This window comes from Meriones unguiculatus, chromosome 19 (genome assembly GCF_030254825.1).
Source record: "Meriones unguiculatus strain TT.TT164.6M chromosome 19, Bangor_MerUng_6.1, whole genome shotgun sequence".
In the NCBI taxonomy this organism is placed as follows: Eukaryota; Metazoa; Chordata; class Mammalia; order Rodentia; family Muridae; genus Meriones; species Meriones unguiculatus.
In genome coordinates, this window is record NC_083366.1 from 62,686,506 (window position 1) to 62,758,594 (window position 72,089).

The 72,089-nt window shown below is 40.8% G+C and overlaps 1 long non-coding RNA gene and 1 pseudogene across 1 annotated transcript; both read left to right on the forward strand.

Annotated features, from left to right (window-relative positions):
• Nucleotides 1-10,216: 10,216 nt before the first annotated feature.
• Nucleotides 10,217-48,073, forward strand: LOC132649153 (uncharacterized). Its single transcript, XR_009587579.1, has 3 exons — nucleotides 10,217-10,400; nucleotides 42,675-42,791; nucleotides 47,845-48,073. It is a non-coding gene; the product is annotated as an uncharacterized LOC132649153 (long non-coding RNA).
• A 22,313-nt stretch (nucleotides 48,074-70,386) lies between these two features.
• On the forward strand, nucleotides 70,387-70,999 carry LOC110563495 (high mobility group protein B1-like; annotated as a pseudogene).
• Nucleotides 71,000-72,089: the final 1,090 nt, after the last annotated feature.

The window sequence follows — 72,089 nt, forward strand, 5'->3', positions numbered from 1 at the left end:
GTCCCACTACCTCCATATCCAGACCATTGAGCTTACAGGTGTGCAGCTCCACCCTTGGTTTACACAGGACCTGGGGATAAAATCCAGAGCTTCGTGCACCCTAGGCAAACATTCCACCAATTGAGTTATATCTCCAATCCAGAAGTCATATTTTTTTTGGTAATATCTGAATTTAGTCCGTTTGTCATTTGAATTTTTTTTTCTTTTGTCTGAGGTGTACTTTTGAAGAGAGCAGGGCCCGAGGGTCATATTTTCTTAAAACCAAACATACACTTCTATTATGTGTTTGCTTGTCTGAAGAGAATGCCCCAGGTATTTACCTGGGAGTGAAGATAATTACAACGGAATGCATCTTATTCCGGAAGGACTTCCATGGTTATGAGCTACTTATTATGTACAACTCAAGTTGATTTCTTTCTTGCCTCTATGAAATAGTAATGGAGTTTTATGCCTTTCTATAACCATAACATAATAATGACCTGAAGTAGAGTGAAAATTTCCATAAAACGTTAAATGATTCATAGCCACATTGTGAATTGAGATCCTCATTATACCTTCTAAGAAGGGACTGTAAATGCGCGGTCATACAGGGACCCAGACCTGGAATACCTTGCTCCAGCTCCTTGTCATCGATATCCTCATACCAGTAGCTGATGGATCAGAAGGAAGACACATAAGTGTAAGAAGTTGTCATTTAACATAGTACACCAATGTCTTCCTACCTAGGCATTTGGTAGAATAGATCAGTGGATGCCTTCATGGTAAATCGGTTTACGTACAAATTCCACCGCCCTCTTCTGTCTCCTAACTGAGCATAGAATTGCATCTTTAGAGACCTGCAAGTGAAAGGCCCCAATGCCTTTAGAATGGTTCAGTAGGACATGTGGCTTTCAATGTGATGATTTTATCTGCAGCACACAGAACCTGCAGACTTGAACTAATGTTCTTGTGAAAGCAAGAAGGGATTTATGCCCAAAAAGAAGTAGAAGAAAATCTTTTTAGTTGCCATATGTAGAGTACTCAAAACTGTGCATCAATAGAAAACAATGTTGGCATCTAAGCATCTATAACTTTAGAAATATATATATCAGCTTTACTCAAACTCTTACGGTAACAAGACTCTTAAAGTGAAGATTTCCGCAGGGTGATGGCAGGGGCTGATGGCACAGGGCAATGGCAGGGAAGTAAACCAGGAGGAGCTGGGGAGTGTCAGAGGACTGCCTTGTTTTTCACAGGCTCAAGTTCTGCATAACTTGCAGCCTGTCACCCTGGCAGACTGCTGGCCTGTGGTGGCCAGATCTTAGGGAAACTTCAGAGACAGCCCATTCCTGAGTTCATGCAAAATCTCAAAATCAGGTTGATAATGAAATTTAAAAAAATTCTTCAAGTTGTACATTCTTGTACATATTTGAATATGGAGAAGGGGTATTTGGACTCTAACAGCTTTGTTTTGGTTATATCGTGTTGTTTCTTTTTCTTTTTTTCTTTCTTCTTCTTTTTTAAATCCTGATAAGGAAATTTTGAGCCTAGTACCAAGGGTATCATGAGAAAAGTTTTGGGTTTTTCATTGTTTTTATTTTAGGTTTGGGTAGCTTGCGTGCAGCACATGCATTCGGTGCCAACGGATGCCAGAAGAGGACACTGAATTCCCTGGAACTGGAGTTACCGAAGGTTGTGAGCTGCTATGTAGGTACTGGGAATTGAACCTAGGCCTTTTAGAGGATCAACCATTGTTCTTAACCACTGAGCCATCTCTCCGGCCCCTACTTCCATAACTAGTTTTAAGGAAACCATATCAAGGAAACTGCTAACTCTATACCAAATCCAACAGAGAGTGAATTACTCGTGATAACTCATTTGTCTTATCCCCTCTTTTCTTCATTCCAGACTCAGTTCTCCATGTGACTTCACTTTGGCTTGGGTTTCCTCCCAATCATATGGAGGTCGTTTAGTTTTGGAGAAGATTCCAGGATGCAGAGTCTAGGGACAAGGAAGAGGAAGGAAGGGTGAGGCAGAAGGGAAACACTGATGAAGGGCGTGGTCCCTACTGGTTATCCTTGGTGATAAAAAATACATCTTTGGGTATCTGCAAGTGAGGAAGGCTGTAGGAAAATGGGGCTTATGTCTCTTTTTTGTTTGTTTGTTTTGCTGTTGTTGTTTGGGGAAGATTCAAGGCACCTTGTGTGGAACCATTTTCCTGCTGGCCCCTGCCTTTGTGGCTCGAGAAACCCCTCATTGGTCGCTGACTCTCCTGTGTTTCCGTTTCTGCTCCTGTGGGTGCAGAGAAGGCTGTTCCCGGTGCAGCGTTACAGACGCCTCGGCTAGACAGGAAGCAAGGCGGGTGAGGTACCTCGGAGGAAGGACCTTGTAGGTATTATGACCAAGACGAGACTGTCCAGCTGTTGCAAAGGCGGTCTGAGGTGATCTAAGGCGGGGTGCACGTGCTGAACACAAACCCTGGTTGAGGTTTCTAGGGCCTTTTCTCTGCCGCCTACTTCGTGCATTAGAACGACCTGTCGTGCTCTTAGAAGGCAGAGGCCTGGGTCCTGTCCCAGAACCGGTGAGATGGAATCTCTCTAGCTGGGTGGCGCTCTGTAAGCAGGCGACTCATGTTATAGAAATGTCGTTGCACGAGTCTGCCCAATCAAGTGCACAGAGCATCGACCACGGGCTTAGGCTGAGATGCGGGAGTGAGCAGTTTCGGCTGCTTGAGCACCCTGGCTCCGGTTCTCATGGTACTCATCTCCTACAGACTGAAACTCTTTCTTAGGAGGCAAAGCAAGCAAGAGCTGGGGAACATGCACGTGCTGGACCAGCTGTTTTGTAGAGACACCCTTCCCACATGCTTGTGATAACTTTCCTGGGAACGTTCTCCAGCCACCCCCTACCCACCCACCCACCCACCCACACACCTTTGCACACTTGCTTCGTGTGCAGCCTTTTGAGTTTTGCTGAAATTCTCCTGACATTTGTACTTGGACAATGGGAAAGTTCCTTCTCTTTGCACTCTGTCGTGTGTTATTGATTGGCTTTGGCCTTTGTACTTTCTCCACGGCCTCTCCCCTTTAAGCTTTCTCACTCTTATGGGCATTTTGTGTCTAAATATTGACCAAATAATTCTCTAGACTATTATTTATAAAAATATTTCTTCTTGAGTCATGAAAATAAGAGGTTTTCTGCAGCTCTGCTCCAAGAGCAGCAGCCAGGACCTGGGTGTTTAGACAGGGCCTGAAGAAAGGGTTTGCCAACCTTTCCAGGGCTGCATAACAAATATTCTTTATTTGCTCCTTCAGGTGTTGAAGTTCGCTAGAGCCTTCTGAAGGTCAGGCCTGAGCCTTCACTCCCTGCTACCCAAGCCAACCATTATGAGTCCCCTGTGAAAATAAAATCACCCTAGGAGGGATCATCCTGGGCTATAATCAGTTAATACCTTACTTTTCAATTAACAGTCTAGCAGGGATTACTGGGAAGTCAGCTGAGAATAAGAATAAGGGGCAGGCTGGCACTTAGAAAACCTGGTTAGAATAACGATAATTTTTTAAAAAGCCAAATGAACAGAAAGGAAAGAGATTTTGATGTTTCTACTCAAAGCTGGTGCGTGGTCAGGGTACTAGGAATCATTTGGGATACTTGAGTGGTTTAATTTATGGCTAAAGGCGCATGGTTTTGAAAAGATCAGTGTCTCCCATAGTTGCTTAACAAATCCGGCAGGTGATCCATCTCTCATTGCCATTACATAAACAGCACGCTCCATCACGTATGTCCACAGAGACACACGTCTTTACAATTTCTGTGTGTTTTTATATGACCTCCATTTATTGTCAGCACACCCCAGAGGTTTGGGTTTGGGGTTCTTGAGCCAATAGTGGTGGTATGGGGGTTTATATTCCATCTCAAAAGGTGACTCTATGGTCAGATTTACAATTCAATCCAACAACTTAAAACCCTAAATGATTTCCATTCTCTCATTTAGTTTTGCTTGTGTTTGTATATGTGCATGTAGTTGTACGTGTGTGTGTGTGTGTGTGTGTGTGTGTGTTGGGGGAAGGTGTTGGCCAGAAGTCAATCGCAGATGTTGTTCCTCTGAAAACACTTACCTTGGTTGGTTTTTGTGACAGGGTCTCCTACTGGCCCCCAATGCAGCGAGTAGCTCTCTGGCTAGGGAGCCCTGGAGGGCTTCCTGTCCCTGTCTCCCCAGAACAAGGGTTACAACCTTGCTTTCATGTGGGTGCTGTGGGTGGAACACGGGTCCTCTTACTTGCCTGGGAGGCAGTTTGTCAATTGGGTTCTCTCCAACAGTATTCATTTAACTTCAATATAACCTTGGTATGAAGGAGTATCTGCGACACGCATGTCTATGTCAATAGATGTGTCCACCCTCCGACCAAGAATCTGGTTATCATTTTAATACTTCCCTATGTTTTCTTACCGCTTTCTCTCCATATCTTCTCAAGTTCTTTCATAAGAGGTGACCAGTACCTTGAATTCTATATTATTGCCTGGCTTTAAAAAATGTTTTATTTACATACTTAAAATGTGACAAAATAAATATTTCTGGTCTCACTTGTTTTGAGCATTACATTAAATATACCACCATGGATAATCGTTCCACAGCTGATGTATTTGTTCTGTCAAAAAGAAACCACTGCTTCCAGTTTGTTGTTATCAGTATGTTATTCTATGCCACTGGGTGCACATATGTACAAGAATTTCTTTGATATAAATTTACATACACTCACACATAAACAAATAGACATGGATTTGCTACCTTGACACTTGACCTTTGCGTGAGACAGCTCATGGTAAGAGGCTGCCCTGTGCACTGGGGCATCCTTGCAGCAGCCCTGTCCTCTTTCCACTAGATGCCAGGCTGTGACAACTGAAAGTGTCTGTAGACATTGCCAAATGTCTCGTATGGACCAAAGCCACTGAGTTAGAAACATAACTGTAAGGTAGAGAAGATACAAAAATACTCCTCTTCAAAAGAGAATGCCAAATTCCTTACCAAAGCGATTGGAACATTCTGGTGCCCACTGGCTTTCATTTCCTCTGGCTCTTAGAGTTGACAGATCTTCTAACCTAAGAAAATATGGGCAACCCTGTGCTTTGCTAATTTCCATTCCCTTGACCATAGACAACTCAGAGGACTTTTTAACCCTTGGGTTTTCCTCTCTTGGGTACCTGTGTTGAGGTGAGGACTTTGTTTTTCTTTTGGGTTTTACATAAGTAGTTGGAAGATACTATATATGTCTTTTAGTAGTGAATCCTTTGTTAAATGAAAATATCTCAGACATGGGAAGGTGTGCTGAAACCTAGACACGTCTCCAGCCTTCTCAGACAACTTACTTTAAATTCCTTAGCTTTCCAAGTACCCTAAGTTCAAGGCCTTTAAGTGTTGCTTTTCCCAAGGCAGGACTTTTGGAAACTACTGATATAAACTGGTGGGGATTGCCTGTGGCAATAAGTCTCCTTCTGCCATGGACCTCAGTGTAGACCATTTCAGATGAACATTGTGATGACTATTTTTCTAAGTCCCATGTGTTCACACATGTATGTATTTTTGTCAGTTTATGCACAGACATAAATAGATTGTGTTCACACCCACAAACCATTTCCCATTTCAAGCCCTCTTGGTCCCCTTACCCCCTTCTTCCTCCCAAACACTCCTTTCACTTCCTCCCTCATCCCCACAGTGCCTGTGCTCTGTTTATGATTCCAGTGACTATGTCATATCCAGAAGGTAGCATCCTTTCCCATGATCTGGCTTTTTACAATCTCTCCTGGTTGTTACTGATGCCCTGCTTAGGACTGAGGACTCAGCAGTCACTAATTCTCAGAATTTTGACCAGTTAGACACTCACTGCTGCATCTACTCTCACACTCTGCAAAAAGAAGTTTCTCTGACCAAGACTGGGAGAAGCTCTGGACTAGAGAATAAAAACACATATATAGAGGGCGGTTTGACAAATGTCCATTTAGCAACACATTAGAAGTAGATCTCCCCCCCCCCCCAATAGGGGGAGATCTACTGTAACCTCCCTAGCTATAAGCTTTTGGACAAATTTGCAGTACAGTACTGAAGGCCATAAGATAAACCTCAGGCCCAATCAGAAAGGGCTTGTTTATCTAAGATGTAACGATTTAATCACTGCCATTGGTAGGCACATCTTGCCTGACAGGTCAATACTGTAGCACATAGGGTCCACATTTGGAGAAATAGTGGATAGATTTTTTTTCCCTCCCAGCAGCATTATTACAACCCTGTGAATGCTAGTCAGCATGGGGGAAGCTTCTACTGGGTTCCTTCTGGATTTGTTCATGTGTTGCACCCCAACAATGTGGTGCCATCAGCAATAGGGTCTGATCACCTAGGCTGTCAGGAAACAAACAAACAACAAACAAAAAAACAATGGCAGTGATGTACATTATTTTGGGAGTGTCTAAGGGTTCTTAGTCAGCAGCTTGTAGGGAAGTGTTCTTTACTAGGCACTGGAATTTTTGCCAAAAATATGTAACTCCTGGGGGTAGCACTGTCCACTCACGAAGGGTACCACTGTGCAAACACTTACTTTTTTAAATTATGGCTTTTAGCTTATAAAGTAGGTTTCTATATGGATTTTAACATACTCTAAGTTTTGGTTGACTCTTTCAAATCCCCATCTTTGGCAAAACTGTGCCCATCACCTGTCTAATCCTTTGCCCTTCTAGTAAAACCTGCCTACTTTCACACCATTTGTATTTTCTCTCCCTTCCCTCTAGGAACCATTCACCATACACATCCTTTGACCCCGTGTATTTTTGCTTTCTGCCCTCCATTGACACTCCAATTTAAGCACAGACACCTAAAATTTTGAGCCCAAGATCAACATAGGACAGAGAACATAAGACATTTCTCTTGATGGGCTTGGGTTATTTTGCTTTATATATAAATATATATTTTAGTGCCATTCATTTTCCTAACTTAAGTTTTTTTGTAAGCTAAATAGAATACACCCCCATTTCCATCATCCTTTTGTCATTTGATGGGCATCTAGGCTGGAACTGTTTCCTAACTATTGTGAGCATGGATGAGCAAGTATCTGTGTAGTAGGATACAGAGTCCTTGGGGTATATGCCCAGCAATGGTCCCATGCATCATTGGTCTGCATCATATGGTCGTTCTAGTTTTAGCTTTTTAGGAAATGTCTACCCTGATTTCATGGTTGGTGTTCCCACCAACAGCAGAAAAGCATTGTTTTTCCCCCAGATCTTCACCAGTCTTTATTTTATTTTATTTTATTTTTTCTTGATGAGTCTTCCTGACCAGCATGAAATAGAATCTCAAGGTAGTTTTCATTTGTATTTCTCTGGTGGCTAATGATGCTGAGCACCTGAAAATGTTTATTAGCAATTAATGGTTTTTCTTTTTTGAACACTATTCAAAAATTGGGTTGTTTGATTTTTTTTATGTTTATGTTTTTTTTTTTTTTTTTTTTTTTTTTTTTTTTTTAGTTATCTGTACATTCTCAACATGAATCCTCAATCTGATATATAACTGGCAAATATTTCCTCCATTCTGTAGGCTGCCCCTACACTCAACAGACGGGTTCCTTCTGTATGGAAGCTTTTAGGTTTCCTGGGGTCCTATATGGCAGCCTTTGGTATTATTTCCTGAATCACTGGGGTCATGTTTAGGAAAACCTTACCTACCTCTATCTTGTACCATGCTCTTGAGCTCCTCTTCCAGAAGCTTTAGAGTTTCACATTTTATGTTTAGGTCTTTGATCCATTTGCAGTTGTTAAAAGTGGGAAGTAAGGATCTAGCTCCATGCTTCTGTGTGTAGACATCCAGTTTTCTCAGCACTGTTTGGACAAGATGCTTTCTTGTCACCAGTATGTATTTTTGGCATCTTTCTCAAAAATCTGGTAGTTGTAGTTGTATGGACGTATATCTGTGTCCTCTATTCTATTTGACTATCCTGTTTGGATTTTGCAGCAATCACATGCTGTTTTTATTACTATATTATAATATGTAAAATGTACATTATCAGCAAACGGTATACCTGTGGCATACCTTAAAGTCAGGCATAGTGTTATCTCCAGTGTTTTGATCAAGGTTGCTTCAGCTAACTGAGGGATTTTTGTTTTGCTTGGTTTGGTTTTTCGTTTCTCCATGGGTTTTAGAATGTTGGTTGGGATTGTGTTGAACCGGTGGATTGCTTTTGGTATGATGGCCATTTTTACACTAATCAGTCTTCCAATCCATGAGAACAGAGAGTGTTTCATTCTCTAATGTCTTCCCCAGCTTTGTTCTTTGTATTTAAAAGTGTTCTTTGTGGAAATCTTTCACTTGCTTGGTTTGATTTATTCAAAGGTATTTTTTAGTCTATTGTGAATAGAATTACTTATTTGATTTCTTTCTCACTAATTTTGCCATTGGTATATAGAAAAGCTTCCGGATTTTATGGGTTAATTTTGTTACCCAACACTTCGTTGAAAGTGTTTAACAGTTTTAAATATTTTCTGGTGGAGCCTTTGGTCCTCTTACTTACCGATCATATCATTTGTGACAATGTGCTCCCAAACCTTGGGTCTCTTGTTCTCACTGAGAAGACCTCTTGTCTAAGTCACTTTTCTATTGCTGCAACAAAACACAACTAATGCAACTTTATAAAAGAAAGTATTTAATTGGGGGCTTGCTTACAGGTTCAGAAGCTTAGTCCATGATCATCTTGGCTGGGAGCATGTCAGCAGGCAGGCAGGCATGGTGTTGGAGCAATAGCTGAGCGCTTATGCCTGATCCACAGGCACAGAGAAAGACTGGAAAATGATGTGGGCTTTTGAAACCTCAAAGCACGACCCTGGTGATAGACCTCCTCCAACAAGAACATCCTCCTAATCTTTCCCAAAATAATTCTGCTAACTAGCAACCAAGCACTCAATTGTGTGAGGCTCCGGGGGCATTCTTACTCAGCTCACTACACCTCTGAAGTGGGAGCTCTTTCCTGACAGCCCATGCTATATTCAGACTGTTGGGACCCTCCCAAAGTTCATGTTTGAACGCAAACTTCAGGGTTAAATCAGTAAGGGCTGAGACCTCTGGGGAAGGAATTAAGCAGGAGGATGGAATTAGAGTCCTCTTAGAAGAGACTTAGGGGCTCCCTACCCAGCCTTTTGTGAAGAAAACAGGGTGAAATCTTTACAGCAGGAGCCTCATGGACATCAAGGGTTTAAAGCACGTGCTTTATAGTTTTATAAATTACTCAGACTAAGATTAAAGACTAAAGACTAAGTTAAAGCAGCCCAAAACAGACTATGACATCACTTCCTCAAATAAATAGGATACATTTAAAGTCAGAGTCTAGAGACAGGAGATGTTTGGGTAAGTAGAAAACAGGGTAGAGGACAGGAGCATACCACAGAGGGTTTCTGGAAGACTCTACCCAGTATTAAAGCAGATGCTGAGACTCATAACCAATTTTTGGTAGAGTGCAGGGAATCTTATGAAAGAAGGGGGAGACAGGGAGACAGAAAGACCTGGAGGGGACTGGAGTACCACAAGGAGAGCAACAGAACCAAAAAATCTGGGCCCAGGGATATTTTCTGAGACTGATATTCCAATCAAGGACCATTATGGAGATAACCTAGAACCCCTGCACAGATGTAGCCCATAGCAGCTCAGTCTCCAAGTGGGTACCTTTGTAAGGGGACAGGGGCTGTTTCTGACATAAACTCAGTGGCTGGCTCTTTGATTACCTCCCCCCAGGGGTGGGCAGCTTTACCAGGCCACAGAGGAAGACAGTGCAGCCAGTCCTGATGAAACCTGATAGGCTAAGGTCAGATGGAAGGGGAGGAGGACCTCCCCTATCAGTGGAGTGGGGAAGAGGCATGGGAGGAGAGGGAGGGAGGAATAGCTGGGATACAAAGTGAATAAATTGTAATAAATAAAAAAAAATCACAGAAAAAGAAAATGAAGAATGGCAGGCATGGGTAGGAAATGGATAGAAAATCCAAATTTACTAAATCACTATCTTGGTCAGAGACTAACTTGGCTTTCAAAAGAGCTTTTCACGTGTTCAACATTGACTTTGAGTACATGTGCATGTATGTATGTTTTTTTCAAATGTTTCTAAGTATTTATAAACGGGATCAACCCATTAGCCTTGGTGAGGTTGCTTCATCAGAGATGTTTTCCAATCAGTTCTTGGTTTCCTCTGCCCTGTTCTGAACAGAGCATTTCCCACAAAATCAAGATGAGAAAGCACTGAAGAGTGGTTCTGCTAAGAAAGCCTTTGGTGGAGCCCTTCCTTAGCTGCCAGCCCCTGTCCATCCTTGTGTTTGCTGTACTGTGAGCATTGTTTCCAGCATCTTTCTCGGGACGCATAACAGGCCTGCTGGAAGAGTTGGTGGCACCAAGGAAGGTAATCACACACCCCTCATGTTCTGTTGTTTTCACTGGGACTTCAATTAGGGACTGAATGTACTTGCAATGACTAGCTCAGTTAAACCTACTTTCAGTAATCTGGTGGCATTTTCCAAGACAGCCCACAAATTCCCCTCACTCTGCTCCTTCCCACATCAGACACAAAAAGCTGAAGAAAGAAGAGCATAAAGAAAGTTTCATGTGAAGATTTCTGATGACACAACCTGGTGATTTTTTAGTCAATCAGAATATTCCCCCCCACGCCCTTTCTTGGAAAGAAATATAAAGTAGTGGGTAATTATTTAGTTGAGTTTTAAATGTTTCTTCTGCATGAGTTACATAAAATATGAAGATGCTTTTATTATTATCAAAGTAATAAGAGGAAGACAGGAGGCTCCAGGTAGACAGGGGACTTGAGTGGTGGAGAGGTGAGGGGGAGTTTTTCAATTGCAGTGTTAAAGGAAGGGGAAAATGAAGAGACGAGAAGGGGAATAAATGGCCTTTAAAACAAAACAAAGCATGGTGCAGCAAGGAAGGTAAATTTTAGCAAAGAAAATCAATTCTAAAGTTGTCATTGTGGGTTCAGAATTTGATGAGCTTATAACAAAGCTGATTCATTCTTCCAATGAAGTATTGAATATCCAATGCTGCAAAATGGTTTTTGATTGAAACAAATGGTTTTCAAGTAACAGAAGAAAACAACAACAACTAAAATAAATAAATAAAACCTCATATGCCATTAGGTATTTGTGCTGGCTAATTTTATGTTAACCTGACACAAAATCATCTGAGAAAAGGGACCCTCCATGAAGAAAACATCTCCATAGATCAGGCTGTAGGGGATTTTCATAGTTAGTGATTGATAAGGGAGTACACAGTCCACTGTGGGTGGATTCATACCTGGGCTGCTGGTCTGGGTTCTATGAGAAAGCAGGCTGAAAAAGCTATGGGGAGCGAAACAGTAAGCAGCACCCCTCCATGGCTTCTGCATCAGCTCCTGCCTCCAGGTTCCTGCCCCGTTTAATTTCCTGCCTTGACTTTCTTCAATTCTGAACAGTGCTGTGGAAGTGTGAGCAAAATAAACCCTTTCCTCCTCAACTTGCTGTGGTCACGGCGTTTCATGACAGCAATAACAACCCTAACTAGACAGCACCCATACATACCTGTGATTTCTTTGACTATTGAAAACTGAATTCAGCTCTTTCTTTCTAGGCGAACCCTTCATGCACTGGAAATGGATGCTAGGATTCAGGCTTTTGCCTGTAGGAAAATTAAAGTAACTTTTTTTTTGTTAAGATAAATGAGCTATCCCTAATAAAAGAAGGAGGCATTTGTCATTTGATGATGACAAATAGTCTCCTGGCTTTTTTTTTTTTTGAACACTAATATCAATGCATAGAATTATGAAACGCTAGCACTGGAATACACCAGCCCAGCTGGCTTCTAGGCTGGCTGACTTTTGTGTCTGCACACCTGTGTAGTTAAGATCTTCAGCCCTTGTTTGATTTATAAGGTGTTGACTATGGGGTGGGAGGGGGCGGACTATAAGATGCGTCTGCCTGCTAAAGCTGTGTCTCGGCTAGTGTTTAATTGAGTTGGTGAGAAATGTTATTTGTTTTACTTTCTAATATTTCTGAAATTAAAGTATATCTTCTAAGTAATACATTCAATTTACTGCAATAGACAGTTTTTTTCCTGCAGATACAGAAAATAATAATGTATTAGAATGTGTTTTTTTATTTAAATATACTATGATGCTAAGGAGTCCAAAATCACCAAATTCACATAATGACATCGCCTATCAGGGTATCTTTCCAAAGGTAACTTAATTCATAGTACTAAATATCTTTTAGAGGCAAATGGACTTTCGATTCTAGAAAAACAAATTAAAAATCAACCAGCAATAACTGAGTTTCCTAACTCATCCCTTGTAGTGAGAACTTGGTAATTTTGGTTTCTTTAAAAAAACACAGAAATGCTATGAGAATATGTTTTTGTTTTAATCCCAGGTGTGGGAATAAGAGGCTACTTCACACTGGTGATTATGATTTGCCTCATGCTCCGGCAGGGGCATGGTTTTGCAAGATGAAGATAGCTTCTTTGAGTGCATGACTTTTGGAATTCTGGGAACTTTTCAGAGGACATATAAATGCTGTGTCCCCAAGAGGCAGGGTTGCTGCTTTTGGGTGGTTGGTGGTTGCTTGCTGTTTGTCAAGTAGTTATGCTCGAAGAAAGGAGAAGAAGAAATTAGATATCTTAATGGTAAAGATAAAATTTGCCCCAGGGAACTCAAAGCCCTTTATCAGGAGGAAGTAATCTATTAATAACTTCACCCCCTTTTCTCTTCTATCTGTGTTAGGAGATTAAAAGGGAGAAGAAGAGTGGAAGAGAGGAAAAGGAACCCACAAAGTAGCAAATACCAGCTACAAGTGCCACCCGAAATGGGGCTAGGCAGAATGGCAAATCTGGTTTCAAATGTTGTGGAAGAAATAGCAGAGAAGAATGGATCTATATTCTTCAAGACACCAGCAGAGAATTTACTGTGGCAGCTTCTGCTGGGATGTCCCCCACTTTGCTCCTAGAGGGGATTTTCTTTTTTCTTTTTCCTCTTCCTATAGTCTCTCTCAAAAAAGTTTGGGAAAATAGATGAGCAGTTGGAAAAATTGCATGGTGGAAATGGAGGGACTTGAAAAACAAACAAACAAAAATGCCCTAAATGGGAAAACAAAAGGGTTCACTCTGGTTTTTTTTTTTTTTTTCTGAAACAGTTGTAGAGTTGGCTGTGAAACTAAAACAAAACAAAACAAAACAAAACCAAAATGTGTGGACATGGAAGCACTTGGGAAGTGAGAAGCACCAGAAAAGAGAGAGAAAGAAAAAAAAAAGGCTCAGACCCAATGAATGAGCAAGAGAGTGGGAGTTTTCCCCAGGAGGAAAGGGTAGAAAATGGGCTGGAAGGCAGATTGCAGCCCTGCCTGGTACAAGGAACTTTTGGTTTCCAGTTCCTGCAGTCCTGGGGTGGGATGAGGAGCCAGTGTGTGGCTGGTAGGAGGAAGAGACTGTACAAAACAGCAAAGTCAGAGAAATGATGGAACGGCTCGTTTTGAGAGATAAGGGTCAGTTTCACACCAAATGTGTAGCTGCTGCCAGAGATAGAGGAGGGGCAGCCAGTGGTTATGAGATAATCACTATCAGCTTTTCCAGTAGTCATACGGCATATGGGTAGTAATGAGATAGAACAAAGTTATTGGCAAGGTAGGATGGCATCCTATAAAAATAATAGATGTAAGGTATTTTAAAAAGTCCATGATTTTTTATGGGATACAGTTACCTTCTGTGAAACAAATTCTAAATAACTGAGATAGTAAAAATAGAATTATTCTCCAAGATTGAAAGGGATTGATGACCACTGTACTGGTCATCAATTGTAACTGGTCTCAGTTACAATGGTTAATGAAGTGGAGGGAAGAAGCCACGAATATTGAATCACAAAATAGAGTGAGGGGAATGAATATAGTAAAAGATTAGGTGTTGGATGAAGGGTAGTACCCCGACATACAAGAACAGTTCAATTAGATGATGCTATTAAAGAATAATGTCACTTAGCTTTAAGAGCTTGAGACAGAGTTGAGTTGCTCAGGAAAAAGTTTATTTCATTTACAAAGATTATAGAAGGCTATGGAGAAGTCTTCACAGAGATTAGTCTCAGCTGTGAACAGAGCCATGTCAGACCCTGATACAAGACAGGTGTTGATAGAAACCTTGGTATATAAAAATGAAAATACCGAATGTAAAATTGTTATTGGACAATTAAAGGAGTAGGAAGCGCCTATGAACAGATAAAGAAAACTACTGATATTGGTTCTAACCTGTACTATGCTAATGTCATAGATCAATCTGTAGCTAAAGGTCTCAGATATCAGAATTCCCTGAGCTTCAATTGAGGGAAATTAGGTAATTTACAAAGTAATTGTGATTAAGCTGATGAAGTTCTTTGCTCTCAAAATGCCCAGTGAGTTAATGACTTTGCATTGGAATAGTGAAAAAGTCAATTCTATCAGCAATGGGATTTCTAAACATAATTTATAAAGAAGGCTTAGGCTTCTAGGGGTATACGGGCAATGTGGCAAAGGCTGTCATTAGACCAATAAGTGTAGGTCCAAGAGAGATATCGAAGGCAAGTTTTTACCACTGAAAAATGGTTTGGGGAACCTGTCTTTAGATCCTGCAGCAAAAGTATGTGCTGTTGGCCTTCTGTCAGCCAGGAAATAACAAGCAGACAGAAAAATCTCAATGAAGTGTTGCAGATTTAATGCATGCTACTGCAGAGAGTGCAGCTCTAAAGCTGGACATAGATAAACATCTTATGCTATCCCCCAAAATTCAATGCAATAAAATAATTACTGGAGTTTATGGTCCTTTGCCCATAGGGGAAGTAGGGAGATCTGGGGAAGGAACAGATCGACTTTCCAAGGATTCATTGTGCATTTAAGAATGACAGATGAAGATTTCAAAGGAGAAACTAAAGGCCTACGTAGAGAGAGAGGGGGGAATTTAACACAGGTGATAGGGTTGCTCAGCTGCTACTATTTCCCTACATCAAAGGCAAAGCTGCTCCAGCAGAAAGAACAGGATGGTTTGGAAGTACTAAAAAATGTGTGTTCTGTCAAACAGATTTTAATGATCAGAATCCAAAATTAAAATTGCAATTAAATAGTATTGAAATAGATTGGTGTACATAGAAGCTGACATAACTATCATTTCACAAAAATCTTGGAATTTAGAATGGTCAGGAAAGTTATAGGCCTGACATATCCATAAATTTATGGGGAGAGGATTTTTTTTTAACAACAGTGGGGTACTCAGACTAATATTCCTGCAATCCCAGAGATAGCCCATGATGAAATTAGGGGTTAAATGGTAGATGTTCCTGGGGAATGTATTGATATAAGTCATCAAAACCAGCCCTAGGCCATGCCAGTTGTCCAAACATAGGACATAACAGGAACTGGTTGAGTTTCCAAACTTATAAGGGTGAGCACTGCTGAGATACTAAAGCTCTACCCTTAAAATTGTTGATTGACAAGGCTGTGTGAGTCGCCCTTAACTAAGAAAAAAATTACAGGCACTTGAGCAGCTGCTACAAGAGCATCTGGGGGCTCAACATATAGAGGAGTCTACCAATCAATGAAATTCCCCTGTGTTTCTTAAAAAAAGAAAGAATCAAAGAAAAAGAAAATGAAAGTAAATCAGAAAAATGGAGGATGTTAGAAGAGTTAAGAATGGTGAATAGAGTAATTACAGCCTGGAATTCCTTAACCTTCTTTATTACATAAGTCAGGCCTATGATAGTGATTGATTTAAAAGATTGCTTTTTTTTTTTTTTTTTTTTTTAAATCCCCTTGCAGCATCATGAGCAGGATAGGGAAAGGTTTGCTTTCACAGTACCTACTTACAATAATGGTAGGTCTGTAAACAGATATCAGTGGAAAGTTCTTCCACATGGCATGTTAAATAGTCCAACTTTATGTCAATATTTTGTACAACTTCTAGAAATAATTTGTAGTCATTTACCTCAATCCACTATTTTTCATTACATGGATGATATTTTGTTAGCTGATTCTGAAGCAGATACTTTAGAGAAAATGTTTAAGGAATCAGAGAGCATTTTGCCATGCTGATTTTATATATTGCTTCTGAAAAAATACAGAGAAGAGATAATATTAACTATTTGGGTTATAAAATAAGTCTACAGAAAATTCAACTACAAAAGCTACAGATCAGGAAAGATCAGTTACAAACTCTTAATGATTTTCAAAACTTATTGGGAGATATTAATTGGCTATAGCCTACCATTGGATTAATTACTCAAGAGTTAAGTGACTTCTTTCAAAAGTTAGAAAGAGATTCAGACTTACATAGTCCAAGATGGTTAACAGCTGAAGCAGAGAGAGTTGGTAGAAGAGAAACTACAAGATACATATGTGGATCACATAGATCCCAAACTTGATTGTATTTTTATTATTTTGCCTTCCACTCTTTCTCTTACTGGGATCATTACACAAAGTTGTGCATTAAATTATGGAAGATAGAATTATGGAATGGATCTTCTTAGCACACAAAGTAAAAAATTAAAAATTACACAGAAAAAGTTTCTAATTTAATCATAAAAGGTAGAATAAGACCATGACAATTGTCAGGAAAGGAACCTGCAGAAATTGTAGTACCTTATACTAAGGCTGAAGCTATTATGTGTAATGAATGAAGATTGGCAAAGAGCTTGTAGGAACTATTTGGGAGAAATTAACAACAAATATCCTTACAACAAGAGTCTTCGATTTACAAAAAGAACTAATTGGATTCTCTCAGGATTGGATTGTAAGAGGAACACTAATTCCTGAAGCACTTATATCATATACAAATGCAAATAAGTTGAAAATGGCAGGCTATCAGTCAGACAAAATGAGTAAAGTAATTTAAAGTCCATATGCTTCATTTAAAAATCAGAAGTATATGCTATCTCATGGTTCTATTAGATATTCCATAATCTCTTAATATAATTACTGACTCAGTATGCAGAAGGAGTTGTTTTGCATATAGAAACTACTAAATTTATTCTAGATAATTCAGAATTAACTTTGTTATTTATGCAACTGTGATAGGTAATCCAAAATAAAAACTATCCATTATATATTACTCATATTCAGGCTCATACAGGCTTGCCAGATTCACTGGTACAAGAAAATAAAGAAATTGACCAACTCATCCTGAGTCAGCTGTCCCAGAAGCAGAAAGACACACACGGTATATACTCACTCATATAGACATATAATATAGGATAAACCTACTAAAATCTGTACATCTAACAAAGCTAATCAAGAGGGAGGTTTCTGACTAAAATGCTCAATCCCCATCCCAAAAGGCAAAGAGGATGGACATCAGAAGAAGAAGAAAACAGGAAACAAGTTAGGAACCTGCCACAGAGGGTCTCTGAAAGGCTCTGCCCTGCAAACTATCAAAGCAGATGCTGAGAGTTATGGCCAACTGTTGGGCAGAGTGCATGGAAGAAGTGCATCTTATGAAAGAAGTGGGAAATAGTAAGATCTGGAGAGGACAGGAGCCCCACAAGGAGAGCAACAGAACCAGAACATTTGAACACAGGGGTCTTTCCAGAGACTCATACTCCAACCAAGTACCAGGCATGGAGATAACCTAGAACCCCTGCACAGATGTAGCCCATGGCAATTCAGTGTCTAACTGGGTTACATAGTAATGGGAAGAGGGACTGCCTCTGACATAAACTAATTGGCCTGCTCTTTGATCACCTCTCCCTGAGTGGGGAGCAGCCTTACCAGGCCACAGAAGATGACAATGCAGCCACTCCTGATGAGATCTGATAGACTAAGATCAGAAGGAAGGAGAGGACTCTATCAGTGGACTTGGGGAGGGGCATGTGTGAAGAAAGGGAAGGGAGGATGGGATTGAGAGGGGAGGAGGAAGGGGTTTATGGGGGATACAAAGTGAATAATGTGTAACCTAATAAAAGTTAAAAAAAAAAAGAAATCAAAACTAACTTGATAGGTAAGATCATGTCGTAACTTTCCTTTTATAAATCTCTGCTGCCATTTTAAAATTAGAACACAAGCATATTTCATGTCCTGTAAATAATACAACTAATTAAATAGTTTTAAAAAACATGGAAATGTTATAGGAATATGTTTAATTTTAATCCCGAGTACGGGAAGAAGAGGCTGCTGCACAGTCCATGACTATGATTTGCCTCATGCTTTAGCAGGAACGTGGTTTTGCCAGCTGTAGATAGTTTCTGGGAGTGTGTGATGTTTGGGATTCTGGAGACTTTTCAGAGGATTTACAAACACTAGGGCCCTGAGAGGCAGGGTTGCTGTGGTCAGCTTCTTGGTGATTGCTGTTTGTCTTTTGCTGTTGCTCAAAGAAACAAGAAAAAGAAATTAGACATCCTGACGGCAAAGATCAAACTTTCCCCCAAGGAACTCAATGCTCCTAATCAATAAGTAGTCTACTGAGAACTTTGCCCCTTTCTCCTTTACCTTTTTTCTCTTATCTAGTGTTAGAGGGTTAATGACAGTGGAGAAGGGTAGAAGAGAGAAAAAGGAACCCACAAAGTAGCAAATGCCAGCTACAATCTGTTTCATCTATAATTATTTAGCTTTAGTTAAATGGTTATGCTTTATAGAATGTTCATTAGGTAGATTTTTTTTGTTCCACTAAGTCAAATTCAAAATGGAGTAATATTCAGAATAATTAGATAACAATATATTTTAATACAGACACCAAAGATTTTTTTTTTTTTTTTTTTTTTTTTTTTTTTTTTTTTTTGGTTCTCCCACAGTTCTTTAAGTTTGCAGTATTCCACAACCAATCTTCTTACTTCTCAATTCATGTCTACTGTTCTTTTCCTTTCCCAGTCTGGTTAATGAAACTCCAAATAATAAAATTTCTTTAGTAAGCTTTTCCAAGTCTAGTCTGCTGTCAAGTTACTTTGTCTTGACTTCCTCAATCTGTTATTTTAAAAATTTGATTATAGTTATTATTTTGTGTATGTCTTTGTGTTTACATCAGAGAACTTTTGGTAGCTAATTCTCTACATGCACCTGTTGACCAAGACTACAAGTCTTTCTTCTGGTGTCTCCTTCAAGGCTGTGTATTTCAGGCTAGCTATGAATTTCCAGGTGACTCTCACATTTCCACATTCTATAGTCTTCCATTCCCACCTTCTCTCTTACCTTTTTAGGATGATGAGTGCTCCCAACCATATCCATCTTTTTACATGGATTCCAGGGATCAAACCTAAGTTGTTAGATTTGTCTGAAAAGGCATTTTACCTGAGGAGTCATCTCACCTACTCCTCCATCCATTTTCTTCAGCTACATTGATATCAGGAAAAACAAACTTTAAAACAAGAAAATGTCATCATAGACAAAAACATTTTATAGTAGTGGATGGTTAGTAGTGGAATCTAGTAAGAGAACTCCAAAATGTATAAAGAAAAAAACTGAGAAAAGGAAAAGAAAAAAAGTAGGCAGTGCTATTCTGGAAGAGGCTGACGATGAAGACCTGCTAATGGATTTCTGTTATCCTTTTCTATCTCTTCCTCAAATGTTTGTGCTAGGATCTGAACCCAGGACTTTGTGCATGCTTGTCAAGTTCTCTCCCACTGAGCTAAATCAATAACCCTAATATTTCCTCTAATATCCAGCCCTAATAATTTTTTTTTTCATTTCTCATGGCTTATGTGAGTCTATTTCATGTTTCCAACCACAGACACAGGTGTGGTGATTAGGATGTAAAGTGTCCCCAACGGCTCAATATTTTGGAAAGTTGTGGACTCTTTAACAGGTGGAGCCTCACTGGGGAGTGGGTTACTGGGGGCAGGACCTGCGGCCTTATTTTCTGTCTCCTCTCTGTTTTCTAACTGGCCATTGTGATTGACCACCTCACTCTTCTGCTCCCGTGCCTTCTGATCATGACTGTACCTTTCTTTACTATGAGCCCAAATAAACCTTTTCTTCACTAAGTTGCTTCTATCAGGAATTTTGTCACAGTAGTAGGAAAAGTAACTAATCAATCGTCATTTAACAAGTGCGTAATCCAGCATTGAAGGCTAGTGTGAGGTTTGGCCTTAAGATAGATACCAGTGAGTAGTTAGGAAACCAAATGGCAATTTATTACGAGTCTGCCTTGTGTGTGTGTATGTTTGTGTATGTGTTTATGCAATGCTACAGTGCATTTTGCTTACAATTGAGAAAGTGTATCACACCAAATTAAGCCAAATAGAGACAAGGGGATTTCAAAAGAGAAAGTCAGGTCTTAGTAACAGCATTTTGAATCCTAGATCGTCCGTGAATCTAAATTGTCTCACAGTTCTTGTGCTGACTCTTTTCTTTATCTTGACTTAAGCATACTTAAGTCAAGATTCTGTCGCCAGCAACTGAAAGAGTCTTGAATGAAATAACAATTAGTAGGAAAAGTGTGTCAGCAATTTGAGCATTTGAAAACCTGTATGGCCAACTATTGATTGATTAACCACAGGCAGAGAAAATGAATGGTTTTCCAATTTCTGGCATGGCTGGTCATAGCCCCCTCCCTCTTTTATTCCTTTCAGAGTTTCTGGGTTGAATCCATAGTTTCCCAGTAATTTACAATTTTGAGAAACTTAGAACCGTGTAACACAGGAAGTCACATTTCTAGGCAAATTGAAATAAAAATTCCAGTCTCATCTAGTTTGATCTGAATGTCTTTTTCTCATTCATAGCTCTGAGCCTGTGCTAGAGAAGAGAGCAATAATTTCAGCTTTGAGAACGCCTCCCTATGCCCTCAAGCTTTTGTTTAGTTGTTGCTTCTACAGTTGACTCTCGGCTATCAGTAAGTGGGCTGTGGATTTTCCGTTATGATTAGCTTCTGAATGGTGTGCTCTGGTACTCTGCCTACCCCCTCCTTCCCCTTCTTTCTGTTCTCCCTCTTCTCCCTTCCCCTTCCCTTTTCTTTCCCTCCCTTTTTCTTCTTTTCCCTCTTGCCTTCTTCGTACCCATCCCTTGTGTTTTGTCAGCCAGCATCCTCAATGTTCACTGAAAAAATTTCCTGGTGAGGTCACTATCACAGGTAGTAAATGATACACTCTCTATATGGCCTAGAGTGACACCCTTTCAGCCCCAGTCTACAGGGTGCTGTCTGTTAGAATCCCTATGCTCACAGCCCCTTTTACAACATGTTTTCAGAAATCTCAAGCTGACTTGAATTAAAGGAAACTCCTGACTCACTTTTAAACCAGGCAATTGGGAGTTCTAACCCAGCCACACTTTGTCTTCCTTGTCCTGGGATAGAAGGCGGCTGTAGCCAGGTTCTCTGATTTTTCCAGTTTGGCAGCAGAAACTAGTATCTATTTTTAAGAACGCTGTCAAACTTCAGGGTATGCCCATAAATCCCTCCTAAATGTCAAGTGCTCCCCAGGCCTCTCTTGTTAAATACCAATGTACTAAGGCTAAAAACTTCTGGAGCTTGGAAGTATCTGTTCAGAGAGTCTTTGCCTCTTAATATATTCAAAATATCTGCAAAGGCTCTGAAGAGTCCTTTACTCACATAGGTGGGGAGAGCCTTCTCTCCCTTTCTTCATGGCAGGTCTCCACCCACTGGTTCTTGTTTAGATAGACGTTTTTCTCTTTCCATGGTAGAGATTCCTCAGCAAGGATTCTTGTCTTTGCGTGGAGGTTGGAGAGATACCTGTATAAAGAAAACAAAACAAACAACCCCCTCCCCCCTAGAAAAACCCCAAAAACCAAAACAAAATATTCCAGTTCAACACCCTGGCAGTTGCTTTTGAAACACAGGGACACTTATTGACAAGGTTGATGCTCAATACACTCCTGGCCACTGCTGAGAACCATGAGAACCACGTGAGGTTCAGACTCTGTGGAAGAAGTCATCTGCAACAGTGTTAGTGAGCCAGGATTTGGTCCTCTAGTTTCTGGATCATTAGGAAGCAGAGGGGGCTGCAGAGAACAGGATGATGGGACGATGAGGCTCAGGGAAAGTAGTGTGACTCACTGTGAGTTAGTGGAGGAGTAAAGCAAGCGGTAAAGCACTCACCTCGTCTATACAAAGCCCTGGACCAAGCCCCACATGAGCAAAAGGCAATAATCTTAACACCAGCTCAGTAGCAATCAGGCTAATGATAGCCTTGCTGACTGCCTGGTATCCCTTGGTTTGAAGCTTGTGGGAAAATCCCCATATAACAAGAAAATCTCAGTTCTACATTGTCCTGTTACGTTGGAGCTATAGGGATGCTCATGTCTGACAGATGGTGGACAAACTTAACTGAACTAAGGTTGGAGGCTTGAGGAGAGTACCAGTAAGAAACAGCAGGCACTGGGTGTGGTGGAGCACGCCTGTAAACCCAGCACTCGGGGAGGCAGAGACAGGTGGATCTCTGTGAGTTCGAGGCCAGCCTAGTCTACAAAGAGAGTCCAGGACAGCCAAGGCTATGTAGAGATACCCTGTCTAGAAAAACAAACAAACAAAAAAACCAAACAAACAGAAAAGAAAAGAGCATATATGACAAGAGGGAAATTCAGAAAAATGCGAGAACCAGAAATGAGCTCTATGAAAAGTAGGGCATTTGTAACAGAGAAGACAAGGAGACTGGAGGGGAGAGAAACATCTGTGTGTTCAGTGATGACTTTCATAAAATTCTGTTGGATTCCAATGTAGCTTTGTGAGCACTTTCCTGGAATGTGCTATGTCCTGGCTTTGATTGCCAGCACTGAAAAAGCAAGCAAGCAAGGGAGAGAGAGACAGAGACAGATAGAGAGACAGAGACAGACAGGAACAGAGAGAGACAGAGGAGGGGAAAGGAGAAAAAAGAGAGGGGAGGAAGAGAAAGGAGAAGAGAGAGGAGGGATGAGGGGGAAGGGAGGAGAGGAGTTGAAAGAGTAAACAGGAGAGAAGAGATACCTCAACAGGATGGTGAAGATGGCTGAAAGCAAGAGAAAAGAAAGCTAAAGGGGAGGGACATGATGGCAGGAAAGCAGTCCAGGCAAACAATTCCAGGATGGAGTGTTAAGTGTGGGGAAAAATTGGATGTAGTTATAGTGGCATATGGAACAAGTAAGTTTGCTTGGAGGTTTTCTGTTTTGTAACAACTTAAGCATATTTGAAAGCAGAGTAGGAGTTGGCTAAGAATAAATGGCTGAGATGGTGAAAACATGAAGCCTAGTCCTTCTCCAGCTGGGACCACTGTGTCACAACTCACACAACTTGGGGATTGGCCTGAAAAAGAAGAAGTTTTTTTTTTCTTTTCTTTTCAAGACTGAATGATGGTGTCTGAGTATTCATCAGGGCATGAAAGAGGCTTAATTAAGCAAACGTAGTGGCTGACACTAGGAAGCCTCTCCTTGCATTCAATGGAAGGGAAAAAGACAGAGAGACAAAGAAGCCATAATTGAGAATAGCAAAGGGAAACAAACACACAGGAAAGAAGGTCTAGAATATTCCGTGGAGGGTGGGAAAGGATTTTCAGGAGGGAATGCTGGGTTCTAGCAGAGGCTCCAGACCGGTTGGGACATTAGGCTGTTGGTAGGTCTGGGGGTTGTGACCTCCCCCTGACTTAGGAAAGGAAGGTAGAAGAAATGGGCAGGTTTGCTTCTGAGAAGGAAGATGACAGTGGTTAGTCACAGCAGCAGGAGGAGGGGAAAACAGAACAGAGCAGAGTGGCTTTGAGCTCAGGCTGAGGGGAAGGCTAGAAGGGACAGCAGCAATCCTGAAGTTCTGAGTAAACAGCAGCGCTTTCTACCTGGGAGGTAGATGGTTTAACTTTGAAATGAGAGGAAGGGCTGAGGATGCTAGTTATTCTTTGAAACGGAAACTGGCCTAGTGGCTGTTCAGGCCCTGGAGGGGCTGTCTGAGTTATGATTGAGGTGGGGAGTCACTTAGGGGCAAAGCTGCGTTGGATTGGCTTTTGATCTGGCCTACACTCAACAGGGCTTTTCACTGAAAAGATAGAGAGGAAAGGCCCTGCTGTCAGATGAGAATGAAGCCCCGTGGACCTATGCAAGTGTGTGTGTGTGTGTGTGTGTGTGTGTGTGGTCTTTGGACAGCAAACATTTTGTTTTCAACAAACAGCTTGCGTCTTATGCTTCCTTAATTAAAAGAGAGAGAGAGAGAGAGAGAGAGAGAGAGAGAGAGAGAGAGAGAGAGAGAGAAATACCATACACAAAACAGCTTGTCATTGCTGGCCTCAAAGGAGGAAGACAGGCCACGGAATGTTTTTCAGTAACCAGTTCCCTGCGCCCGTTATCACATGAGAAAGAAACTCAGAGCAACAAAAAAGTGTTCGAGAATGGTTCTTTCAGACAAAAATTTGGTGGAGATTAAAAGAGGCCAAAAGTTCAGATGAGAAGGAGCCACTGCCAAGCAGGCAGGAATGAAGCCAAGGGGAAGGAAAAAGAGTGACTGGCTTCAAATGGGAGTAACCATGGCGAGCTCGCATTTCAATGCTAGAATCTGGTTGAGAAGTGATATCACACAGAGCCCTGATTGTTTATTCAAAGCAGACCATGAGAGAACAGTTGTCTCCAATGGGTACCCGCACAGCTTGGCCTCAAAATTATAAGCGCAGTTCTGAAAGCATCCAGTGCTTCTCCCTGACCTGTTTGGTATTAAGCAAAATGAAAAGAGAGCGCAGAGTTTACTCTCAGTGTTTCTGACGGGTTTGCTTGTGCTGTACACACAGGCAAGCATGCTGGTGTCAGCTGCTGAGCTGCTGTCCTCCTACTCTGTTTGCAGAGGCCACTGGGAACTGGTTGACTGCGTGTAACATCGCTGTTTCCCAAGGCTCGGAGAACAGTGCCTGTACAAAGGGAAAAGAGCCTCAGAACAGCTCAAGGACTATAGGGGTAACGATGAAGCATTGAGCAGCAAGATGAAGATACGCCTGACAAAATCCAGCAGCAGGCTCTACAGTGGCCAGGAATGCACTCACATACATGATGCTCCTTCCAGCCTGACAGGTCATTGGTTACTGCAGGGCAGAGGCCCCCATCATTCCCGTATAGATGATGTCGCTATCAATAGCAAGGGCTTTTGGAAAGGAAAGTGGTCTGTAGCTAGCTAAGGCCCCAAACTTGATACAAAAGCTCCTGTATTGTAGGCCTGTCTGTTCATTGAGGGTAGTATATTCGTTATTTTCTTCAGATTAGAGTGGGGTAACTAGTCCTAAACCATTAGTAACTAACGAGCTCAAATGTCATAAAATAAAGCACATTGGCCATGCTCTGCCATATAAAAGACTGACTGGCTGTCCCTGCTGTGGCAGTATGGGAGTATGCACAGTACTATAGGAAATCCCGAATAATGATTCATCATGGCCGAGGGGAATACAAGCCAAATAAACAAACAACACTGGTTGCCACTCAAATCTGAGAGATCCAGTGTTACAACAATCAGATTTAAAAATATAAAGATTCTCTGCACCCCCTTTCCAGTTTTGAGCTATCAGGAAGCTTTGATAGTAGGACAATTGTCTGAAAGGAAGGCACATCTCTGTTGAACCTCCTTAGAAATGTCATCGCAGATGTGCACAGATGTGTGTCTTTTTGATGACTCCAAAGTCATTCAAAATGGCAATAATGGTGAGCCCCACAACGGTGTTTATTAGTTTATCCATTCTCTCACTCCCGTAAACGCTCCGACTTTTACTTTGCATAGTTCCGTGGTGGAATAAGTATGTTAGGAATGCAAAAATTAATGCATGATAGAGTTATTGGAATGTCCCATGTCATACAAATGTCAAATAAACACTCATTCCAGAAGCCTATGGAATTTTCTTTAAAATAGACAAATTAGATCACACAAAAGTAGAAGACCATTTTCTTTAAAACAAAACAAAACATACTAGAATAACACCAGAAACCAACAGCAAGTGAAACCATAAAAATTAGAAAAACTCCCAGACTGCACAACGCAATCATGGATCTGGAATGGGGTTTGAATAAAACAGGAGTGAAATTTTAAAATCATAAAATCAAGTAAAATAAGAAAGTTCAATGGACCAGAACTTTCTGATTCAGCTAAGTCAGTTCTAAGGCAAAAGTTTACATCTATAATAATTTACAGTAAAAACTCAGAGTTATTTCAAATAAGCAGCCTAATGATGCACCTCTGAGTATTACACAAACAAGAACAAGGCATCTCAGAAGCAGTAGTCAGTGGGAAGTAGATAAAGATGAAGGAAGAAATTAATGAAAGGGCGATTAGAAGAACAATAAATGCAAGCAATCAACAAAAGTTGAGGTTTTGAAAAGGTAAATAAGATTGTCAAACCTCTAGCAAAACTAAGAAAAGGAGGAGAAGGGAGAAAGGAAGAGGCAAATCAAAATTCATACAATTAGGAATGAAAAATGGAACATTTTTCCAGGTTCCAGTGAAATCCGGAAAATCTCTCAAAAACTATAAATTATAAAAATCTTGAAATTCTAGCGTAAATGCACAAATTCCCAGACACGTACAACCTACCAAAACCAAGTGATGGATACAGAAACACTTAAACAGACCCATAAAAAGAGTGAGACTGAAACAACAATAGAAGCTTTCCCCCACAGAGAAAACCTAGAACTGCATGGATTAATTGCTGAGTTGTATCGAGCATTTAATGGTGAACTAACACCAATATTCTTGAAGCCAGCCTTACCATGATGCCCAAACCATATAGGGCTACCAAAGTGGTTTGGTTGTGAAGTTGTTCAGGTGATGTCTGAGTTGTAGTGGACACGCCAGGCTGTGCAGGATGACAGAAGCAAGCCACGTCTGCCAAGGCTTCAAGAACTCACTGGAGCTGACCAGACAGAGAAGCTACCTGTGTCTCAGGCACTGGGACCATGGAGACAAAAGTCACTAAAATTACTGGGGCTTGGACGTCTCCACTGTTAGTGCTGGATGCTCAGCATGGAGCTGTAGGGTTTAACGTGTTCCATGTGTGGTTTTTGGTATGCTTTGGTCCAATGTTTTCCTTGTTATCTTCCATGTCCTCCTTTTTTGAAGTGCAACTATTTCTTCTGCCATTGGATATTTGAAGTATGAACGTTGTTTGGGAGTTTCCAAGGGCTTACGGCTAAGAGTCTACCTTAAGTATCGGAAGAACCATGGGACTTTGGGTAGAGTTGGGCTGTTATGATAATGGAGACTTAAGAAACTGAACTGAATGAAAGATGGCCATGAGCCCACTCGAAATATAGAATGTTGAATAAAAAATGTCCCTAACAATCTCATGTGTTTGAACTCTTGGTCTGAGAGTGGTGATATTGTTTGGGTTGGTTTTAGAACCTTTGAAGAGGCATAGCTGGAAGAGGTGAATCACTGGGGATGGGCCTTTAAGGATTATACCTCAGTTCAGCTTCTGGCCTAAGGACTTTGCAGTTTGCTTCTCTAAGATGTGTGGAGCCCCCACCACACATTTCTACCACTATGACTTCTGCAAAGACTAACGCCATGATGGAAAATGAATCCTCCCAAGTTACTTGAGCTCAAGATTTTTCCATGTGTAGAATGCAATGGGATCATTCTTTCCAAAGTTTTCACTGGACCAAAGACTAGAAGCAAAGATAAAGGCATTGTTTTCATTTGATTGGCAAAGTGCTCTTCGTCTGATCCATAGGTAGCCCTCTGTAGTGGCCTGCCACTCTTTCTTCCTTAGTGGAAACACAAATCATGGTAACTCAAAGGCTAACACTGGGAGATTGTTTTGAAATTCTGTTTCATAACAGAACTGTAGCAGTTGTGAAGGACAGTGGTAGCTGTAGATTTAAGGTTCACTCTACCTACCATGGTGCCTGTAGCATCTACTCTAAGCCAGATAGCCAGTATTAAGGTGATGATAGGCTATGTAAAATATGAAAGTAGCAGATGCCAGTGAGTTTCTAGGCTCTCAATCCAGGGATGAGGAGGAATGTCTTACTCTAATCCAGGGAAGTAGCTTCCAAGCCACAGTAACGTATCTTGGCTCCCTCACACTTGGGCACACAGGTAAATAAATGTGGAAGGAAGGAAGGAAGGAAGGAAGGAAGGAAGGAAGGAAGGAAGGAAGGAAGGAAGGAAGGAAAGAAAGGAAGAAGGGAAGAAGGAAAGAAGAAAAGAAGGAAGGAAGGAGGACTATAGATACCCCATCTCTCTTTCCAAGCCCTATCTATATGAGACCAGAGGTCTCAGAAGCTGATAGAGGTTCTGGCTGTCTCATAGACATCTAAATCCAGAAGAAATAAGCCCGAGTCTAGCTGAAAATGGAGTTCTTACTTTCTAGTATCAGGTTTCTGATTTATCAAACAGTAGTGGGTCCCATTTAATTTGGCAAGCTTCTCTAACATGACGAAGAAGTACAGATCATTCTAATCATCTCTCTCAGAGCACAGAAGCAAACAGACAAGAATGGCATCATTTCCTCAGAATAAAGCCCTCCTGGACTCTGTTCATCAGAGTTCAGCGTGGTAGGATAATTCTCCATAGATACACGGGATGCAGGAGGGGATTATCTCCCGTCTGTTTGTCCTCTCAGCTTTCACGCAGCCTTGGCTGTCTTTTCAAGCTGGGTCCTTCTCAGTGAAACAGGAAATAGGAGCAGGTTCCCAGGCTCTGCCTGCCTCTTGCCACACAGAGCGCATGTCACCGAGCATCGGCACACAGCCAGGGTGAGAGGAAGAAGGTGAACCTTAAGGCCGTTGCATTGTGGCTAGGGAAGGGCCGAGCAAGCCTGTCTGGTCTTCCACCATAAACGTGCAATCACCGCACATCCAGCTCTTCCTGGAGCAGCCCAGAAACATTGCGGCAACAAAGCCTGTTCCTGGGCCGAGCTTGTTTCACCTGGCCCTCTCTGCAACTTCATACAAAGAATTTTTTTTTAAGGCCTCAACGAAGCTCTTCCTGGATCTTCATGTCAAAAAGAAACAGTTAAACAAAAGCTGGACCAAGAAGGAGAGTGCTTACTTGTGACTACTTGTATGAACTTAAAACACAAAGTTTGTGTCAAACCACCTCGCTGCACAGCCCTGTGTAACAACTATATCCACACCCCTCTTAGAACCTATTCTTCACAGCTTAGCCAGAATTATACATTATAATGCTTTGAATTTAATAAAAAAAAATTTTTTTTTGTATGGTGAAAGCTGCCGTTTGTTTATTTTGTATGCTCCACCAGGCTTTCCATGGACCTTACTCTAGAATGGAGATTGCCTACAGCAGTACTTAAATGTCGGGCTGTGTGCTGATGTTCAGTGGCATGTGCTCCGTGTGGCAAGAGGCAGGCAGGGCCTGGGAAACTGCTCCTGTAGACAAACTCAGGAGCTGCAGCAGGGACCATGGAGGAATGCTGCTTACTGACTTGCTTGCTCAGTGTGCTTATTATACAACCCGGAACCACCGGCCCACAGATGGCACATCCCATAGCAAACTGAATCCTCTCACATTAATCACTAATCAAGAAAAGGTCCGAAGGTGTGCTCACAGGCCAGTCTTGTGGTGATGCTGCATAAAAGAAGAAAAACCAATCCTTGGTGTTCTTCACCCAACGGTGGGTCTGATGTATTCAGAGAAGGTTCAGCCTCTGTGCTCTACTGTAATGTAAAGGAGAAGACTCCAGTGGAAGAGAGGCTAATGTGGAAAGAAGAGCAGTAATCCTGCACAAAGGCCAGCCTCTTTATGTGATGGACAGCACAGCAAACCCAGTAACAACAGGGGAGGAAGAACTTCTGACTTAAACTTTTAGAGGAGTCTCTGAAGAGAGAACATCGTTCTCCTAGTTTGACTGATTCCGAACAGAGAACAAAGCCACAATGAGACAGTGAGACTCCATACCCACTTGTTAGATCTTGTGCTGGGGTCATTTCTTTCAGTGCTGTGCTGCTTTCAGCATATGACCTTAGACCTGGTCACCTCATCTCTCTCTCACACACACATTTTATTCTTAGTTCAGGGCATGAATGGATCACAAAAAAAAAAAAAAAAAAAAAAAAAAAAAAAAAAACCTAGGGAATGTGGTACAATTGAGCCTGTTCATTCAGCCTGGCTTGTAGGGATTAGTTACATTGGAAATCCAAGATAGAGTAAGGTTGAGTACAATGTTTTTTTCTTAGCAGTAAGCTAATTTTGAATAAATTCAATATACACTGTGTAAGCAGGATGAGTATAACTAAATGTTCCAAGAGCTCATTATTACCATGGTTGCATGGTGGCTGAAAGCGATTTGTAAGGACAAGTTCCCAAAAGCATTTCTCAGAATCCACACAATCTTACGGAAGCACTTCCTTCTTCTTGAGTTGCCCAGCTTATATCAAGATGACCAAAAACCTAGCCAGTGCATCTTTATTTTTCTCAAAGTCTTTTCTCAACTTTGGGGAGCCTGACATTCTGTCCACCAAATGCAGCATTCATTTTGTAGTAATAGTCTGTGTCTTCAGTGTTTTTCTTTAGCTTTTTCTTCGACTCTGGCAGCTTCCATTCCCTGTCCTGCAGGCTCTCTGTCTATTCATGAACAGTCTCAGCACCCTAGTCATTTTTAAATTCCTGGTCTGAAAAAAATCCCAACATCTCTGCTCCGTGCTTGTTCTTTCTCTTCAAATCAAAGTTTGATTACTTTTGTCTTCTAGTCTACATGGTAATAGATTTTATACCCAGCTAGGACACACTAGATTAAAGGAATGTCTGGAAGCCAACCTTCAGCAGTGCAAGGATCAGGCCTGTGAATAGGGAAAGCGTGTAGCCGCCCTGCTGTTAAGTCCCAGTTTTTGGTGAAGCTGCGAAGCTCACACATGGTCTACAGTTTCTCTTCTCTCTCCATGGATGAGGAAATGAGGCAAGAGTGAACTATGGTTTGGCATTTCTCTCCTTATACATAGAGAGGTTGCAGTTCTGGGAGATGCAAACTTCCCTTCCTGCTAAAATGGTGACAGCACCTCAGTGGGGAGCTGGAGTTTTGGCTAACCTGCTTCGGAGGCAAGACCCTGTAGAGACCAGAATGCTCTGGTATACCTCAGTACCATGTTCTGTCTGTCTGTCTGTCTCTCTGTGTGTGTCTCTCTGTGTATGTCTCTGTCTGTCTTCATCCGTCCCTCTCCCTCTCTCTCACACACAGGAATTTGTGGTTGGTATTTACCTTGGGACCTTGCTTAACCTAGCAGAGGGAACCCTTGCAGACTTAGGAGGAACCCCAGGATCCAGCCCCTCTGGAGTTTTCCACTCTCACAGTTGCCTGAACTGAGCTTCCGGAAATTTGACAAGTAAATCTCACCTGTTTCTCAGTGTTGTTCTGAACCAGGTCTCTGCTCCATCTGCCATGGTCTCTTCACCCCGTCTTGGGGGCTATGGTTGTCCCTGTGCCCTCATCACTTTTGGAGATCAAGGAAGGGCTTCTGGCATTTCAGTCAGTCCAACTTTGTATTCTTTGTTAGGACAGCATGGTTTCTCCTAAGATCCTGGCGTGAGGATCTGGTGAGGTGAGGATGTTGTATTTAAGAGTGAAGAACACAGGAAAATACATGAAAATTATTCATGGAGAAACTCTGCTGGAGGCTTATGAACCTGTCAAGTCGTTTTAATAATTCAAGTTTTAACAGCTTTATGCACAAGATAAAACTTTGATTTTTTTTTCAATGATGAATATAGTTATACATTGGTATAAACATGAAAATAGAGACTTTGGAAAACTCAATTAAATGACTTACACAAGTCTTGGGCAAATGCTAAATTGTGAACATAGACAGGCTGATGCATGCAGAAAGTACTGAAGTCACATATCATCGCAAACATTGGTCACCAGCCATGACTGGCAGGATGCCCAAGAAGAGAAACTTGGGCAGTGTCTAAGAAAACAACCACAGCCTGTTCCGCTAGATAATTAGATTAACTCTTTTACTTTTATTCAGTAGCAAATATTCTAGGCATATGTCTAACCTTGGGGACACCTACCTCCAAAAATTAATGACTTATCCTTGACAAGATCACATTTCTAGGAGCTAGAAATTATTTCAACGTTCATGTCACTGGAACAAGGACACTTCTCAGGATCTTTTGGCCTTTCAAGACTGGTGGTTACACCCCCGATACAGACATGACCTTTTATAGAATGTGATTATCTTAAAGCATCACTATTTGGAAGCTATTCTTGTGAATTTCAGGTATTTTATTTTTCTTCATGGGAAATTGTAGTTGCATATTTGGATTATTTAGAATGGAGTCATTGGCGTTGCCAAGTGACTTGACGGTGTTTATTTCTACCTGCTTCTCTTAGAAAAGATGGCAATAAATCCACCCTTAAAAGTAAGGTATAAAGGAAATGAGCCAAATCTGTTTAAACCCAGATCTCTGTTGGTGCTTTGATACTGTTATATGCTGTTTTCTTTTGTGCTATGATCAAGAAGTCAGAGCTCTCAAAACATTTTAAAAGTAATTCCATTGATCGAAAAACAATCTCAAAAGAAAGGTGGTAACGCATGTGTGAAATGCCATTCAAGCAAAAATGCCACCTTCTTTTCATTTCATCAGGCAGGTCAGAGCAAAGGAGGTTTTCTCTCAGGAGTTACCACTCTTGGTTATGCATTCTGTTTACCCGGGGAATACTACAAACATTGTTGCCTGGAAGCTGCCTGCCTGCGGGACTTTGGGTTGATTTCTGAGGTAGGATTCTCTTGGTTACTTTTCTATTGCCTGTAAAACACACCGTGACCAAAACAGCTGTATAGAACAAAGCATTGATTCATGAGCTTACAGTTTCAGAGCATGAGCCTGTGACATTCATGGGAAGGAGCATAGCAACAGACAGGCAGACATGGTGCTGGAACCATAGAAGAGAGCTAACATCCTAATCCATGAACATGAGGCAAAGAGAGACAGAGACAGGGACACTGAGAGACAGAGACAGACACAGAGACACAGAGACAAACAGAGACAGAGAGACACATAGAGAGACAGAGAGATAGAGACAGAGTTAGAGACAGAGACAGAGAGCTCACTGGGAATGTAGCAGAATTTTGAGCCTTTAAGGCCCACCCCTAGTGACAGACCTTCCTCCAATAAGGTCATACCCAAACAGCATTTCACTGTGTGAACCTTGAGAAAATTCTCATTCATACCATCACGGGGACCCTCGGGCTCATTGGAAACATCAACAACTAGACAACTCCAGTCACTGAAGTGTCACAGGGAAGGGGGCCAGAAACACATGTACTTCATCAAGCAGAAGGGAGGAAAAGAAAGGCAAAGCAAAGGGAAAGTTGGCTAGGTAAGACTCCTCAACGGTTGGCAGAGATAATGATTATCTTATGTTCCTACTTTGGAAGCGCTCATTGTGAACGGAGTCCACTCTTGATGTTAAAAAGAGACCAAGGAGTCCAAGGTTAGGACAACACCGTTATCTCACGCCCAGGGCCTCAGAGACTAGCTCTGAGAGCTGCTGCTTCAGTTACACCTCAGATTTGCTACGCAGGATGGTGAGAGCCAAGACCAGCTTCAGGTGGGGACTGAGGTTTTGAAAGTATCCATTATGTGTGGATAAATAAATACAGGTTCAGAAACTAGTGGTATAGAAAGACGGATGCAGATGTGAATGTGCATGTCGCCTGAGCTGTATATATGTGTGTGTGTGTGTGTGTGTGCATTACTCACAAGTGCACACACACACACACACACACACACACACACACACACTTTCTTCCTTCATCTTACGTCCTGCCGTCACCTATGCTTTATCAGTGGCTCATGGTTGGTGATACCTTCCGGTTTTCGGTCCATCTTGGTCTTTCTTCTTCTTTTTAACATCCACATCCAACTTTTCCTTTTCCTCCTACAACTTTCAGCTCCTTAATAAAAATATTGCTCGTTTCATTTCCCAAATTCTCCCAGACCTACAGCACTTCTTTCCTCCTTGAGGCTTTGCCATCACCTCTAGTCCTGACTGTTTTTTTTTTTCTGTCTCGATGCTTATACAGTATTTGCTCTTATTGAAATGCCCAGTTCTGATTTTTCTCATGTGACTTTGAGCATAGGAGCTGTAGAAAGCTAGTTTTTTGTTTTGTTTTTTTTTGTTTTTGTTTTTTAATAACTGGAGAGCTTGTATGCATGAAGAATGAGGTATTGCTTGCACGCTAGAAATCCGACCTCATGCAAAATCCTAATCAAGTGGAGTGCTAATGTTTGCTTAAAGGTTGTTTTGGAGTTTGGAGTGAAATAACTAATTCCATTAGCTGCTATAAGCCAGCATAGCTCTATGTCTGGAGAACTCTCTCTTGGATTATTGTAGGGCGAATGTCTCGTCCAGATGGTGATGATTATTTAAACACTTCAGGTTTGGAATGTGGAAGACATATGCCCGTGATCCCAAAGAAAGATCTGTACAGAGCTTTTCCTTGTTTTCAGAATAACTCAATGCACTTTTATAATTTTTAACCAATATTCTTGCCATGTATTATCTACACAATATCAAGACTCATGAATTTAGAAATAGAAAATTCCACACGTGGATTTAAGAGCTGTGCTTTTCTGATGGAATTTGGATTACACTGCAGATATTAATATTCACTTCTTGAAAGCGCACACCCACCTGACTATTCTTTTAAACAGATTTCTTTTTTTTTTTAAAGAGCCACTTTGGGTTCATAGAATATGTGATCAGAAAAAGCACTCTGAGTTCCCCCGTAAGCTGCCCCCTCACTGGAACAGCCTTTCCCACCGTCAGCACGAGGGTGTACATTTGTTGCAGTCAGTGAAGCTACAGAGACAAATCATTGTCACCTAATGCCTGTGGTTCACTCTTTAATCTGTGCAGTCTGTGTCTGGACAAGTGTATAATGATGTGTAGTTACCCTTAAGGTACATTCATTTCTCCCACCCCCTAAAACTCTGGGGACAATTCATCTCTTTATGTTCCCTGTAGCCCTGCCAGGGAGTCCTAGAGTTCAACAATCACAGGATGAAGCCTTCTCTGATAGGTTTATTTCATTTGTAGTGTGTATTTAATTTTTCGGATGTCTTTTCACATCTCCACAGCCTGTTTAGTTTTAGGGCGCCAAATAACTTTTATCCTTCCGTCGTATAGATTATCAGTTGCCTCCTGAAAGATACTTCAATTGTCCAAGTTTCAACAATTATAAACATACCTTTCAAAACATCACTGCAGGCATTTCTGTCTGTACTTAGTTTTAACTCATTTGAGGAATCATGAGCGAGAGCTGTTACTGAGAACTTTAAAGTATAGTTCTCGATTCAAACTGTGCTTTCACAGCCACCGATACTTGCTACATGGTAGATTAATTCTACAGTGTCCCCACAGAGACGTTTCCATTAGTAGATCTAGCCCTCAAATGGGATGCCACAGCCTAGAACTCTTCATTTGGAAGAAGACAAATGGCACAACTCCCAACACATTCTGAGCATCAGCAGAATATGCATAAGACAGAGAGGGGCTGATACCCCTGTACCAATGCTGTCCTGTCAGAAACCTCAATTTAAACGGAAGTAGTCAGAGGAGGTCACTTACTCAACTGGGAAAGTTTACGGGAGCTATGAAGGGTAGGGTTAAAGAGAAGTATCGTTTGGGGGAGAAAGAAACCAAGGCTAGTGAACATGACTTGGTAAATATTTCAGTTCCAAGTGGGAAGCCATTGTGAGCACAGGATGCCTGGGATTTCTTAGGAGTAGCTTGCAACCTGCTCTCTCCAGATGCTCATCCTGGGAATGGAAGCTTTTATATGAAAGCTGAAATTCTTTTGCTTCACTTTTTTTTTTAACTTTGTATGCAACTGCAATATAAATAAACTACTCCAGGAACTCTAATGTATGCCGCAACCAGAAGATAAAAGTGTATTTTTTTTCTGCCTAGCAATAGATAACCTAAAGATTTAATTATATCCATGACCAGTTTCGACCAGTGATAGAGCTTGACAGAGTCTTGTAAGATCGGCAGTCAGCTATTGGATACCTTGTAGGAGCCAATGTGCTGCCAGGTGGGGTTCGTGGGGCTTGTCAGAACAGAGTTAGACTCTGTAGAGACACATGGATTTGCAGTCACGAGTAAGTAGTAAGAGTTCAAGGATCAGCCACATTCAAAGTATTTGGAATCCAAAGATAATATGAGCCTAGGTCCCTATGTGATCACATGGAGTTTAACAGCAGTGCTGGTCACAGCCTCCTGAAAGGGGCTGGGGAGCCCTTTCTATTTGGCCCGTGTTATCTGCAATCTCTGCTAATCACACTGTGTTTTGATTTCTAGTAAGTCCTCTGAGGCCATCCTCTGCCCCACTGCCTTCCTCCAGGAGCCCTGCTCTAGAAAGCCTCCATTTCCTGTTAACACATACACGTGACTGGAAGAAGAAATTCTCCCAGAATTCTAGTTAAGGCTGTTATTAGAAGCTAGGTCTCTAGGTTATAGGCTTGGTGGTAGGGTGCTCACAAACTGAACCTCTATAAATACTAAATATAATTTTAATTTAAACATCTTCTTATATTGGGAAAAGATCAGCTGACATCAGAGATTATGGTGATTTGAACAGGAATAGCCGTGGCTGCCCTAGCCTCAAATATTTGAATGTTTGGTTATTAGGGAGACACAGTATTTGACAGAGAAGTGTGGCCTTGTTGAAGAAATAGTGAAAGTAGGGGTGGGCTTTGGGGTTTCAAATGCTTAAGCCAGGCCTAGTGACTCTCCCTTCCTGCTGCCTGCTGATCTGGATGCACACACGCACACACACACACACACACACACACACACACACACACACCCTACACACAAACACATGCACGCATATACACATAAGAAAATGGAAATAAACACACTATGTAAAAGTTTATAACTCAAGGATAAAAACGTCACGCCTCACATATTTTGAAGAAATTTGAAAGAAAGTCAGTTCGTTTGTTGATGTTGCAGTTTTTGTTTTTATTTGAGACAAGATCTCATTACATAGCCCCGGCTGTCCAGGAACTCATGACATAGATCAGGCTGGCCTCAGCTACCTCTCCATCACCATGTCTGCCGGCATGCTACTGTTCTTCCTGCTATGATTATCATGGACTAAACCTCTTAAACTTTAAGCCAGCCCTAATTGAATGTTTTCCTTTAAAAGAGTGTCCATGGTCATGGTGTCTCTTCACAACAGTAGAACAACTAAGACAGGGATGTTGAAGATGGTAACTATGGAGGTAGGATCTTTATGCCCTTGGATTGTAGTTACCCCAGAGATAACTCTTTGATTGTATTGCAACCTGCATATCACTAATCTATGTGGCTTGATACTGGGGATGAAATGCATAGCCCTCTTTGGCAAGCATCCTTTCTAGCAACCTCATATGTCTCCTGGTATGGTCACTGGTAGAGCCCATATGTATGATGCAGCTTCTCTCTCAGTGCAGGCCTTCTATCCCTGCGTGATAGAAGATGCCTACAACAGTGCCTGTCACTTGCCACTGATCAGCTATTACCAAGGAATTTTACTATGTGAATAATATAAGACGAATGGTCACTTGTTAAACTTCTTACTCACGTCTAGTCCCTAAGAAACATCATGTCTATTACTGACATGAAAAATGTCAGCCTGAAAATGAATTGAAAATGGCACTTATGGAGAAAAAGTCAGAATGGGGAAATGAAAAGACAGACAAAATTGATGACTCTCCTTTTGTATACAACACTATCCTGGAATAGTTTTATTACCTAGCTGTAGGGTCTACCAAGTCCATGCAAGATGTCACAAGCCGGAACAAGCAATGGCTGAACACTGAGGATACTTATTTTCTCCCAAGATGGGAGCACTATCCCTGGCCATCGATGTTAGCCCCTCGGGCATGACACAGTAGAGTGTAAAGAAGGGCTGGTCACCATGGTGGGCCTCACATGGGAAGTACAAATCTTGCTTCAAGATGGATCACGGGTGTGAACTCAAGCATCATTCAGGTCAGAGGAAATCAGTCCTTATTCACTCAAACCCCACATTCATGAAGTGTGGCTGATATTATGTTTTTGCTTGCTTGCTTGGCTTCTCTTTGTACCCATGTGGAGTTCTTTCAGTTTGATTGGCATGTCGTTTTTATTTGTTTTTTTTTCCAATTTTTCTTCTGTACATACATGTATGAAGTGTTCACGTCTGCATATGTGTGGGCACACACGTCTGTAGGTGTCCATTCACGTGTATGAACATAGGGAGGGCCCCAGATTGACAGCAAATGCATCCTTTATCAGTCTTCTACCTTCTTCATTGAGGCAGAGTCTCTTATTCAAACCCAGAGCTCAGTCATTGGCTAGTCTTAATATCCAGCTTGCTCTGGGCAACCCTGTCTCCATTTTTAAGTGCTACATGTTTTTGTCCACCAGGTGGGTGGAATACCGTGCCTGCCTGGCGCTTTTGTGGTTTCTGTGATCTAAACTGGTCTCCGCGCTTGTGTATCAGGCATTTCAAGCATTCAACGACCTTTCTAGCCTTAGTTTTGTGGTTTTGAGACAGCACATCACTATATCTTCCAGGTTGACCTCCACTTCATGATCCTCCTGCTTCTGCCTCTGCAGTGCTGTGATTGAAAGCTACAAGCACCGCATCTGGTTAACATATAGCTCCAGCCAATGGGCCCCAACAATTCCCCCGGACTTTGAAAAGGGATGACACCTGTGTCTCTTCATAGCCTGCTCTTCTGGGTACCACTGACAAAGTGGGACAGCATTCCTGAAAGTGGTCTCATGTGAAGACATCCTCATTACTGAAAGCTACAGCATGTGTTCAAGTGGAGTCTGTGTGAAACCAGTGGCAGAAGAGGAAATGTTTAACAACTGGCTCTGAAGTTGTTAACCAATTGGTTTGAGACATTGATTTGTAAACTAATGTGGGGTAAACACATTCATCGTGACCCATTGCAGGATCCCTGGGCAAGACGACTGAACTGTTGGGAACAGATGTGTGCCATATGCTCTCTAGAGCTAGAGCAAGCCAGTTCTAGCCAACTTGGTTTGCTTGAATGACTACCCACATTTCTACCCTCTGCTTCTGAGATTAACTAACAAGATTTTTCTTAAGCTTTAATAAGATCTTGTGGCTGCTTTTACTTTATAGAATCTTCAGAGGAGTTAATACTTTTCCAAGAAAACCTCCAATGTCCAGGTTCTGAATGTTTTATCTAAAATAAGCACATACTTTATCTTTTTTCCCCGATTCTTCACATTCTTTCATTCCTCTTCTTCTGCTCTTTCAAAGTTTTCTCACCCCCCCCCATTTCCCTATCAACCTTCTTCCCTTTTTTCTTTATTTGTTCCAATCTAGAAGTAGTCTATTGCTCCCAATCCCTGTATGTAACTGTTCTCACATCCTTCCCACTTACCACAAAGAGTGAGAAGTAAAGAAGAATTCGACAATGGTTGGCTCTATGTCTGCAGGTTTCATATTTGTGGATTCAATCAACCACAGACCCCAAATAATTGTATCTCTCTTGAGGTCATACAACCATACAGCTCATTTTTAGTATTGTTCCCTAAAAATAATACCTAACAACTGTTTCCATGGTATTTTTATTCTCTTAAGACTTATAGGTCATCTAGAAATGAGCTAAAGTACACAGAGGGATAGGAGTAGATTGTATACATTATTTATATATAAGGGAGTAGAGTTACAGGCAGTTGTGAGCTTCCTGACAGGGATTCTGGAACAGATCTTAGGTCATGTTCAAGAATAGTAAGTGCCTATCAGGTCTCATCAGGACTGGCTGCATTGTCTTCCTCTGTGGCTTGGCAAGGCTGCACCTCCCAGGGGGAGGTGAGCAGAGAGCCAGCCCTGAGTTCATGTCAGAGACAGCCTCACTTCCCCTTGGAGACTGAGTCCATGGGCTACATCTGAGCTGGGGTTTTAGGTCCTCTCCATGGATGGTCCTTGTTTGGGGTATCAGTCTCTGCTGGGCCCACAGGGCCCAGTTTTTTGGTTTTGCTGCTCTACTTTTGGAGCTCCTGTTCCCTCCAGCTCTTCCTGTTCCCCTTCTTTCCCTATCGGTGGACTAGGGGAGGAGCATAGGGGGAGAACAGGGAGGAAGGGGGTCACAGCCAGGATACAAAGTGAATAAATTTGAATAAATAATAATAATTAATAAAAATTAAAAAATGAGTAGTAAGTGCTCTTAAACAGCAAACCACCTCTCTAGCTCCAGGTGTAAATGCTTCTCTCCCCTGGTCAATTTGAACAGTCCTGGTGAATTTGAACACTCATTTGCTTGTGCAAGAAAATGTCTGACTTCTCTCAGTGTACCACTATTTATGTTGCCAAATGCATACTTTCTTGATTCCTTTTTCAGTAACTGTGGTAGTTATTCTCCTCTCTTCCCTACCAATTCTGTCACTATCTCTTGGTGCCCTTGGCTCTGACTGGGATTAGCAAATAAGGGACTAGGCAGGGACTGTAGATTGGGAGGAGGATAAGTGTAGACAATTAACTCTCTTCCTTTTCTCCATTTGCGTGCTGGCTCTCCCAGGGCCTGCATGTCCCCTTATCACAGCTCTCTCAAGAGGTCCTCTCTCTCTGGATCCAGAGTTACTGCCTCCCAGAACTTTGTTTTCCACACGTGCCTTTTCACTCTCGCTCCATTGCTTGTGATAGTATCTATTCCTTGGTAGATAAGAAAATGCCTACTTGTTCCACATAAGGAAACAGTGACAGACTAATATAAGTGTATCACTGAGGTCCAGCTTGGTGAACTAATGACTTTTACTAAGGCTCTTTATAGGAGTATGGGCGAGGGTTTGTTTACAGAGGCAAAAATGAGTCAAAGACAACTGCATCACCAAAAGCTCATGCCAGCATGGGCGACAGCTCACAAAAGCTAAAAACCTAAATGTCACTGCATGGCATGTGGCTAGCTCCTTCAGACAGCTCAGGTCGTCTAAGCCTATTATAGGCAGCTCACTGGTCTTGCTTCTTCTAGAAAAGTTGGCTTGTCTCTGCCTCTTCTAAGCATCTGGTCTGATCTGAGCCTCTTCTTGGTAATGGCCTTGAATAAGCATGCACTTACTGTTCATATGCACTTGGGAGGGAGGGACTTAGTGAATCTGGTCAGTTTCAGGGACTTCCTGAAATCACTGGGTAGTTTACTTTCTGTGTTTTAACAACCTTCCCTGCCATATTGAATGTCTAGCTTACCTTTAAACACCCTGTGTCTTAAGGAGCTTCTCATCAGTATGGAATGCTTTATCTAGGAGGGAATTGCTGTATGACCCTTGTTCTTGAGCTCCTTGGTGTCTCTTTTCTTTCGCCCTAAGTGTGTCAACCACTATATAGTTATTCCATTGTTCCATAAAACTTAGGTTTTCTGCTAGGACTTTCGAAGTCAATGTCAAGCAGTCCAACTATAACTGCTCCTGAAGCACTTTTTTTCCCCCATGGAAAATTACATTATAAAAGTATGGGAAATCTGGAGACTTTTGGGCACAATCCAAGTGATTCTAATTACATTAAGAAAGATTCTTGAGCATCTCTTCATTGGAAATTATCTCCCACTCTGGACTCCTTAAGGCATATATGTACTACTCTCTTAATGAATGTATATACTACATCAAAATAGCAATTTCTCCTGCCAGATTTGAGAGTGAGCTTTAATTTGGTCTTCTAATGTGCTTTGTAAACTCATAAACTGAGTTACCTTCCATTGTCCCCTTTCCAAAGACCATTATATACCCTAGGGGTTCAGAGCATCAGTAGATTGACAAGGCATAATTCAATCCATAGTTGAATTTACAGTTCAGGCATCACTTTCATAAAATTAAGTTCTAGGTTGTTGAAGTCTCAGATGTGTATTCTTGCTGCCAACTTTTCACACTATGTGCAGCCTCAGCACCATCACCTTTCGGTGCTGCGTGTCAGAATCATCCCCCTCTCCAAAACAGATCCTTAGCTTGATTTTTGTTCTTCTTCCAAAAATCATCTATTCTCCTAATAACACAAGTCATAACTTGGACTCACCTTGGAATGTAATCTCTCCTACTTCTTCATCCCATCTTGGCAAATTCCTTTGCATATATTAGTTTTTTGTAAATGCTCCAATCAATCTATTTTTGCCAAAATTATTACCACATAGTAAGTTGCCTCCAAACGCCTTAGAATTTATACCCCTGTGGTATTTGAAAGTTAGCATAAATATCAAAAGCTAAATTCACCCTTCTTATATTATAGAGGAACCAAAAGGGACAAATGATTTAATCTCACAATCTGAGGACACATATTTGGCAAACTTAGATCAAACTCTATGTGCCTGGCAACCTGTGTGGCATGCCTCTGTTGTCCCAGGATTTACCCTGTTCCTGCTGCCTTACGCATCTGATTGCTGGCCTATCCATGGCATATCCTTGCCTCAGAAACAAGTTCTCATTGTGTCGTTGAAGTTGGCCTTGCATTACTGTCCTTTTGCCTCAGGCTTCTACTTTCAGGCTGAATTATGTGCTTAATATTCAATCTATTTGTTTCCAACATATGTGTATAAGGCCCTTCCTCCCATGTGCCCTTTTTTATTTTAAATGTGCCTTCTCTGTTCCTTGTCTTTGGACCTTATTCGCTTTCATATTCTCTCTTTTGTGCCTTCTGATATCGCTATAACTGGGTATTCTACCAACTCCCTTTATTCCAGCTTGGAATTTTATTTGTATTTATTTGAAATTACTTGACAAAACCTGTAGAATATTCAAGATACTTAAGTCTCTTTATTCATCTCTAGTCACTTGCTCCTTTCATCTTGTGACCACCAGGTTCCGTTCTCTGTATACGATCTCTGCAAACACCATGGCCAGCGAATGTCAATCTGCAAGAGGCAAGAAGGAAATCTCGTTCAACATGACACAGTAGCCAGTGTTGGTTAAAACTTTGTGAGTCTGACATCGGTGCTCTATTGTAGGCATAGCATAATTTGGTGAAATTTTTTCCTGGTGATAATTAATTCAATCCTATGTGTGCAGTAATGTTTAAGACATACATACAACAAAATTCTTTTTAAAGCATATGTGACATCTTCCATAAAGATAGGTTCTGTCGCTTGACTGGCCATCAGTAAGGGTCTTGGGGGAGGATATGGTACAGTTTCAGCCTTACAGGTAGCACAAAGGCCACCAGGCTATTAACCACCTCTACACCAGCCTTCTAGGAGGAAAGCAGATTATACATCTTTCTCTTTGAAGAAACAACCCTGCATGTTTAGCATTCTTAGTTTCCCTAGTGTTAGTCAGTGAGCGCAAGGAGCTATGTGCCTCCTACATTTGCATAATGATGGTGGATTTTAGGATTCTAGGATTTAGTTTGAAGAGTCTGGATGCATTTTTCCAAATGTGATTGTTTTTAATTCGGTAGGAATTTTATTTCAGTGTCTTAACACGAATACCTCACACATATGTTTGAAAGTAACTTTGAGTCTGAGAGCTGGTGGTGCCCCAAAGTTCTATGACAGTCTCTGTCTCCTCCAGAGGATGAAAGACCTTCCAGCAGTAGGAAACATTAAGGAGTAACAGGAAACTTCCAAAAGCAATGACCAGCGAAGTAACAGAAGACTGTGGTACAACGGCCAAGGGGGCAGGATGTCCAGTCCTGTTTCCATCTTCAGAGTCAACACTGAGGATAAAAATGATGTACAAATCCTGAGAATAGTTCTGAGTATATTGTTCCCTTTGTTAGTGGAGGATACGTTCCACACTGAGTGGACATTTACAGCTACAGCTAGTACTGGACCTTGAATAACACACACACACATACACACACACAAATAAAATATTAAAAAATTGAGAAATAGTAATCAGATAAGGGCCCACATACATCACTTAAATGTGACTGTAAGATAAAGCAATTGAGGTAATTGTTATTGAAGAATAATACAGATACACTGTAAACCAACACAAATTAAATTTCATCAAGGCAACAAATGCAGAAGAGACAGGAATAACAGTTATTAATTATCTTTCATATTTGCTAATAAATGGTGGTCAAAATTAAAGTGAATTTCAATACTTTCTTCTGCCTATAACTTATCGCTAAGTTAGTTTTCCTTTAAAAACTTGAATGATCTTTTGGTATCCATTCACCAGATGACTAAATGAAAGAAGTTCTCCATTTCTTTCATTCACCATGTTTGCTTTCCATGCCCAAAGAAATTCATGTTAAATTATTTAGAAATGGCCACATCTAGCGTCTAGCAGGGGCTTGAGAAATGCCGTAGCAGTTAGAGTTGGCTCACAATCACTTCCAACTCCAGCTCCTGAGGACCCCATGTCCTCTCCTGAACTCTAGGTGTTCCCGACTCAGAAGCACATTCTTTCACATATAGACACATAGTTAAAAATAAATAAATCTTTAAAAAAAATCTTTAATGTCTGCTGTATTCAGGTATTACTTGTATGGGCTGGTGAGATTTGTCAGTGGTTAAGAATGCTTGCTGAGGAGCTCATCAGGATTATTTTGCATGTCATGTTGATGCAGTTTGAAGAAAAGACTGATTTAATCCTGATGAGTGCCTCTTCAAGAAAGAATAATTCTAGTAAACAGTGGATTGTGTAGAAGTTAACTGAAATCATATGTCTGCTTGTTATCTATGTAAGCATATACCTAAAATTAGCTTAATATAATTAAAACTGATATTTTGGATTAAAAAAAAGATGTTAAAAAAAAAGAATGCTTGCTGACCTTCCAGAGGGCCAAGGTCATACTCATCCCTAGAAGCCACTGTAACTCCAGATCTGCAGATCTGACGCCTTCTTCCAGCCTCCTCCATCACCCAAGACCACGTGCAAATTCACACAGACACACACTCAGTACATAAATAAAAGAAAACAATATTTAAAAGAAACAACACATTTATATCAGCATTCCACTTTTCAATTATTTCGTCTTTTTTTTCTCTTACCTATATACTTCACTTCTCAGTTTTTCTTTAATGTTCTTTCGATATATGTCACAGAAGAGTAATGATTTTTATTTTAAGTAAGATAGAAAACAGTTTTATTAAAGTCATATCAGTTTAAAATCACCAGGTTAAGTTTCTAAATTTTAAAACATTCAATTTTCAGTGTAGTTGGATTTAGTTCAGGTGATATTCATCATCGCCTTAGATTGTCATGTCATCAGTTTAAAATTATCTTGAAAAATTAATCTTCTGAAATTCTCATTAAAACCCCATAGAAACATCACTGAAAAGAGAGGGGGAAAAACTATAGAAACTAAAGAAGACTAGCTTTAGGGACTCACAAATCTTCCCAAGATATTGAGGCTTATACCCTTCGCTCCTTCCAGGAAATATGTAGTTTCTTTTTCACCCACTTTGTTATAGCCCATAATTCTTGCTTAGTCATCAGTTCATTTGTTTGCTACCAGGATGCAATAGGGAGGAGGAGGAGGATATTGTCTAAGGAAGACTAAAGCAGAGCAGAGCGCAACGGAGGAAGTCTGATAAGTTATGGAGGGATGAACACATAGTCATCTACATAAGTATGTCTCTGCCCTGCTATCACAACAAATAGAGCCAGAATCTTAGGAAATGAGTCTGTTAGGCCAGTCACTCTTTCACGGAATCCTCTTCATGCCATTTCTGCAAGACCAGAAGACATCCATGATGACTCTTTCATCTTCATAAGTATCCCAGAAATCATCAAGGTAAAGGGAGAGAAACTGTAAGTCTCATTGTTACGCTTCTCTTTCCCATTGGCTTAAAAATAACATGCTCCACCTTCACCTACAGCGCATTGGCTAGATCCGATCACAGCGCCTTGATCTGGCTGCAGAAGCTTTGTTCAGAAAAGGGAGAGTGAATGCAATCTGAGAATTGCGTAAAATTGCCTCCTTCACAGGACTTGAAAATGATAGTTAATAACCACCAATTGTAACAGCTTAAGACATTAAAATAGCATACAACTCAGAAGAATTTTTATTGCAGATAAGAGAAAGAGAAACTAGGATTCAGAGTAAATCGTTCACCTACCTTCCCCCCCCAAAAAAAAAACCCAAAATTAAAATAGCGATACCTGTCTAGTTTTTGTTTGCACTGTTGCTCCTAGTACAGAAAACTGGGAGAAAACTGTTGAGAAAAAAAGAAATAGCAAATCCAATGTGTAAATGTGTCTTTCTTGGTTTTGTGTTAGTATTTGTGACCTCACGTACATGTCTTTTCTCATGAGACATAATGTGCTTAAAGTGAGCCACATTGTGACAGATAGCAATACTTCATTCCACTTAAGACTGAGTATTCTAACCCTTGGATAGACCAAAATGTTGCCTATTCCTTCATCAACCAATAGATATTTGGGTTTGTTATGGGCTAGGGGAGAATGGATAGTAATTGCTAATGAGTAAGAGTTGGGGTGGTGAAAAAAGTTCAGCAATTAATATTCTAATGGCAGAATAACATTGTTGATACATGGAAAGTAAGTGAGTCAGACCCTGTAAGGATACAATTTATAGTCCATAAATTACGACACACTTAAAAATTTTGGGACTGGGTGTGTAACTCAGAGGCAGGATGATTACCTGGCATGTAGAAGGCCTTTGGTTCAATTCTTCAGGACTGAAAAAAATATGTGGCTAAAAAATTTATCCAGAGTCGGGTGTGGTGGCACGTACCTTTGATTCCAGCACTCAGGGAGGCAGAGGCAAGCAGATCTCTGTGAGTTCAAGGCCAGCCTGGTCTACAAAGGGAGTCCAGGACAGCCAAGGCTACACAAAGAAACTCTGTCTCCAACAACCAGTATATAGATGTGTATGTGTGTATGTGTATATGTATATTATCTGTATATATATATATATATATATATATATATATACATATACATATATATATCCAGGTATAGTCAATGAACAAAAGAAAACTATGAAATGAAGTATAGCTTGTCCATATAAAGATACATGATTTCAAAGGGCACATTAATGTATGAAAGTACTAGGGACTTGAGTGATGTTCATTCAATGCTACAAAATTAGCTCCTGTTGGAGAAGATAGATTTCAAAGGTTGGGAGGGGAGTTCTACTCTCCTCCATTGTTCCCAATTTTTTACAGAAGATTGATTTCAAGACTTATATAGATACAATAATCTCAGTATGGTCAAGTTGTTTGTATGTATATGCATATGCATATGTATATTATATGTATATATATATATTTGATGTGGTATATGCATATAATCTGTGCACATTCTCTCGTGCACTTGAAATTACCTCTGGGTTAGTTATAACTCGTTGTCTTATGTAAATTGCTATATTAGAGATACCACATACAATATAAGTATCATGTGAATAGTTGTCACATATCTTTATCTAGGAAGTACAGTTGCATTATTCTATTTAGGAAATAATGACATGCTTAGTAAGACACAAAGTTGTACCAGTCTCATTGACTGGCAGTTTGGAGGCACAAATGCAGAGCCTGTGAACACAGAGGGTGATCTGTCCACATTGTTTATTCTGGAATGTTTATAGGAGGCCTTATTTATAAGAGGTATAGGAGGCCATATTTATAAGAAACATAAAAACGATGATACAGAAGCTCCATTCCATCTTACCCTGTTGTCCGTGCTCAGTCAATTGTTTCCATGTAATGAAGTCCTCCTTGGATGATTGTGTCATTGACTTATTTGCTTGTGCACGCACTCTTACGGACATCCCTCACCACATTGTATACTTCATGATTTAATGCCCACCAAGGTTTTCTAAAAGCAGTATCTGTCTGTCTGTCTGTCTATTTTTAGGTATCTTTGGGATTTTTATGCACACATGTGTGCACATGCTTCTGCACAGGCAGAGGCCAGAAAATAGTGTGGAACAGTCTTTTCCATCATTTTCTGCCTGTTCCTCTGAGTCAGGGTCTCTCCCTGAGCCTGAGGCATGCACTTCCGGGGATAGCCGGAAGACAGCAAGCTTCAGCGAGCCTCTCGTGTTTGTCCCCTTTAGGAGCTGAGATCGCCAAGTGTGTGAGGGAAGTCCGGCTTGTGAAGGAGCTGCTAGAGTATGAACTCCCGTCCTCGTGGAGGTGACATTGCACTCACACTGTGGTTTTATATTTCGGATGGACGGAAAGTGAGACCTCAAAGTTTAAAATTGCTTAGGAAATGGTATTTTGTCAATATATGTCAATTCCATATGTATAAAAACCATATTGAAAGCCACCAGAAGAAGCAGCCTCCCCCTGTGTCTGTATCCCCAACCCAACCAAGCTTTAGATAAATGAATACAAACTCAAAGCCAATGTTGTATGTATTTTTTTAATCGCAGCAGTCATGTGCTGCTCTCAATTCCCCTCTACAATTACATGACAGCTACCCATCAAGACTGTAGGACTTAAGAAAATGCTCACATCTATGGTGTGCTTCTAAATTATTAGAGTGCATGACTAATTAGTCTTATTAATTTAAATGATTGACAGATGATAGGTAGATGATTGATAAATTGATAGGTAGATGATAGATCAATTGATTGATGGATCGATCGAAACATAGATACACAGATAGATACTGACAAGACAGAGTGTGCCTGAAAAATATAAACTAAAGTAATATAATTAACGAACATGATATCCAGTTAAAACTTGTAGTATCTAGAGCATAGCAGTCATGGAGGGATGTCACAAGAAGGGACACAAAACTCAAGAGCGTTAGTGTTATCTGACTGTTCCGACAACGTGGCATCCAACTGGATCCTTAAATAACCCCCTTCTGATGTCTTCTGTTGCAGTTATGATCATCAGTGCCACTAAGAACAGGCAGCAGATATCATGTGTGTGCCTTACACTAGGCGTGGAAGTAAACTGTTAAATATACACCACCACATTTAAGACCTATGGCAATCTTATGAAATAAATGCTGTAACACACACTATGGTGCTGAGGTAAGAAAACAGAGGTTGGGTTTGTATAAACAGTCCGATCACGCAACTAATGTGATCAAACAACCAATCGGGATATGATTCATGTCATGCCTCACCCATCAACTCATATTTTTAGCATGTGCCGTTAATTAGCGTGTGGATTTCATTCACACATAAGAGTCTTCATCTTATCTGGCCACAGCCTTCTTCTCCTTCAGGACCTCAGAGAAAACGCGAGTTGTAGGGAATAAGCCAGTTGTGGTTTCAGCCTGTGGTCTCATTAGATACTTGCCATGCTGTGTGGATTGACGGGACAACTCTACAAGTGGAGATGAACACAGGTGCAAGTGGCCTACTCTTCCCCTTCGCCCTGGGCACACCATCACTTACTATGCCCGCACTGAATGAAATGGACCAATCAGAGGGAAGAACAGCATTTGAGGCTACAATAGATATTTTCACACTTTTTTTTTTTTAATTTGGAGGTTATCGATCATAAAATTCACTGACATCATCTATCAAAGGGATCTTTCCAAACCATGTTTTGAGGCTCATAGGGACTGATTTGAGTTGATTATCAGAAAGGAAGACTACCAGAGCCAAGGGTGATCAAAGCAGTTTTATCCAAAGGTTCCGCTTCTGGTCTCATGCACCTTGCTGGTCCTGGAATGACCATTTGACATGGATGACAAATCTAATTTTTCTGGAACAAGCAAGCACTGACATCATGTCAAATATGCAGAGATTTTTTTTTCTTTGTGTGGGGGGTGCTGCTAGTTGGTAGACTCCTACATACTTGGGTTTGATCCCTACGGCATGTGATGTTGTAGTCCTGTAAGCTGAGCACTTGCAGGGAGGAAGGATGAAGACTCAAAATTCAGGGTCATCGCTGGCTATGTTTGAGTTTGAGGCCAGTCAATAAGCTAGGTGAGACCCCTTCTTCTTCTTCTTCTTCTTCTTCTTCTTCTTCTTCTTCTTCTTCTTCTTCTTCTTCTTCTTCTTCTTCTTCTTCTTCTTCTTTTTCTTCTTCTTCTTCTTCTCCTCCTCCTCCTCCTCCTCCTCCTCCTCCTCCTCCTCCTTTTTCTTCTTCTTCTTCTCCTCCTCCTTCTCCTTCTTCTCCTCCTCCTCCTCCTCCTCCTTCTTCTCCTCCTCCTCCTCCTCCTCCTTCTTCCTTAGCTGCTGCTGCTTCTCCTTCTCCTTCTCTTCTTAACTTTGTCTTTAGGTTTACAACCATGAATATACCCAATCTCATCTTTAAAAATTAATTTTTTTTCATTATGTTTCTCAGACTAACCTCAGATTAGTGGTGTATGTCATGCTGTTCTTGGGCTCTCAGGGCTGCTGCCTCAGCCTCCTGTGTCTGGATCAAATGAATACCAACATGCCCAGAATGTAGTAAATAATATTTACAAGTGAGAAGATGGCTTGCAATAGGTATGGGAAGATAAGATAGAAATGTGTTTACAGAATTCACACAAGAGGCAAAATCAATATCTGTGTTTATGATGACTAAGAAGGTCGGTTTCAAATATCTTTTCTAAAGTAGCATAATTTTTAAAAAGTAAGAAAGGCAGCTGGGATTAAGACTGAAATTGGGGCACTACTGAAAATCAAAGTTCATTGGACTATAACTTGGAAAGAATGCAATGTGAAGGCAGGAAGAAATGATTTCACATGGATCAGAAAGGAATTATTATTGTTGATGGAGAGAAATGGACAGCAACTTTGATGTAAGAGAAAGAAACCCTCATGTCTGTACAGAAGGAGAAAACTGATAACATTTTTATGGTTGAAGGGATAAAGTCTTCTCTTTCTTTATCTTATATGCCTTGGTCTTCAGCAAAGCATTTAAAAGTGTTTAAGACACTGGCATAGGCTTTCTTGGTGTGCATCATTCTCTCTCTGCAGCTCTTGGATGTTATTAAAAACCTACTGATAGGCTTCTGTCTTCATTCCCTCTCTGTGCTGTGTGTGTGTGTGTGTGTGTGTGTGTGTGTGCAAATGTGCACGTGCAGTGTTCCGTATTCATGGAGACCAGAGAGACCGCCCAGGAGATCCTCTCCAACACTGGGATGACAAGAATGTGCCACCATGTCCAGCTTTGTGCATGGCTCGCTGCTTTGGAGACTGAACCTTGTGGTTGTGTAAATAAGCACTTTACAAACTGTGGGGTCTAATCAGACCCCTCCTCCTTTACCTTTGTATTCGCAGCTGAAACACACCCATCTCAAAGTCTCTAAGTTCACTCCCAGAACAGCTCTGCAAATGGCGTTTCTGGCTGTGTTGACGTGATGCCCTCCTCTCCTCCCACCCTTCCCTGTAGGTCTTCAGTGTTTTCCTGCGTGTTAGCACTACCTCGCTCGCACCAGCAGAAGCGGCAGCTCTAACCATCCTATGCACAGCCATCCTCAACATCTTCCTGGGACATATAGCCACTATTTGAATTATGTCCCCATTTGTAAGTTAGCCTTGGATGGAGATTTTGTATTTCTTTCTCTTTTTTTCTTTTTGTTCCAGTGGAGTTAAAGCCAGCAGGGAATCTTCATTAAAATTCACCATAGGGCCCATTTATTTGCTGTTTCCCTTCCCCCAAATCCCATATTCCTCCTACCCTGCCGTGAACTATGCAGAACAGAGGAATGACCCACGGAAATCTCACTGCCATGCTGAGGGGTAAAACCCAGAGAGATGTTCCAAAATGCCCGCCTGTCAAATGCAGATGACGAATATTTACCATCTCTGGATACCCCTGCAGGTAGTTTCACATTGCCAGTTTTATTTCATTCTCTATTTTAGGAAAATATTCATTGCTTCTGCTCAGGTGCAAATATTACTGACATTTGGAGGCTGTCTAGCCTTGCCGTGTGAGCTCTCAGTACAGACTGAGACAGGAGGACGTGTCCGTAGTTGCTGCTGCTGCTGGCGGTGGCGTTCTTCCCGTCGGTCCCAGCGAGATGCTACAGTGCCAGCACCATACTTCATATTCATCTATAGGAACATCTGGCCCATGCCTAACATTTAATTTCCACACCATTAGAGTCAAACAATACATGTACATCAGCAGATAATGTAATGCATTATCACGCAAGGCAGAGAGTAGCAATCTATTAGCCTAATTTAAAATAGCCCTCAGAAAAAAAAATACTGCATCTTAATTATTCAGAGTCCTGAATGGAGTGACATGTTTTCCAGCAAAATTCAAAGCTACATAATCAGACACACTTTGGAAAAACTTTCCAACATGCTTTATCATCTTCCTTGTTCAGGGATGAAACAGCTATTCTGTTAATTTTTTTTTATATTCTAAGCCAATTTTATCCATAATAACACAAAGAGAGATAACAGCTTTTGGAGAAGAACAAGGAAGAAAGATAGAAGATTCTTGGAACATAAGTAGACCCTACACACCTCTGTTTCTTAGAAATCACAACCTGAATATGCAGGCAGCTTGGATTGCTTTGCCGTTATGAATCACGGAAGGGAGAGGAGATTGCTTTAAATATGTCATGATTTTGCTCTTATTTCATCTCACCAAGACATTTTCATTACGGCTTAAGACAATGTATATGGAAAGTTTCTGTCTTTTCGGAGGAATATTATAACTTTTGTAAGGAATTAAGTGATGCTATCTTATACAGTAACTTAAGCCGTGCAGCCAAACAAATGAATCATTGTTATTAAAATGCAGACATATTCAAATATATTCAGTTATTATTAATGAAATCAATTTCTGTCCTTGAACAAGCGTGTCTGATAGAGAGAGATGCATGGGTTTATAAACACTGACAAGCCACTTCTCCATCCCACTAAATGTTACAAGTGGAAATAATGATATATATTTATAGCATGCCAGGTAGTAAAATCAGAATTGCGTGATGCTTACTGAAGCAGAGTCAGAAAGCTTGTGGAATGTGACAACCCTTCAAAAATCATGTGAAAGTTGTCAATTTATGGTTTAAAGCAGAGTGAAGCTGCCATTTGAAGCTGCTCTTTCAGCACCCATACACAGTTTCCACGGCCCGAGCTGGTGTTGAATTTTATGCTGGCAGCTGGAGAGAGCGCTCTGGTAAGGGTAGGAAGGGATAGCATGTCGCTCCACTCAACAAAGCCTCTCAACTACTGACAGGATTTGTACAACATCTGTACAACCTAAGGTGCTTCAGGGTAGGAGTGTCTGACCTACCCAAGGTGCAACTGTGGCCAGCAGTTAGGACAAAACTATGCTTTGGATTGTGAACTTTTCCGTTCTGAGATGGTGGTGTGCAATGACCGACTCTCCGAGGATTTGGGCAGCGGTGGGGAGCGACAGCTCCCAGGCGGCCACATGACTCTGAAGAGTAACAAAGCGTACTGAACATTGCAGTGTGCTGCTCTGAGAGAACTCCAGGAGAGATTCGACTCTTTGTTTCCCTTCTGTGAGCCACGTTCTGATGCCAGGAAAGGAGGCAGGTTAGATAAGACACACCTTACTCACTTGCACACCAGGCAGGTGCCCACTGATGGGCACCCAGGGACGTGGGCAGGATACAGGCTGGCATACAGGCCACTTGGAGGTAGGCACGCTGACCTACAGGCAGATACACACAACCAGGCTGCTAGAGGCAGAGGCTCAGGCCAAAGGTTCTGCTCTCACCCAATGGCCATATTTATACAGACCCACACAAAGAGGCATTCAGCAAAGTAAGTACATAATTGATGATGTTACTTTAGGGCATTTTGTGATGACCCCTAGCCCCCATACCCAGGGTCAGTGTCAGTCATGTTTTTCTGACTCAAACCTGATCTGCTCCATGTTGTCCTAATATACATTGGCTCTTGTGACCTTCTGCTTCTAACATCTTCACGCCCCTCTGTCTATCCACTCTTCTTAGTTTTACTCATCAGCCCTCAGAATCCTCCGAGAAGACATAAAGAAGACCCTGACTGCACTGAGGGCTGAGGATTCTTCCTCTAGGCTCTGCACTGTGTGTTGTCTGTTCAGTGGACTAAACAAGATGATGAAGAAGATAATAAATTGTGAATGTATTTTGTTATTAATACCGGAGTCGACCTGAAACCTCCAAAGAGGAAACGAGAAACAAGTCAAATTTGCATTGACAAAGTATCCCTAATAAATAAAGCACAGCACTTCACAGGTTTATGTTTGAACTCATTTCATTCTTGGAATGTCTCTGAATATCATCATTTCTGTGCTGTCTATGAGAGCCTGAATGAGATGAGATAGCTTACTCAAGGTCACAGAATGAAAAAGAAGACACTAGAACTTTAATCTAGGCTGAGGGTTACCCAAAATCAGTGGTTCTCAACCTGTGGGCCATGATCCCCCAAGGTGGTCACCTATCAGATATCCTGCATAGTAGTATTTACATTACTATTCAAAACAGTGGCAAAATTACAGTCATGAAGTAGCAACACAAGTAAATTCATGGTTGAAGGTCACATAGCATGAGGAACTATACTGAAGGGTAACAGCATTAGGAAGTTTGAGAACCACTGAACTAGATTTAACATAGCACTGACAGGCCATCTTGCAGGAGGTTAAAGGGGGACACAGGTAGAACTATTTCCATTAGTGGCTGTGAGGAAGTCAGGAAGAGACCCAGGTTTCTCTTCTTAACCTCATAAATAAATTTTAAGTTTCAGGGTAAGTATCCAGGTACTGAATTTTTTTTTTCATATCTGTAGCTGCTAATGCATTGATTATAAGAAACAAACTCATATTCCCCCAGGTTATAGATCCATTTTACAGTTGTGAATGGGCCTGCAGAATTCACGGGGCAGGATGAGTAAATTTCAAGGCTTCTTTCAAATCTGAGAAAGAAGACTTGAGTACCAGTGTAAGAAGATTCTCAGATCCTAAGCCCTGGTGCAGAAGACACTGTTGTCATGGTGATGAACTAAGAATGTTTTTTTTTTGTTGTTGTTGTTGTTGTTTTAAATCACTGTATTAAAGAATTACAGGGCCAACAGGATGGCTCAGTGAGTAACTCAATGACTTGCTGAGTAGGCTCAGTGATACTTGCTGTTAGACCTGATGAATTCAGTTCAACCCTCCAGGTTCCACCTGCTGCAGGAAAAGCCTCAACTCCTGCAAGTTATCTTCTGAATGGCAGATGCACGCCATAGGACACACACAGAGACGCTAAGTGAAGAGCAACAAAAATACAAAGATTGACGATGTTTCTCAGATAACCTCTATGGCAAGATGATACGCATAGTCCACGCAGCAAACATCTGTTGGATTCGCAGGACTCCTCAGACCCTCTGGGCTTTACCCAAAACATTCAAACTCAAATCAGTTTTATCAAAGGGGTCTAGAAATGCTGATGAGCAACTAAGAGTAACCAAATGAAGAGCAATGGAGGCAGGGCTTAAGCCCAGGTCGGTATGAGCCCAAATAGCCATGTTAATCAGAAAGAGAAGCAAGCATCAGCTCCTAATTTGATGTGATAAGATATGCTTGCTATACCAGACACAAAATTCAGAGGTGAAACAGAGGAAATTTGTTCAGTATCTGTTGCTGGCTTACATTAATTGTTCAACTGTCCATGACCAGTGAGGATATTCTCCGTGTAGTTTTTGTGTTAAAAGATCTTGCTTACATGAACACACCTAAGAGCTGACAGTGTTGAACCTTTACTTCAAGGTAATTTAGACGCATTCTGTCCTTAACACTGACCAGGGCATGGCTATTTTCATTTTGCACACGGGAAAGCGCAGACATAAAGATGATGCATGACAAGTTCAGGGTCACGTAGTAAGAAAGCAGGAACATCAGACTACCGTCCAGGTAGACAGATGCAAGTGGGCGTGGCAATTAACGTCCTGCGATCCTCGTCCAGTGACTACTTTATCAGCGGTTTGTGGTGGTTCCGGAGTAAGTTTTCTTACAGCGTCACTAAATAGAAGGATGACTCCGAAAAGGGTGACAGTGAAAAGAAGATTACGTAAGGGCTAATGTAACAGATGGGAGGCATAGACGTCTTGGGCTCTGTTTAGGGATGGATTTGAGAGGCTCCAGAGTGTCAGTTCCCAACAGCACGCTCTTCCCACAGCCACTGAGATCTGGTTACGGGAGGCGGCAGGTGTTAGACGTCATACTGTTGATACTTCCCAAGGGGGCACAGAGCATAAAGGAGTCGCGCATAATTGATATAAAATGTGCCTGTGATGCCCATGCTGAACATGAGAATTCCTTCTGAAAGGCTTCTGTGTGGAGAGGAGCTAGTTAACCTTCGCTGTCAACCTGGCTGGAATGAGGATCACCCAGGAGATACCATTCTGGGCATGCCTGGAAGGGAGTTTCCACAGAGGCTTAACTGAGGGAATAAGAGGATCCCATGGGCTGGGGTCCCAGGCTGAACAGAAGAAAGGAAACACATACAGCAGCAGCGTCCATTGTTTTCTGTTTCTCCTCCATGGGCGCAAAGGGACCCTCAAGGGCCTGGTCATCAGAGCCACAGCGTCCACTGCTGTCATACTTCCCAGCCACTGTACCCACGAGCCCTGAGAAAGCCCTTCTTTTTTTGAGTTTATTTTCTCAGGAATTTTGTCATAATGGTGAGAAAAGCAACCAATACAAGGAAATAGCTTTAAAAAAAATAAAACAGATATGGCAGTCTAAAGAAATAGGCAGCTTGAACAGTCTTCATGTTGCCTTCAGAGCCCACCTGTGGGTTTGCTATCTGCTGAGCGTCAGCACAGTTTTGAATTGTCTGCTCTGACCAATGTCTGATAAAGAGGTGTAGTAACAGCTTAAACATAAATAATTAGCAGAATGACCAAAAGAATGAGTGTCTGTGAAAATGGAAAGGGGCATAGAGAAAGCTGCAGTGGGTTCTACTGACTCCATGTAATATCTCTCCACTAGGACATAGATAAAGCATGTGTCCTGCATCGCAAAAACAAAATGGAACTCTTAGATCCCAGGAGAATTTCTATTCAAACAAAATACGTTTTCCTGACACCCAGGGTGTATCTCGGGATGACACTCTCTCGCTTCTGCATTTACGGAATGATGTCTTCTCGCTGGCTGATGGGTAGTCCCTTCAGGTGAAGTCAAACTTTCACATATTAGGCTCTTATTTAGTGCTTTTTATAGATATGGTGCTATGCTATGTAGAAGTTTTCTTATCATAGAAATTTTGTATTCTTGCCTTGAATTTACAACTGTCTTGAGCTTCGGTTTGAAAATTACCTGTGGTCAACACACCGAGGATTTAAGTTCCAAAGCACATTAGACTCATAAAACACCTGAATCCCTTTGATCAAAAAATACACAGACAAAGAGAAGGTGCTTAAGTTAAAGCTGCCTCGGGGCAGCAGAAAGTTATGGGTTGGTGGGTTTTATAAGACTACTTACTATGCTATTCAGTTATAAAAGAGAAAGCCGTTACCATAGCAACCCCTACACCTAATGATGCTTCTGCTACCTCTGAGATACACGGCACCTTCTTCTAGGGACACATTGACCAGTACAGCCTGCTATGGGAATTTTTATGCCTAATGTTAGGCTTGCAAAAAAAAAAAAGAATGCATTTCAATAACATGAAAAAAATAGATGCATATAATCATAATTTGCAACATTAAAATTATGACAAATTAGCTCATTTTTGTTAGTTGTTTCAAAGACGAAAATGTTTTTTACTGAATTTAAAAAATAAAATGCATTTAATCATTTAAGGCTGCATATGTAGGGCTTGGGCTATAATTTAGTTGAGGGAATGCTTGCTCAGCATGCATAGCCCTTGGGGACAGATCTCCAGCACCACGTTACAGCCTGGCTTTGGTGGTACACAGCTGTAATGTTAGCACTCAGGTGATGGAGACAGGGGGATTAGAGGCTCAAGGTTATCCTTGGCATTACACAGAGAAAGAGACCTTGGAGAATACGGCTCTCCATGAGATGTCTCCATCAAATCCATTGTCTCACAGCTCAGGGGACCCCATAGAAAGAAGGCAGAAGCAGTGGGGAAGACAGCGGATGGAGGACACCAGGAGAACAAGGTGCTCTAGAACAACTGGACAGGCTGGTACGAACTCACAGAGGTCGAAGCAGCAATCACAGGCCTACACAGGTCTGTGCCATATACACAATAGATTTCTGTATACAATAGATTTCTGCTTACTTTTTAATGGAACACCTGAGGATGTGAGCGAGTGGGTCTCTGATTCTTGTGCCTTCTCTTGAGGCTTTTAAAATTTTTCTGTTGTCTTGTCTTATCCAAATTTGATGTGAAGGTTTTTGTTTTATCTCATTATATTTTATTTAGTTATGTTTTGCTATTATCACTTAGAAACCTTTTTTTTTAATTTCATGGGATATAAAAAGGGAAGGGACCCATCCAGAGAGAGGAGGTGGGGAGGAACTAGGAAGAGTAGAGAGAGGGGGAAATTCATTCAGATTATATTTGAACTCATTGTAAATGTGTGATTTTAAACAACAGGTAACCATGTAGCAATAGATGCCTTGTTTAAAGGGATCTTTAGACAAATTGGCATAAAAAGATCTACTGACGACTGAGATTTTCCTAGCCCAGGTACACTGAGGGCCCTTTACCCAAATCCAGTGGTCTCAACAGAAATAAGTATCCAATAAAACTAAAGCTATATACTGTCTTCTTGCTTCATGTAAAAGACTGTATTTGCCTGCTTGCCATCTGCATATCCTCTGCCACTGGAAACAGATTCTGAAAGTTTCCTGACCCAAAAATTCAATGACTGCTCAAAACTTATTCGCAGGCCTTCATCAATATAGAAATTACTTCTCTTAAAACATTTGCTGGTTTTTACTTCATATATGACTGTTTTGCCTGCCTTTATTTATATCCACTGGTGTATGTGCCTATGGGGGATGAAAAAGAAGGCGGCTGGATTCCTCTGAAACTGCAGTTTGCAGACAGTTGTTAGCTGCTGTGTGGGTGCTGGGAACAGAACCCGGGTCCTCTACCTGAGCCACCAATGTTCTTAACTGCTGAGTCATCTCTCCAGTGCTAGAAATTTCTTTTGAACTGAAGGTTTATTGGAAGAAAAGCTATCATACAAGGATGTTCGTGTGTTCATATAGACCCAACATAATAAATACTATTTAGACTCCCTGGAAAGCTCATAAAGCCCATTTGATCTAGGGTGTAATGGAACTGCTTTAGACTTGTAATAAAATATAATTGGCTCCACTGCATATGTAAGGAAAAACATAAGGCTTGAGGATAAATAATTTTTATTGCAAATGCTAATACTTGAGAAATTAGATTTTATTTCTGCTAAAAATAGTTTAATTAGAACTTTTTATGGCTTCGGAGAAAAGTTTAGAACCCCTTCAAAACATTTATTATATAGTTACTCAGACAGAATCTCTGGTGGGTGGAATATTGTACTTAAATCTAGCAGGATAGACAAAAAAAATGACAGAAGCAAGTAACTCTTAGGTAAACAAAGACAACAATAATTTGTATGATAAAAATGACTCTAGAGCTACTTGGACAAAAACAATCTTGTTGAAACAATAGGTAAATGATCCAACTGGTGGATAGAAACGAAAATTATAATGAGACGTAAGGAAGTCACTTTCTTGCAGTAAAATCATTATTGGTTAGCTAGGTACAGTAGGTCACATCTGTAATTTCATCACTCAGAAGACTGAGGTAGAAGAATTGTCATTAATTTTAGGATAGCCTGTGCTACATAGTGCATTTCAAAGTGGCGTAGGATATAGAGTGAAACACTTGTCTAAAGAAACCTCCATAGCAAACTACCACAATCAGAACACCATTTATGGTATCAGCAAAGTGACAGGTTAAAAAGATAAAATTTCACCTTCCTGTAGAAATATGAATTTTAACAACTGCGTGTACTGGGAAAAACCTGTTACAGCATTCTGCACAACACAGATGTTTGCAAGTCATTGAACCCTGGTGCACTGGGAAGAAGCATAAAACGTAGAGTTTACTGTTCCAGGTAGAACAAAGAAAAGAACCTAAGGATCTCAACTGGCTTTGAAGCATTGAGATGAGGCACAAAATTTTAAGACTGAATCTCAAGAGAGAAGGAGAAGAGCCATCACATCCACGGGGAAGGTCTGAGGGTAGCTGGAGAGATCGCTGAATGGTTAAGAGCAAGTGTTCTTCTACAAGACCGGAGTTCCATTCCAAGCACTCACAGGTTAACTCATAACCATCTGTAACTCCAGCTCCAGGGGCTCTCGTGCCCTTTCTGGTTTCTATAAGCCCCAAGTATCCAGGTACTGCACAGACATTTATGTAAGCAAAATACTCATATACATAAATAAAATGAGAAAAAAGCAAAGTAAAACAAAAGGTCCAAGAGAATCCTCAGGACCCAAATCTCCAGCCAGGATGACTAATGGAGACCTTTACCTCCCAGAGTCAGGCAGTAAAGACATGAGAAGGTTAAGACAGTGTCACAAACCTTCAAGGGTTATGAAAAATTAAAGAAACATGGTCCCAGTTTTTAAAAACCTCTAGAGATTGACTCCAAAGAAATGAATATTTATGAGTCATCTAACAAAGAACTCAAATTAATTTGTTAAGTTTCCAGTGAGCTATGATAAGATAAAAATAGATAAATAAATAAGTTAAGGAAACTAATACATCTACAAAATGAGAAGTTTGACAAATAAACATGAGCAAAGGAAAAGACTGCAACAGAAACTTTGAAGCTGAAGGTTACAGTGATTTAGAAACATTTAGTTGGCAGCTTCATTAGTAACCCTGAACAAATAGATGGAAGATTAAGTGGACTTGAAGCCAGTTACTTTGAAATAAATGATTCAGAAGAACAAAAAGCAGTTTTTTTTTAATCTAACACGATTTATGATACAGCACGAAACAAACAAATACAAGCATTATGGAGCCCATAAGGAAGAGAAAAATGAAAAAGTCAGAAAGTGTATGTAAAGAAATTATAACTGAAAACACCACATATATGTAGAGAGATATTACAATCTGGGTGCATGAAACTTGAATCATGATGAGAGAGAATATTTTAATAGAATAATATGATGAAATATAGTATATTAATAGAACAATGAAACAGAATCTATAAAAGTCTCCCATCAAAGAAAAGACTGTAATTACACATTTCACTTAACGAAAAAACCAATAGTTATTCTTTTCAAACTCTTCCCAAAGAAACTGAAGAGAAAATTCTTCCAAATTCATTCTGTGAGCCCAGAATTACCTAATACTAAATTCGGAACACTATAATGAAGGGGGTTACAACCCATAGCCTTAATGAGCATGCATGTAAAGATCCAGAACAAATAATAGCAATCTGGGTTAAATAACACAGCAAAAGGATTCTATACTGTGACAGAGTGACATTTTTCTTTATATGCAAGACTTGTTCAATCCAAGAAAATCAATATATATGATATATCACATAAACAATAATGAAAAAGAAAAATCGTGGAATTGTCAATGGATGAAGAAATATCATTTGAGAAAGTTTTAAGTGTGTATTTAAAGAGATGATTCAATCAAATTATTTGAAGAGAAAGAGGCCTGAGCACAAAACAACCAACCAACCAAACAACGAACTAAACAAACAAAATCCAAAAAAAATCTAAAGAACCAAACCCCAAAACAGCAAACAACAACAACAACAAAACAAACAAACAAAAACAAAAAAACAAGCTGCCATCTTAAAAGTCCTTTTTCATTCATAGCCATACCATGTGCATAAAAATAATTCAGAGAGTACTGAGAGGAGCTTTTCAATAATCAATTTTTTTAAGAAAAATCCATTTTACACTAGTGTTTTGTTTTGTTAGATTTTATAGTAAAGGCAATATACAGCAAGCCTATAGCTAACATCAAACTAAACGGAGAGAAACTTAAATCAATTCCATTGAGACCAGGGACAAGACAAGGCTGCCCACTCCCCCCATATCTCTTTAATATAGTACTTGAAGTCCTAGTTAGAGCAATAAGATAACTAAAGGAGAAAAAGAAAATATAAATTGGAAAGGAAGAAGTCAAAGTATTACTTTTTGCAGATGATATAATACTATACATAAGTGACCCCAAAAATTCTACTATTAAACTCCTGCAGCTGATAAACACTTTCAGCAAAGTGGCTGGATACAAACTCAACTTAAAAAAAAAGTTCAGTAGCCATTCTGTATACAAAAGACAAAAGGGCTGAGAAAGAAGTTAGGGAAACAACACCCTTCAAAATAGCCACAAAAACCAAAAAGTCTCTTGGTGTAACTCAAGCTAAGCAAGTGAAAGACTAGAATGAAAACAAAAACAAAAACAAAAAAACAACTTCAAGTCTCTGAAGAAAGAAATTGAAGAAGATATTAGAAGATGGAAAGATCTGCCATGCTCATGGATCAGTAGAATCAACATAGTAAAAATGGCTATCTTACCAAGAGCAATCTACAGATTCAATGCAACCCCCCTCACAGTCCTCAACACAGTTCTTTATAGACCTTGAAAGAACAATTCTCAACTTCATATGGAAAAAACAAAAACCCAGAATAGCTAAAGCAATCCTGTACAATAAGAGAGCTTCTGGAGATATCTCCATACCTAATCTCAAGATGTACTATAGAGCAACAATAATAAAAACTTCATAGAAACAGACTGGTGGCTCAAAGGAATCGAATTGAAGACCCAGAAATAAACCCACATACCTACATACACTTGATTGTTGACAAAGAAGTCAAAACCATACAATGGAGAAAAGGTAGCATCTTCAACAAATGGTGCTGGTCTAACTGGATATCTACATTTATAAAAAAGCAAATAGATCCATATTTATCACTCTGTACTAAACTAAAGTCCAACTCAATCAAAGACCTCAACATAAAACCGGACACATTAAATCTATTAAGAAAAAAAGGGGGGGGAGAGCCTTGAACTCATTAGTACAGGAGACAACTTTGTGGTTCTATTATCAACAATTAATAAATGGGACCTCATGAAACTGAAAAGTTTCTGTAAAGCAAAGGACACTGTCAACAGAATAAAATGACAGCCTACAGACTGGGAAAAGATCGGCACCAACCCCACATCCAACAGAAGGCTAATATCCAGAATATATAAGAACTCAAGAAATTAAACAGCAACAAACCAAACATTCTGATTAAAAAATGGAATAGAGAGCTAAACAGAGATTTCTCAACAGAGGAACATCAAATAGCAGAGAATCACTTAAAGACATGCTCAACGTCCTTAGTCATGCAAACCAAAATGACCCTGAGATTTCATCTTGATGACTAAGATCAAAAACTCAAGTGACAGAACATGCTGGAGAGGTTGTGGAGAAAGGGGAACCCTACTCTATTGCTGGTGGGAGTGTAAACTTCTACAACCACTTTGGAAATTATCTGACACTTTCTCAGAAAATTGAGAATAATTCTACCTCAAGATGCAGCTATTCCACTCCTGGGCATATACCCAAAAGATGCTCCACCATAAAAGAAGAACATTTGCTCAACTATGTTCATAGTGGCTTTATTCAAAATAGGCAGAAATTGTAAGCAGCCCAGATGTCTCTCAACCAAAGAATGGATATAGAAATTGTGGTACATTTACACAATGGAATATTATTCAGCTATCAAAAACAAGGACATCATGAAATTCCCATGCAAATAGATGGATCTTGAAAAGATCATCTTGAGTAAAATAACTCAGACCCAGAAAATGATATACACTCACTTATAAGCAGATATTAAGCATATGTTACAGGAAAACCATACTACAATTCACAGTCCTAAAGAAGCTAAGTAACAAAGAGGACCCTAGGGGGGATGCTTAATTCTTAGGCAGAAGGGCAAATAGAATAGACACTGGGAATAGTTCAAAAGAGGGCAGAGTGAAGAAAGTCTTACAGAAGAGTAGTGGGGATAGAAGAACCCAGCGGGGACAGGAACTCCACAAGAAGACCAACAGAGCCAACAAATCTGGGCCCGGGGCTGAGGAGGGGCCAGCAGAGACTGAGCTACCAAAAAGGATCATGCATGGAGAGGACCTAGGCCCCCTGCTCAGATGTAGCCCATAGGCAGCTCAGTCTCCATGTCGGTTCACTAGTAAGGGGAGCAGGGGCTGTCTTGGACTCTGTTGCCTGCTCCTTGGTCACTTCTCCCTGGCCAGGCCAAAGAGGAAGAGGATGCAGACAGTCTTGATGAGATTTTATAGGCTAGGGTCAGATGGTAGGGGAGGAAGGCTCCCCCTTTTTGAGGACTAGGGGAGGAAGATAGGGGGAAAGAGAGAGAGAGAGAAGGTGGGGCTGGGAGGAGATGAGGGAGGAGGCTATGATTGGAATGTAAACTGAATAAATTTTAAAAAATTTAAATTAAAAATGGAATTTCTAGATCTTCAGATTCATTAAATCTTTTTCCTGCAATGACTTCTTGGAGTCTTTAATTGCAAAGAACTCTTTTCACAGTCAGTGTTGCTGGCCTGGCCCAGGAAGAACTGAACCAGGTACTCAGTAGGGCTTTTTTCTTTCTTTCTTCCCCCTCCCCCCGGCTTCTTCCTGGACAGAGTCCAAAACACAACTTAGTGCATGTTATTAAGTAAATTAAATCTATCAGAAACAAACCTCTTTGATGCCACTGCTACTGTTAAAAGCAAAACTATAGAGACAGGAGTCAGAACAAAAAGGTTGGGTTCAGGGGCAAAATACAAAGAGTTTTTAGGGTAGTAGAATTGTTTTGTATGACACTATAATATGTAACATACTTATTACATATTACTGATATATATATTTCTCCAAAATCACACAGTGTGAATCACTGAGATCAGAAACTTGGGGCTTTAGCTAATAACTGTGTGTATACATAGCTTATGGATAATAGCAAATGAACAACTGTTTGCTGGATATTGACAGTAGGGGAAGTCCCACGTATGTGTGGACAGAGATAAAAAAAACATGCGCGTGCACACATGTGCACACACCACCTTTTAAAAAGAGAACCTCTATGTTTTTTTTCATTGTTTGAGCCACCCAACAATGATAAAGTGGAGGCCAGACAGTGTTTGTGAGCCCACATAGTAAAGACAGAACACCCTGGTCCTGCCACTAGCTTTCCAACAGTGTGCTGATTTGAAAGCTGGCCAAATCAAAAGTCAGTTTGTTGCTGTATCCCAGCCCGACTGTTTGTGCTGTGGCTAGCGTGCTGTGACCCGTGAAGGCACCCCTGACATTATCCTCGGCCTCTCCCAGCCCTGCCACAGCAGCTCTCTATTTATAATTGTAGCTTTTGTTTTGATGCTATTCGTGCCTCTTTTTTTTTTTTAAAGATAAATTGCTGTTTATCTTGGTTTGCATATTTCATTAGAAAGTAGACCAAAGGCGGGGGGGGGGGGGAATCAAGAGGAATCCCTAGAATTATTATCTTTTTTTTCCAGGCCAGGTGTGATGGCACATGCCTTTCTCCCAACACTGGGGAGGCAGGAGCAGGCAGATCTCTTGTAAGTTTAAGGCTAGCCTGTTCTACATGATGAGTTCCGGAACAGCCAGGTCCATTTAGAGAGAGACACGGTCTCAAAAACAATTACTTTTTTTTTTTTTAACGTAGAAATGTCAGAAACAAGGCTTGCCCAATGCTAAGCCCTATGGGTTAGCATTCTAACGCTGCTGGGTATGGAATGGGATGGAAGTAAGTGGGTGGCAGAGTGGGCGCTGTGGGCTCTTCTCGTTGGGGGAATTACACACAGGCAAGGGGAGGAGGCTAGAATGATCCGTGAAAATGGTTTTAGGATTGGCGACTTCAGCGTAGCCTCAGTTTTACTTTGATATGCACAGTTTAAATATAGGCATATTTATGGAAGTGTATATGCATATGCATTAGTACACACGCATGTATTTCTTTACTTTATCAATGAAAATAGTCTCAAAGCAACCATGTGTAAACAAGCATCGCCAGATCCTGGCTTCTTGTATGAGCCTCCATTAAACGTAACCCAGGCTTCTTGGATAAATGGCCAGTTCTTGGAACAAGTCTGGAAAAAAACAAAAAACAAAATGAGCTTCAAGCATGAATCATGCCAGAAGGTAGGCACAACAAACAAAGGCATTAAACACAAAACTTCATATAAATAAAGGTAACACTGGAACATAATGAAAGAGCTCCCAGTGGCCAGAGCTGAAACCACTGGAAGAAAGATAAAAGAAACACTGGCTGCAAATCTGGCCAAGAACATGGCTGGGTATAAATACCTTGACTTCTGTCTTAATCAGTGTTCTATTCACATGAAGAGCATGGCAACTCTTTTAAAGGGAAATATTTAACTGGGCCTGGCTTACAGTCCGGAAGGTTAGTCCATTATCAGCATGGGAGGAAGCATGTTGGCACACAGGCAAACCTGGTGCTGAAGAGGTAGCTGAGAGTTCTACATCTGGATCAGCAGGCATCAGGAAGAGAAAGACATTCAGCCTGGGTTGAACATTTGAAGTTGCTAAGGCCACTCTGAGTGATATACTGCTTCCAACAAGACCACACCTGCTCCAACAAGGCACAGCTCCTAATCCCTCTCAAGTATTACCACTCCCTAATGACCAAACATTCAAGTCTACGAGCCTATGGGGGCCATATTTATTCAAACCACCAGAAAAATATATTATCTACTCAATGAAATAGAGAAAACATTAATATAATCACGTTTTTACTCATGGCATTTTTAGGATACCTGTGGGTATCCATAGCATGTGGTGGAAGGACTAATATATTTGCCGGGGACAAACTAGGGACAGGGTAAGAGTCAAGTTGGTAGATGTACCAACTTGAAATGCTAATGTCATGGTCTTGTGTTGTGGCAGATTTGGGTTTTCAGTGAATTTGTTTTCATTGATGTCTTCTCTTACTATGTAAGAGGCATTTATACATCTCTTAGAGAGTTCTTTTCCTCCTAGTTCACTTTTCTTTTTCTCAGTGCTGAGACCAGAATTGATTATCAGAGATAACTACTGACTAATTTTAAATTTTCAAATCAATAATTGAATAAATCTATGTTCTTAGTAGTCAAATCTATTCTTCCATAGACTCAACTTTCTAAAGAGCATTTGATAAGTAATGCATATGGATGCCTGATTTGCTCGCAAGTTTTCTGAATTCTCTCATTAGGGAAAGAAAAAGAATAAGGCTTATGGTGATTTTGTTTGCTTAGTCTATTTCTAGGTCTGATGTGTCTTGAAGAGATAAAAGCAGGGGACCATGATGATTCTTGATTTCTTCTGTGGAAGAGGAGAATAAATACAGATTAAAATTCATAAAGCTGATATGTAAGATTTGGATCAGCTCCTGAGTTTAATAGATGTACCTTCTAATTTGAGTTCCCTGTAAGTAGAATTTCAATATTTATGTTAGATACAGTTTAAGTTGTTGGTTAGAGATTGTAATAAAAGTGACAGGTGCATAGGGAAAACAAAACAAAACAAACAAACAAACAAAAAAAAACAGGTAGGGGAAAAAAGGGCAATACTAAATGTTATCACATTGGCTACCAGGAAGAGAAGCTAGAGGTACGTCCTACTAAAATGTTAGAGCACAGCTATGGAATGAGTTTCAGACTGTCCATTCAAGTACAAAGGAAATGAACATGTATCCTTGGTGCCTGACAGCTGTAAGTGCCAAGACCCCGTGATTCTGGCTTACATGATCAGGAGTGATAGGCTGATTCCTCTGAGGTACCATAGAGACCATCTGAGCACAGGCTTCCCCTGCTGTACCCCTGCATACCTGGATGAAGCCAGTAAGAAAGTGGCAAAGCCAATGAATGAAGTAGTGAAGGAGATATGCTGCATAAAGTCACTGGGCCATTTAACTTCTCTAAGTCCCAGTTTTCTCATGACCTAAGCACAACTTAATTTAATCTTGCATTCTATGTGCCAGTAAAGCAGCAGCACATGGATGATGCTAAGATCTACCAAGGCCTTAGACCATGGTTGTGGGGGCCTCTGAGTGGCTGCTGGATAGATACAAGAAACACATCTCTAGATGGCCCTGAAAATGCTGGGATCCCTAGAGCTCTCTTCTTAAAGAAAAAATCTTCCTAATTAATTAACCCTTCCTCATTGCCTTTGAGCCTGTGATAGGTAGAGTCTTGACAATGTCTGACATATCTTCAAGACATCTTCCTACTGATTCAAGGCAAGGCACTTGGTTGTTTTTTGATGGCTCTAATTTCTTCAGCAACCATGCTTCTCATAGCCTCAACTTCACATTCTCTTTTCTGGACAAAAACACTCTAAAATTTCTCTGAATCTTTCTGTTCTACTTTTTGTTCACAATACATACTGTAAACTTGACTAAAAGCATACAATAATAGCAATGCCAGAAAACTCCATAAAACTTCCAGCACAAGAATAATTAACCTATTGTCTTTGAGTTAAATCATGGAGTTGGACAAATGCTGACAAGTTCTTTGATTTCGTTCAATATAAATGTGCTCTATTCCAACTCCCAATGGAGCCCATTCCCATCTGACACCTTAAGAGCAATTTTCACTCTTCACATTCCTATCTGCATTCTTGTCTTTTGAGCGCTCACCTGACTTACCACTGAATTGTCCTTTCAATACTTTAAAGTTTTGTTGACCTATTTCTCCAACTCTGATTCTGATTCTGATTTCTCCTGTAAATCAGTTCCAAATGATTCTGAGTCACATCTTCGAGAAAAGTCACAGCAACGCCCAACACTGTAGCTGTTTTCTGTGTTATTATCCCATTGTTGTGACTAAATACCTAACTTTAATTAAAGGGGGGGGGAGATATGTTTTAACTCAGTTATCTTGTCACAACTGTGAGAAACTAAAGCAGTATATAATTAAATGCAAATCTTATCTGCGTACACACATAGATGCATACAGAAAACAGCACTCCAAGTGAAGACTTTCCTATAGGTTTAAATTTAAAAATTTAAAATAACACTGATGAAGGTGGCATCACTGTTTCTAAAGCTGAAGATCTATCTGGATTAAATTTTACAAAAGAAATGCAAGTTGGATGGTGTGAAGTAAGAAGGTAACATTTTATTTGTAGATGTAGGGGATCCATTAAGCCATTGTAACCCAATAAATATTAGTACAATAACCTTTCTTCTATCTTACTAGAAGCTCAGGGAGGTTAAAATGAGTCAAGTAAATATCCTGCCTTGAGAGAGGTTATAAATTTCTTAGAGCACTAAGAAAAATATATCATGCAGTAGAAGGCATATAGAAACATAAGAGAAATACAAAGAAAATACTACAAGAGTTGAAAAGTAGAGCAGGACCTTCATGTCTCACACACTCAAAATAAGCTTCGTAGTGTTGGAAGGAATTGAGTTGTTTCTCTCAGGTAAGTAGAGCTGTGAGGTTGAAAAGTGAAACCAACCAAGAACCATGCCAAGGATGGGCAAGCACATATACCGGGATAAGTCACTTGTCCAGAGCCTTAGTTTCAGGATAAGCAGAGCCACTTATGTGTATAATTTCAGTAGGTTCAAATACTGGTTGTTTAATTTGATTCACATTTATAAAATTTTTTCTATGGGCCAGACTGGTAATATAACTTGGAATAAGTTTCCCTATTCCTTCTGCTTCTGCATACATTTAAATCCCAAGGAAAGGTAAGTGGATAAATGAGTCTTTACAACAAAACATAAGGCAGGTTTGATGGGGAAGGGCGGGTTTTGTGAAAGCACAGCTATATGACCCAGTCATGGAGCCTGACAATGACTCCTCAAAGAAATGTCACAACAACGGAGATAAAAATGATGCGGGTGGGATGTAGAGGTCAGCCTGGGCTGAGAGATTTCAACGGTGTGGAATGAGCTTATCTTTAATTGAAATCTGAAGAGAGAAATGGAATGATCCAACTTTTCACAAAGAAGTTTTATCTTGCCGCTACGCACAATGAAGGCAAAAGAGGAATGAGAAGTAGCGGTGCAGTGGTTGAGTCTGAAATTCAAGCGAGGTGCTCGTGTGTGAAGGGCTTGGTTGCTCGTGGACAGGCTTTGGGAAAGTAACTGAAACTTGGTAGATGTATAAGCTGGTGGTATTAATGGTAGGTGTTGGGAACTAGGACAGGAGGAATAGTTGGTGTAGGTAGGTCACTAGGGGTATGCCTTGGAAAGATATATGTGCCCCCTCCCTTTTCCATTTCCTGCCCCCCTTCTCTCTTTCCTGGACACTCATGAGATAAGCAGACTGATTTGCTGTATGCTTTCTGCTATGATGTGCTGTGGCTCATCACAGTCTTCTTCAATGTAGCAGAAGGCGGAGGTGGAATTTTGGAGACAATACTACGGTTAGAAATACAAATTGAAAAAATGATATTGCATAGAAATCTTCAGTAAATGCATTAAACCAGGTAAGATTATAAGATGACATGATTTATAAAGAAGAAGAAAGCAGTGGTGAACCCCATGGGGCATGGGTAAAATTTAGAAGGTGTGAGAGAAGGTAAATATGACAATGAGACAGAAAATGAGTACCAGAAAGTCAATCGAGCAAAGTGAGAGAAAGAAAGGGGAGCAGTTCATAGTGGTTGATGTGAAAAGAATCCCTGCTTTCACACCCATTGCAATACATTGAGATCCACAGAGACGGGCTCCAGGGCCAGGGCAAGCCAAGCAGGCACTGGGTGACTCTGTGCCTCGCTGAGGAAAATCAGCTAAACATGGGCAAAGGGAAGCCGAGAGGCAAAACGTCTTCATACCCATCTTTGTGCAAACCTGCCAGAAGGAATACAGAAAGAAGCACCCAGATGAGTCTGCCAACCTCTCAGAGCTCTCCAAGAAGTGCTCAGAGATGTGGAAGACCGTGTCTGCAAAAGAAGAGGGGACACTGAAAGACATAGCCAACTGGGCTGACAAGGCTTGTCAGCCTTGAGAGAGAAAACAGGGGAGACCAAAACGAAGTTCAAGGACCCAATGCACCAAGAGGCCTCCTTCAGCCTTCTTCTTGCTCTGTTCTGAGTATCATCCCCAGATCAAAGGAGGGCATCCTGGCTTATCAGTGATACTGTAAAGAAACTAGGTGAGAAGTGGAGCAACACTATGGCAGACAGCAAGCAGCCCGACGAGCAGGAGGCTGCCTAGCTGAAGGAGGACGAGAAGGATATTGCTGCCTACAGAGCTAAAGGAAAACCCGACGCTATAAAAAGGGGGGTTGTCAAGGCAGAAAAGAGCAAGAAAAAGGAGGAAGAGAAGGATGACGAAGATGAGGAAGAGGATGATGAATAGGACGGAGAGGAGGAAGTCGAAGAGGAAGAAGAAGACGATGATGAATAAATTGGTTCTAGTGCAGTTTTTTTCTAAATGTCTATAAAGCATTTAACCTCCCCTGTATACAACTCACTCCTTTTAAAGAAAAAAAAAATTGAAATGTGCGGCTGCATAAGATTTGTTTTTAAACTGTACAGTGACTTTTTGTGTGTAGGTAACACACTACTGAATGTCTCTTTAGACAGCCCTGTCCCAGTGGCATTTTCCGTGGCCGCTAACCTCGCCTGGTACAGTCTGCAGGTTGTAAATTGGCATGGAAATTTAAAGTGGGTTCTTGTTGGTAAAGAGCACAAATTAGGTTTATCTGGGAACGGTAGGGTTTTTTTTTTTCTATCTTGTTTTTGTTTTTGTTTTGTTTTTATCTTTGGTTGTCTATGATGCAGCTTATACTAAGATAATTTTTGTTCTCTTAACTTAATACACTCTGTAACTGCAAAAAAAATATGGCTGTTTTGTTGACATTCTGAATGCTTCTAGGTAAATACGTTTGTTTTTTTTTATTAAAAAAAAAGAAACCTTGCTTAAAAGAAATGGCCCTGTTATTATATTACTCCGAAGCAGGCAGCATATGAAAACACCAGATTCAATAAGACTTTGGTATTTCTCCCACAGCCAACATCATATCTAGGGAGTGGTTATTAAGCCAAGTGGCTTATTCTCATTGTAGGCCGATTCCAAACAGCAGACCAGATGGTTTGAAAATGATCGCTTACGGTGAAGACATTGCAGCCTCGCCTTCTTCTCCCTCTCCAAGATGACAATTTACTTCCTGGGATTGGTGGCACATGCCTGCAGTCTCAGCACTGGGGGTGCTGAGGTAGGAGGATTTCTTCAAGTTCAAGGAAGAGCCAGCCTGGGCTACACAATAAGATCTTATCTCTAAAGAAGTCTAGGTACTAACATTTTGAGTGGTTATTGGTTGCAAGCAGCTGAAAGGAAATGGTGCTTTAATGGTGGAAAGCACTCACTTGAGTGTTCTGTCTAATAAGGACAACTTGGTGGGTATGAAGGTCTTACTGCCTCCCAGTTTGCCATTTTCTTCTGTAGCTAGTGGGCTTCTCCTGTCACTGCTCTCGTTAGTAGGAAGCCGCACGAT